The sequence below is a fragment of the Macrosteles quadrilineatus genome, unplaced genomic scaffold (assembly GCF_028750875.1).
Source record: "Macrosteles quadrilineatus isolate MER2022 unplaced genomic scaffold, UCM_ALF_1.0 Scaffold_5__1_contigs__length_97177068, whole genome shotgun sequence".
Lineage (NCBI taxonomy): Eukaryota > Metazoa > Arthropoda > Insecta > Hemiptera > Cicadellidae > Macrosteles > Macrosteles quadrilineatus.
In genome coordinates, this window is record NW_026542598.1 from 80,858,207 (window position 1) to 80,930,295 (window position 72,089).

Consider the following 72,089-nt stretch of genomic DNA (forward strand, 5'->3'; position numbering starts at 1 on the left):
GGCTACTTAGTAGTTAAAGGAAAATGCAAGATTTACTTGACAGAAAGCAGGGCCGTACAGAAAGCTCACTAACTTAGTAGCCTAGTAAACAAAAATTCTGATAAGGTTATACCGGTTATACCAGTCTACCAGTAACAGTGGCAGTAGAGCAATGTGTTTAAAAAATCTTGTGAAGCTACCCTAACCGTTGAAAGAAAAACCTCTAAACTAAAAACTCATTAGGCCTATTTCTTTTTCTTATGGCTTTGGCTTTGGTTGGACTAGGTAAGTTACAAGGATGATCAAATAAAAATTTCATCTCGGTCTCCCAAGCTGATTTAAGTTAGAGCTATGTTAGGGGATATGGTAATTATAAATCACTTTTGAAACTTTAGAGTAATATGCCTAAGGTAGGCCAAATAGTTTAGGCCTACAGGCCTGTCATTGGCATCTACTGGTACAGCTAAGCTAACACAAGCTTTGATATTGGTATAGTTGATGGGTTTAAAGTTGTTTGTGATAGGCCTAACACTATCTTAGGCCTAGGCTATTAACTTTAGGAATATTATGCGATATTTTGGTTATTCAACAGGGTTAGCTTAGTTGACGTGTCATCTACTGGAAAATGTCCTATCAACTTTAAGTGTGTAAGCCTAAACCCTTTATTTTAACTTAAATATTAACTTATAGCTGCACTTTAGTCTCTGTCCTACACTCATTCAAATGATAAATATCTATATAACTTAAGCCTTAAGGCCTAGATTAGCCTATTTGATATACCGTACCGATTATTTCATTTGGCCAGTTAGGTTAGTTTAACCTAACTAACACATCGCTGGTCTCGGTCACGAAGGAGGTAAATGAATTAGTTAAAATTGTTCTTTATGTAAGAGCAAACTAAGTTAACTTACAGAAGACCGTTGAAGATGTGACAGTAGGGTTGTAAGTGGCTAAGTTTAGTGCTGCAAAACAAAATTATAGGATCATAGGCTACTTAACTTAACTCACAGTCACAGCCAATTGTAGAATTAAGTTTAGACCTAGCCTATGTAACTAGACTTGTCAAACTCACAAACGTTTAATAGCCTGTAACTAGAGTTCTGTTGTTCTGTTCGTGGTTCTGTTCTAATAGTTTTTAAACGTCGTCTGCGTCGAGCGGTTAGGTCTGATAGAGTGACCATAGAGTAGCAAATTAAAGGAATGAGAGTGAAAAATGTCTTTAACATCAACATAATCAATACTCTTTGGCCTCAGTATCTATGCAAAACTGCAAAGAAAAATTATAAAACAGCTGCGTCTAGATATTGGCTTCATACAAGTAGGCCTAGGCCTAATTTAAATTTGTAGTAAGTCTAATTTATTTTTAATTCAAAAGACGTTGTTAAGAGTAAGGTTGTGATAAAAATCACTATAGCTCAAGAAATATATAAGTAGCGAGGAAAGTAGCTAATATTCCGCTACAGCTAACACTACAAAAAAAACAGCGCGCTACTGTAGCGTCGCTACTTGTAGCGCGCTAATTCCCAACACTGCTCAGGACTATAGGCTTATCATCGTATACTTAATATTCATTAATATCTGTCAAATTTGTATTTATCTATTTAATTGGTCTATTCATATAGGTATTTTGAAAATAATCCTTCCATAAGATAGATAAATACCGGTACATAGGCCTAACTCTTCACTGAGCTAAGTGGGTTATATTGGGTATTTTCACCAGTGAAGTGGGTAAAATTAAGTTACCAAAGTAAATTAGAAACCATGTTTATTCGTGTTATTCACTATTTATGAAGTACAAGTAATACAGTGATGTTGAGATGCCTCGAGCATGTGTTGTTCCTGGTTGCAAATCAAATTATAGAAATAGTGTAAAAGATGAAGGAGTTACTAGTACATTTTCTTTCCGAAGAATCCTGAATTGTGTAGGGCGTGGATTCGTGCAATTTCTAGAACAGATTGGGAACCCAATGCAAGCTCTGTGGTATGTATTAAACATTTTCATGAGGATGATGTAAGTTTGACTGAAAAGTTCCAAGACAATGGGGAATGGCATGAAAGGCGTAAATCTCATCAACTCGATCCATTCCAACGGCAGGTTTTTATTATCTGAAATAAGAACAAAAAATATTCATAGAGCATTAATTAATAAACAATTACAGTACTAGAAATTATCTATAAGTATAAAAGAGGATGTTTGTATATATATTTGGCAGTGATAAACTTAGACACCGCTGAACCGATTGCCACGAAACTTGGTACATACGTGTAGAATTTCATGGAATAGGTTTATACACCATCAATTTCGTGATCCATCCAATCGGCTCCGCCCCAGTGGCTCTGGAGTTTCCCATTTTAACCTTATGAGAAATGGAATTAATGAATCTTAACAGCTGTTTTAATTAAACAAGTTGGTTCTGTTCTATAATGTTCAATAGCATTAAAGTTACAAGGATTACCAACAGGGTGCAGCACTATTATTTCTTTTACATTTATGTATGTAAAAGATTGACAGCTAATTAACAGTTAATTAACATTAATTTAGCTAATTAACATTAGCTTATTAACAGCTAATTTTCAACCAAAAGGTGAGTGAGCATAGCGAACGAACTTCAACCAGGACGTGATTGAGCCATGCGAACAAGCTCACTTGTGAAGTTAAACGGGGCAAAGCCCGTGGGTACAGCTAGTTGGATATATATGTATCTGGCTGAAAAAAATTAAAATGTTAATTCTCAAGCTAACACTGTTTAATACACTCCAATGTATCTAATGAAAATTAATAAAATCATGTTGACCTAATAAACTCTATTAGTTCTCCACACCATCTAGGTACAAACTATTTTCAATTTATTCATATTTGCAACCATAGTGGAACATTTTTACAGAATTTCAAAGTTATAGGCCTAGCTCAAACAGTTAAGGAGTCGTGAATGTTTATGTAAAAATCAAATACAAAAACATAGACCGAAAACGGAATGAGATAGGTCACATGTTATAGTATGTTTTTTGTTTCTTTTGACATGCTGAATGTCGATTTGATGTTGAAATGCAAAAAAGAGTCAAAGCAGCAGAAAAATCAAGTTTTGACTTAATAAAATTTATACATTCTTACCACCAAGAATGTGTGTACAAAATAATACAAAGTTTACGTACTTCTGTCTGTTTTCAGTCTTGAAAATAGTCTGGGGATGACTAGTTTCAGGTCAAAGACCCATTATCAAATCCACATCAAATTGAAGAGTTTATAATCCGATGGAACGGAAGTCTTCATCAAAACGTACATATACACGAGTCGACACAAAGTTCAAATTTTCACACGGATATGAGTACCTAACTTACATTTAAAAAGCTATAGGCCGGCCACATTCCTTCACGCACAGGAAAAACCGACACAGGAACTATGGATTTGTCCACAATATTTCTAAGGCGGTTTTAGGGGAGGGGGAATTTAACCTAAAACTGCCTAATATTGTAATGAAATCCATAGTTCCTGTGTCGATTAGTTATTGTTTGTCGGACATGATGGAACTGTGGATAGTTCCATCGTGTCCGCCATACAAACTGTGTCAGTGTGTCGGTTTATCCAGTATGTGAACGAATGTGGCCGGCCAATAGCTTTTTAAATGTATATAAATGTGCTTGTATCTATGTGTAAATTTGAGCTTTATGTGTCGACTCGTATATACTGCATATACATTTTGATGAAGACCTCTGTCGGATTATAGACTCTCCAGTTTGATGTGGATTTGATAATGGGTCTTTGACGCGAAGCTAGTCATCCCCAGACTAATTTTTTAAGACTGAAAACGTGTGATGAGGTACGTAAGTTTTATACGGTTTATAGACTTGTTCTTTCACTAAAAAATCCCAATAAAGACTTAATACTTTTGAAAATAAAATATTAAGAAGCGTTTTTTGGACCAATAAAAGATAAGTTTTGTGGAGAATAAAAAAATAGGGCGTTGAGGGAATTTCATAGAGAACTAGATAGGTACCTATTGCGGTAGTGGCAAGTAGAAGGTTGAGATAGCTGGGCCACATTCAAAAGACAGGTGAAAGAGAGATAGTAAAGCATGTGATAAGAGGTACTATGGAGGATAGGACACCATTGGGAAGACCAAGGATGCAATGGATTAATAAGGTTACAAAAGTCCTAAGGAGAATGGGAGGAAACCTAGAGCTGGCAGAAGATGGAGGATCCTGGAGGCACATGGTTGGCGAGGCCAAAGACCGCCTAGGGTTTAAATGGCCACAGGAGTGCGTAAGTAAGTAACGGTAGATAATATAACGGCTGTGATCTCGGGTATTATTCATGATGACATTATAATAAATTATAAATCCACACTAAGACAAATTTATTTCTACTGAAGCTAATGGTTACCCGTCTCAGGTAGGCTAATCTGTTAGATATTATATAAGTTAGGTAGGCTATATCATTTACTGTTATGTCTATTGAGCTATTATGAATGTTTAGTCTATGTTTAACCAGTTTAACATTAGACAACAATGTAACAATAAGTTTAATAGATCACCACTAGTGATATGGGTAGCTATTATAAACTAATTAATTAGGCCCAAATGTAATAAAAAAAAAAAAAAATAAAAAAAAATTTTTTTTAAATAAAAAACTATTTTGAATTACACTTTTAATTAGTCTGCAAGCTGTAAATAATTAACACATTCGCTGCTGAAAACCTTTAAACAGGCGCTCGCCAATTGCGGCGAGGCCTGGGCGGAGCCCCGACGCGCTAACTGAATCAGCGATCGCTATTGGTATTGAAATATCTCAGTAAGACGAATCACAAAAGAGCAGTGGTGATTGTTCTGCGTTACTCCGAAAGTGGACGTAGTTCACTGAAACACCCAAAGGTAGCAGCACTGCCTGGATCAATAACCAGAGTCTTTGTAATACGGCTCGAATTGAGATATCCCCGAAAACGGGACAAAAGCATTGCCAGACGGGATTTTACGGGCAATTTTTGTACCAACCTACACCAGAATAAAGCTCGCATTATAAGCTACAGGCTGGTAAAGATTACAACGTTCCCCGGACAATGGCTGAACCACACTGATCCGGCAAACAATGCAATGCGCGCTCCCCCACCGGTGGACCCCCCGCTCCTCAGCTGAGACGCGCGGGGTCCACCGGTGGACCCGCCGCATTGAATGTGTTAAAATGCAGTTGAATTTTTTTAATTCAAATTTTTAGTTTAATTGGTTAATAATAGTTACCCAGATCAAACAACTGATTTTTCCGTTCCCTTTAAACAATTGTAAAAAACAAGATTGCATCTTTATTACATCGAAATTCAAACAAGTTTATGCATTTCAACTCACTCTTTCATTTAGGCTGATACCAATACAGTAGACTCCCTCTAGTTCGGCTTCGGTTGGATCGGCCGCCGGATGGTCTGGCCCGGTCTCAGGGGGACAAGTCATATCGTCACGGGTGAATTGCCTTCGACAGGATTCAACTTGAATGTTTAGTTTCCGGCCATAGAAGTAAACTATTCATGTCAGTTTAGTTGACGGGTGCTTCTATGGGTGAATTGTTGCATATTACTTGTATGTAAAACTATGTTACATAACCTCAAAAATACCAAGAACATTTTATAAATAGTTTTTCTTCGGTCTAATATGTTAAAATGCAGTGTATAATTAAATATTTCGGACCAATTTTTATGCGGTAAATTCCCCTATTATTGTTTTTGAAACACCACATTTTATTTGACAAAAATAAATTAAAGCAAAACAAAGAAATAGCCATCGTTAGCTTCAAGGTCAAGCTATCCGCTTGCACTGACAATCATCTGCTCTTTACACAACTGATGTCTGCTGTGCACTTATTTGCTATCTCACAACAGTTTGTGATTGGGTGATTAGTAACCATGGCAACTTGTTGAATGTGTGGATGAAGTGAAACCAAAGAAAGAATAGAAGAACAAAGAAGAAAGAACCGACATTCTTATGTTCTGAAACAACATGTAGTAGTAGCCTATGCTGACTACGGTAGCAGTGGCTTGCAGTACTAGACTTTCTATTGTTCCGTTCTTTACGTGATTTATTGCTGTACATACAGTGTTGTGTAATTTTTGTTTTGCTTGAGTAAGCTTTATTTTAAACATTACAGTTTTTATTACTGAACCAAGGTTATTGACTTAACAAATAACGATTGCGCAATACTAGTATTTGTATTTTGATTATGTAAAATGCACATCCGGTTAGTCCGGCCGTTTTGTAGTTCGGCCAGTGGTCCGGTCCCGAGGTGGCCGAACTAGAGGGAGTCTACTGTAATTGGCAAAGCCATGTAGGTACGGATGTAATTTCATTAAACTTACCAACATTAAGTAGCATTTGCATTTGTTTGGTTTAGCCTTGCTCGGTCCCCATATTTTTTTCTGAATGGAAAAATGTTGTAGCAATTAGTTCAACCACCATCCTCCTAATTACTAGTTACATCTACTGTAGATGTACTGTTGTAGAAATCTTTCACCCATGCTGTTCAGCAATCCAACCTGGTAAAACATAAATGAGTTAGATGATCTCTACTACATACATTGACATCCAGACAAGTTTTTTTTTTATTCAACTCTTTCATTTAGGGCTGATACCAATAATTGGCGAAGCCATTAAGGTTAAGATTTAATTATCCTACATTGAACCATTGAGCCTGCATGCCTGTTACTTAATTCCCTAAGCATTAAATGATCATGGTAGACTAAATAGGTTAAATCATAAATCATAAATCATAAATCATTTATTTGGCCAGATTTACATGAATGCATTGGCTAAGTCAATATACATTAAAAAAAAATACAAATTTTCTTATAAACTATTAAATAACTACTAAAACAAACAATATTTACATGTAATCAATTCATGAACCAAGCATACCATATGCCCATGACTACCCATCAGCAATAAAATCACGGACACGGTAGTAACACTTGGACACCAGTAATTTTCGAAGTGATTTTTTAAAAACAACAGGGTTTGACTCAATTTTTAGATGTGTTGGCAGTGCATTGAAAAGCAGTATACCGTTATAATAAAGATGTTTTTTGAAAAAGGTGGTTGAATGTTTTGGTATCTGAAGATTAAGACTGTTTCGCAAAGAATATGGACATGATCTGGAACTTGAAAAAATGGAAATGTTCTTTTTCAGAAAAGAGAGTGTTTCAAGGATGTATATGCATGGAAAAGTTAAAATATTTGAAGACTGGAAAAAATCTTTGCATGAAGTTCGTGAGCTGATTTTAAAGATGGTTCGAATTGCTCTCTTTTGAAGTCGAAATAGAAATCTGGTCCTTCCATTCTCATATCCCCATGCCGGCACTGCGTATACTAAATGAGGGAAAATGACCCCATAATAGGCGGTCATAAGGACGTTCTGATCAGAAAAAATTGACAATTGTTTTAAAAGAAAGATGCCGGAACCAACCCTCGTACACACACTGTCGATATGGTCATAAAAACGAAGGTGTTTGTCTAATATTAAACCAAGGAACTTGACGCCTTCTGTGGACTCAATTTCCACGTTGTCTAAAAGGATAGTTGTGTGTGGATTGCCTTGGATCGAAAAACGGAGCAATTCAGTTTTGTTGGGGTTGAGATTTAATAAATTGGAGTCAAACCACTGCTTTACGTTATTTGCCTCAATAAAAGATTTTAATTCTAATTCCTCGGAAGTTGAGCCAGACAGAGCTAAAGACGTGTCATCCGCAAAAAGACAGATCTCTCCAGCCTCAACACTTGAAGGCAGTTCATTGATATAGATCAGAAACAGCACAGGTCCGAGGACAGATCCCTGGGGAACCCCACAAGTGACGGTGTCCCGAGAGGAGACAAAGGGTCGAGCACACCCAGAACTGTCAACACCTCTGACCTCAACGAATTGCTCCCTCTTTCTAAGGTATGAGGAGAACCACTCCTGTGCCAGCCCCCTAACACCAATAGATTCTAGTTTATTGATGAGCATATCGTGATTTACAGTATCAAATGCCTTGCTCAGGTCAAAGAAAAACCCTAAAGCATTTTCTCCTGAGTCAAGAGCCCGTACTACTTTTGTTATAAGTGTAAACATTGCATTGGTGGTTGATTTCCCTTTTACGAATCCAAATTGGTTCTTAAACATAATATTATTTCTTTCTAAAAATTGTACTAATCTTGTTATTACTACTTTTTCAAATATTTTCGAAATGGTCGAAACTAGAGTGATAGGTCTGTAGTTATCACAAGTGGTTGGTATGCCTTTTTTATACAGTGGTTTAACAACGGAGGTCTTTAATAGGTCAGGGAAGGTTCCTGCTTCAAAAGAACTGTTGACCACGTTGGCTAGAGGCTTTGCTATTATATGTCCAATTTCTTTAATTATATTGGGAGAAATTTCGTCCGCCCCGGAAGACTTCTTATTTTTCATCTCATGAATTATTCTTAAGATCTCAATTTCATCTGTTTTGTAGAGGAAAAACGAGTCTCTTACTGAGCTTATAGTGTTTAAGCTGTGGACTCCTTTGGACTTGTTTCCAACGTTCAAGAAAAATGTATTAAACATCTCAGCAACAGCGGTGGGATCGCTTACCACTTGACCAATGTCATTGATAATCTTAATCGGTTTCATTTCATTGTCCTTACATTTTTTATTTTTCTTTATTGTTTGCCATATTGCTTTAGATTTGTTGTCGGAGCCGTTGATTTCTTTTAGTATCTGGGCTGATTTTATCTGTCTAATTTGGCATCTATATTTTTGTTTCATGTGAAAGTAGTATTGTCTCATATAATGTGTTGAGTTAAGATCCTTAGTTTTTATATAAAGTTCGCGAACAGTTCTTCCTAACTCAATTGTATCAGGTCCAAGAACTATTTTCCTCCTATCTTTTGCTATTTTGTTTTTCAAGACTCTCTTGGGAAACGCGGTGTTAAAAAAGTGAATTAACGTTGTCTCGAAAGCTGAATATTTATCATTTACATCATCTAGGGAGTATACTGATTCCCAATTTTCTTCCTTTAACAATATCTCAAAATATTCTTTAGCTGAGTGTGTAAACTTTCTACAAAATATTGATCTGGGCGCTGACGATGTTTTTGTGTTTGGAAGTATTAATGTAGCAAGTTGGGCGTGGTGATCTGAGAGGGCTGACACTATCACGGAACATCTGAAATTCTCATCCTCACTGTTCGTAAACACGTGATCAATAAGAGTTCTGGAGCTTTTGAATTCTCTAGTAAAGGATTTAACTCTGTTGGTCAGTCCAAAGGAGTCCATTGTAGTGATATATTGAGAGGCTGTAAACGATTTAGTGGCCAAATCTATATTAAAATCTCCTACGATTATGGTTTTGTTTTTGTAATTATTGTATTTATCGAGGCATTCTGCTAAGCAGTCAAGAAAGATTTGATGGTTATTTGTAGGTGGTCTATAGCCTGCAACGAGAACAACTGTTTCTCCTCCACAATCGATTAGTGCTCCGGCTAATTCACACTCGCCCTCGTGGCAATACAAATCCAAATCAATTTTTTGACAACAAAGGCCATTTTTGGCGAGTATACAGACTCCACCTCTCTCAAGATCTTTTCTGCAGAATGAAGAAACGTTGTTAAACCCCTCCAGTTTAAATATTTCAAATTCGTTTGGTTTTAAATTGTGTTCTGTAAGGCAAACAATATCTGGCATCTCTGTGTCGAGGAAAACTTGCAACAGTTCTAATTTCGAAGCAATGCCTCTAATATTTTGATGTACTATTTTTATACGGCTCCGAAGCATGCTCCCCACGTCTTCCTGGGACCCATCCATGGGACTCCGTACTGTTTCCGAGCCGCCTCCAAAAAAGACCTGTTAAAGAAAACACTGGCGCCACCCAGAGCCTTCCTCACCGGTCCGCCGGAGTCGACCCGCTGCCCATGCCCAGTGCTGTGTCCAGGCTTGGAGGGCTCCGTCCCCCCGGAGACCAAGTCCGCTTGAAGGGGCGCAGATGGACAAATTTTATCTCGTAACAGCTCAGACAGCCGCCGCTTGCCCCGAGGACCCAGATGGAGACCATGCCTGGTGTAGCATGCACGGTCCAGTGAGGCCAGGGATACAAACGAGGCATTTTTATGAGCAGCAACGAGGGACTCTAATTGGCTGTTGATTGAATTGACAGTAGGGATTAATGATGGTTGATCATACCGCGAGGGCAAACCCACCACCATCACCCGCGTATTCTGCGCCACCTTCAGCACTCCGTCCAGCTCATTACATATGGTACTACCGTGCCCGGGACTGACAATGTCATTGGTACCACCTAACAAAACTAAACAATCATTAATAGACATGCTTGGGATTTCACTGAGACCACCTTCTAGGACTTGTTTTAGTTTAGCATTTGGCTTTACCGTAACTCTAACATTGAACTTATTACCTAACTTATCATGAAGGAGCTCTCTTATAAAACGTCCGTGGCTATCTGAGAGAACTCTGACTACTGGTCGGGATTTAGTTACATTAGATATACCATTTCTAAGTTGTTTTTTTAATTGATTTTTTTGTGTTACCCCAGGTTTGACAGTCTTTAGGGGTGGATTCACTTGCTTAGACCTTATTACTTCAGGAGTCTGGCTCACTCCAACTTTAGTCTGAGCTGAAATATTACTGTTACAATCACCTACACAAGCTTCGGGGACAGATATAACACTAAATCTATTTGTACTTAAGACTGATTGGTTATGAGGTACAACTTGTAACTTGCAGCTATGCTTACTCTTCTTAACAACCTGCCATTTGCCATTGCAACCTTTTTTCATATTTATTTTTAAGTTTACATGTTTGCTATTGCTGATGGGCGCCTTATTGCTAAGACTACTGCTATTACAAGAGATACTTTCTGTGCTTGGCACCGTTAACCTATCATTACAATTTGTAAAGTGTTTTGCTGGTTTGAATTCTACAAACCAGTCACTGATGTTTGTTTGTTGACGCAATTCTTTGGGCTGGCTACAATAGCCATAGCTAATTATTTTTGCATTAACTAGCACATGCAAACCACACTCAAAACTGTTTGTCTGCTGCAAGCAGGACACATCGGTGAACATCTGTTTATCTACACCTAAACGCTGAGCTAGGTCAAGTGCTACAGTGTGGTTGGTACTTACGAGAGAGTCAAAGTGGTAGGCAGTATTAGACTCAATGTCAACAATTAAAAGACTCCAATGAGTGCCACTTTTCTCATTACCACTAGACGTACGGTTATTTATACAGCAAAAAGCAAACTGAACTGTTTTGTAACTAAGGTCTGTTAACATGTTTTGAACATCAGACTGATTCCCATGTATAAGGATTTGAGTGACCGTTGGCCCAAGGAACAGACACTTTGAGTTTGGATTTCTATTTACACTAAAAGCATCAAAGTATGATTGGATTGATCTGTCATCAAGCCACCTACTACTATCCCATACTAGATCCTTAGATTGAAGCAGGTCATTTTTCATATTGAGGATTAGAGAATTTAATTCATTAATTTTTGTTGTAGAGGCGCTTAATTTATTACTTAAACTAGAGCATTCACTTTCTTTACCATTTAGAAGGTCAATTATTACCTTCTTTTCACTGACAAGATTTTTTACAGTAGTTTGTAATTCAGTAATCTGCTGTTGCAGTGAAAGGTTAGTATTTTCTACCTTGCCTTTTTCACTCTCCAGTTCATCCTGGATGCACAGAGAATTATTAATATCTAAATTACGTCTACATTTTTCTTCAATAAGAAGAGATTCCAGTTATCAGTTGTTATCCTGTTATCAGGTTATCAGTTAGATGTCCACAGTGAAGCCTAGCCTAGGCACTCCCTGATACTACCTTGTCTGGACAAAAATTTAGAGAAACTAACTATGTAATGCTTCTATAGGCTATGTCTAACCCACGAATACAGTACTAACTTAACTTAGAACAGGAACAGGCCAATGATAGGCTTTAAACGAACAGACACGGTATGGATCATAAATTTAATGTCTATGTTAAACTTAATGCTGTAAAGTTAAGACAATTAGGTCAGTAGCACGAATACTTTCGTGAAGGTCATTTTGTTGTTCAATTATTACTTAAAAAATACGGCTGCACTTTACTTGACGTCCTACACTCATTCGAATGAAAATATCGATCGATATATCGATTAATCGATTGCTTCATTCGATATATCGTTTGGTTAGTTAGGTAAGGTTAACCTAACCTAACTAACCAAACGATATATCGAATGAAAGAATCGAATGAAAATATTGAATCGAAAAAACCAATCGAATGAGTGTAGGACGTCAAGTAAAGTGCAGCCAAAAATACGTTTAAATTTATCTGCGTTCAACTTTATGAAGGGATTAAATTGACGCAATTTATGTATGCTACTTTCAGATCCATGTTGGCTATATTTATAAAGACAATGCCTAGACCAAACTACAAAATAGGCTTACTTAATAAGTTAATAAATACATTGGCAATTTGACAATTAGAACTGAAATCTGAGCTGGTTCTTTAATCTATAGTTTTTAGTTTTTGTTACCAAAATCAAACTTACGTATTGTTGCTGATAAAACTCGATTCTTCAAATGATTTAGATAAATAATAATTAACTTAGCATATTTTGTGAAAATAATGTACTGTACAAGTTGAATAACAACAGACTACTTCTACTTGATTATACAACTGTACTTAACTTACTTGTCTGGTCTGCATTCTGCAAGTGCAAGTGCAGTGCAAAGTGTGTATTGTGTAAATAAATATTAAAAGTGCGTGTCGGCGTCGGCTGCTTCCAATCCAAACAAAATGTAAACAAAACAGTCATGTGACACAGCACCACTTGCGACGTTGCCAGTTCGATGGCCGCGGCCTGTAGTTAAAGGCGGCCGTGGCATAGCCCAGTTAAGAAACTGTACCCCACTGAGCTATATAGGAATAGTCCAATTATTATTATTATTAATCTATTTTATATAATATTGATAATAGCTTTTACAATCTATTTATCTCAATGGTTGTCCCTACAGTACGTCGTACGTCCAACATGGTCCAACCACTGGGTCCAACCATCATTGAAAATCTAAAACCAAAGACAATAGACCATTATTATTATAGACCATTATTGGTATTTCTTTTGTCTATGCTAAAACTAAAGAATGAAAAAAAACATAATAACAATAACATAAACAAACATGTGGGTGATTGACAATCTTAACTGTTTGAAGGTTATGTATGTTTAGAGTTTCTTAGAGGTAAAATTTCAAGTTGGTAATCTTACCCTGATTTTCTAAAATGGATTCTCATTTTTGGAATGATTTGGATCTTACTACACCAGTTATTCTATCATGCCCTCTAAAATGCAGCAATGTGTGTAAGTTATTCGTAATAATCAGTAACTTAATAACTGGACAGCTTAAATAGCTTAGGCTATCTACTGCTACTCTTTAGAGTGTTTCCTTGGTTATTTTGGAAACGTGTCTGTGTTTATGTATTAACATCTTTTTAGCCATTAATAGTAATTCTTACCACAACGAATAAATCTATGAAATAAGTTAGACCTAGTTTGTGTTCTAGATTTAGTCTAGGCTTTAAGTTATCACTTTATCTCATTTAGGCCCCTATTGATGGGCTAAGTTAACAATCACAATTTGTTTCCTACCAACTTGAATCATTCTTAGCTTCTTCAACGAGAGTAAAACAAGCCACGGGGCTTCTTTCAAGGTTGAAGGTTTGATAAGTCTGATCTAAGGTGTTTTTAACTTAACTTGAACTTAAGTTAGGGCCTACATCTAGTTGGCAGATTCTAATAGGTCTAGGCCTACCATTTAAATCCCTAAAGAAGCAACGTTCACTGAAAGGTATACAGTTCCGCAGATCTCATTACTGGATTAAATATGAATATAGGATATATTTAAGTCATATCATAATTATTAGGATTTGGTACGGTATAATTGCATCGAATTGACTTTTAGCCTACCATTCATAGGCCCTAACTTGTGATAAAACAATAACAAAAACATCAATAAGTTGTTTCTTTTTGTCCTTGGGTTTAATTGGCCTAAGTTAAGTTATTTGTACGACTAAAAATTGAAGAAACTAAGCTATACATTTTTTAACCCTATGCGGCAGGGTTGCTACCCATCCTGATTCTGTCGAAACAGTCCCGATTTTGGTTATGTCCGTATTTAAGCCTACGTTAATCCGTGGGGAGGGAGGGTGATGTCCCGATTTTTCCCTAACCTAACTATGTGGCAAACCTGCTATGCGGTAACCATATCAATAAGTTTTGGTTATTGTTTGTTTTGTTCACTTTGATTAAATACATTTAGTTTTTTATTGAATAATTTATGATAAGTTAGTTCTTGTCAATCCACCTTCTTCTAAGTCTTCCTCTTGGTCTCCTTTCGTTCATGTGAAGTTCACTAATTTTTACTCACTTTTAGCTCACTCCTTGCTTTACTGTAAACGATCCACGCACGGGCGCTTAGTCTTTGTGGAAGGGAAATGCAAGGTTAAAAGAGTCCGCCAACCTCTTTATTTAAAAAAAGCTTCTGCACCCATAGGTAATTGTCGGTAGGCCAATATAAGTTTTATACATGGTAACTTTTGCATTCTTTGGTATATATTTAAATCCCAGACTAGATGTCTAACAGTTTGATAAAATCCCACACCTTTCTCCAGTCCAGCTAATTATCACTTAATACAATTATCACTAAATATTTTCCCTTCCTATGCAGTAACTCTACTGAATGCAAAATCTATCCTTAGTAAGCTTTTCTTAACACGTTCAGTGCGGCATACCTTCAAACAGGCGCTCGGAGCCCCGGCGCGCTAACTGATTCATCAATCGCTATTGGTATTGAAATATCTCAGTAAGACGTATCACAAAAGAGCAGTGGTGATTGTTCTGCGTTACCTCGAAAGTGGACTTAGTTCACTGAAACACCCAAAGGTAGCAGCACTGCCTGGATCAATAACCAGAGTCTTTGTAATTTGGCTCGAATAGAGAAAATCCCCAAAAACGGGACAAAAGCATTGCCAGACAGAATTTTACGGGAAATTTTAGTACCAACCTACACCAGAATAAAGCTCGCATTCTAAGCTACAGACTGGTAACGATTACAACGTTCCCCGGCAATGGCTGAGCTCACATTGAAGCAAGGTTTGCATTGGTGAAGGACGACAATACCCGCCCCGCGCTAGTGGCGCCGGTACCATGGGGCGGGAATTCCCGACCCTCGCAGTGAACGTGTTAAGAATTATGTGGCATTTTTCCCAATTCTTGAACTCTTCTGATCCAAATTTTGGAGGCCCCTTCTTGACCAACCTTTTTGTATAATCTTTTAAGGAGATCTCTTTACACTGACATATTAATTTTTCTTCAACAAACTTGCATAAAAAGGTCTTGAAATGTTGAACTTGAGGAAACTTGAGATGTTCATGGGGCAAATACTGACAAAATTTTAAGATGAATAGGCCCTTTGTTGGGAGTGTTGTCATGGTCCACTGTTGTGTAAAAATTCATTGGTAGTTGATTCAAAAGTTTTTGTATTCGCCAAGAAGAAACAGATTCCCAAGCACACAGATTGGAATCACTTCTATTTAATTCAAACATATAAAATCAAAGTGCACATTTGTCTGATTATTTACTATCCGTCCAACTCCCGAAATAGCTAGAAGGATGAAATTAGATATAGGCCTAATTACTCACTATCCAGTATTCACTATTCAGGTTAAAGATATAAAGATTTTATTAAAGGCCTATACCCAAGAAGCCCTTTGAGTTTTAACAAACTGCTCGTGCTTCACAACAGGAAGAGGACGCAGAATAGAATAATAATGTTCTTTAAATATGCTGGATGAAATAGTTAGCCTACATTCAAATCTAAAAAGAAGAAAGAAAAAAGAAAAAAAAATGCTTTATTTTTTCACAAAAAATTAACATTACTAAATAAAAGCATAAATCAACAATGGTTATAAAACCGTCTGTTGTGGTTTGCAGAATACAATATTCTTTTCGTAAAAATAATCTTTTACCATCCTTGAAAGTATAAAAATGCTACTTAAAAAAATCCAAATATTTTCAAGTATGCCTACTCCGAGCATGAGAGGCAGACAATTATTACTTAAGTTACATTCAACTAAATACAATTAATTTGAAATATATAAAACAAAGGAACGAACAAAAGGACAAAATCGCTACCAGTATCTAATTATATAACACTAGTCAAAGTTAAATTCGTTAATTAACTATTCCCTACAGTAGAAGGGGCTATACTGTATAGTTCAAAAATCATTTGTTTAGGTTAGTAATATAATAGTACTGCAACAAATTATTATACAAACACTTTTTATTAGTGTGATACTATTTTTATACATATGAACTGTTATTGTTCCTTAGACAGTATCCATAAGAGATCTGGCCCCAGCACCTGGACAATCATCTTTAGAAACAGACTACCAATTGCCAGAAACAGATGGAAATGAACAAGCTATTCAAGAATTGGAGGTTTTATTTGATCAAGAACAAGACGAAAATGATTCTAGTGGGACATTAAGTGACACGAATGTACCAGTTGAACATGCAAACAGTTCTTGCAAAGACTCAAGTTCAGTGCCTTCCAAAACCCATCCACAGCGTATACGGCAAAGACCTAACTATCTAAAAGACTACGTCTCGTTTTAGGGTGGGAAGAATGTGATAATATTTTTATACATATGAACTGTTATTGTTCCTTATTTAATTTATGAATTTCTTTATTGTCTCACAGTTGTTCTTTGTTTACTATTTACATTTTGTATTTGTGTGTTACAAATCTTACTTCACTTCAGAGTTTATTAAAACCTATCCTTAGGTCAATTCATAATGAGTTTTATTTGCACTTCAATTAGCCTACTATATAAAGGTTGTATAGCTAAGAAACAGTGTTTTATAATTTAAACATTTTAGAAGAAATTGCATTTAACCCTCCGAGTGTCACGTGTTTTGGCCTTAATGTCAGCCTATTTTTTGCTCATTTGCAAGGTTTTATTAAAACTGATCTGAGAAGCTTAAAAACAATGTTAATTATACTGTTCTATATACCATTTTGTTTGGAAAATCTTGGGCTTCAATATTATATATAAAACATAAGGAAGATTTAAAAAAAAAAATTTTTTTAGGTAAAAAAAAATGTATAATTTCGAAAATTTAAAAAAAAAAATAAGTTTGCGCTCAATGAAATTGTATAAATTATAGGCCTATAAATATTTGAAAATAGCCACTTTGTTCTAAATTTTATGAGGATTACAAATATATAATAATATAAGGAAGTAGATTTGCAAATAAATAAGTTATGGGCAAAAAACAGATTTCAGTACATAGCGTTTAGCTAAGAATGCATAGCCCAACCATAGCTAGGAATCTGGCTGATAATTTACATCAATATCACTACCTACTTCTTCAGGATCATCAACCAGCACTTCAAAACCACTTAAATCTTCTTATAATGCACCACGTATATCACTACTTTTGATTTTTAACACTAAAACAATGATAAATGTAATAAAACACATCAGTCATCGGTCCGAGGGTAACCTAGCTGTTTACAAATACACGCACGTCAGCTGTCTGCTACAATATTTTCGGAACTAAAATGAATAGTGCTTAGAGACAGACCTCTGGAGAAAGCTTAGAATATTACGGAAAGAACGATACCTAACTCAATCCAGTACAGTCCGATTCAGTTAGTCATAGAGCCTTCGCCGTAAACAGTGTTCGCGAGTCGCTGTAGCGACGCACGACACTATACAAAGTGCGTTACGCGTCGCTGCAGCGACGCATGACACTCGGAGGGTTAAAAAACCAACCTTCATGAACAACATGAAGTTTATGAAAAAATGTATAACATTTCATCCCAAAATTAAAAGAAAGAAGAAAAAGTCCACAAATGTAGTTCTCTGCAGCACTGCAAGCTGAATGGTCCCACCCTGAACATGAGCAGCACCCTGTACCAGAGCTGTACGGTTTAGCCCCAATCTGTACCTCGTGGGAATTTATAAACATAAAAACTCAAATTCTATCACTTAACCAATCATCGCTAATAACCAAAAGAGAGCTCAAGAGATGTAGTTTATTATGACCTCACAGTTAATAGACTACGATAAATGCTACTTCACTAACTTTTTATTTAGTACTGGACGAAAATTAGAAGCAAGTGAGTAGAAACATGTTTTTTTACTGAAACGTCGAAACTAGCACACATAGCAAAACCATGCAGATACTGTAAACCTGCGCATTCTGTTGCTAGATAGCAACACTTCTCGGGATCACCTTGCTTGAATTCTAGGCCAAAAAAATGGGTGTACGGTTTAGGCCTGCTCCCCCCTATCCATTGGTGATTGGCGGGATTTGAACCCGTAACCTTGGGCACCGAAGACCCACCTCTACCACTAGACCAGTTGCTCCCTCTATTTGATACTTCAGATTATTTTTGATAATTATATTTTCGTGGCTGTTTTTTTACATCACACACTTTACAGTAAGGTGTTGGATAATAAGTAGCCAATAATTCATCTTACTAAGCTGTGTTTATACTAATGCTCTATTGTTGTTGCAGATGGTACTGTCTCAAAATTCAAGTCATACATGATAAGTATTCAAAAAACTATGAACGACTTAAAGCAGCTAGATTCTGAAGCAGCTGCATTATCCAGGCTCATTTATCGAATGAAATATAAACTACGCCAGGAAAAGAGTTTCAAAACACTTCAAATGGTAAGAAAATAGGTTAAATAATTACGTGTAGAGGTTTACAACTAAAATTTTAAATACGGTAAGTGGGTTCCAAGTATGTGCATATTAAAAATCCATAATCTTGCATGAACACTATCTGCCAATGCCGTTATCGATTTTGATCAAGTTATTGTGCTAACGTACACACACACATACACATATATATATATTATATACAGTAGACTCCCTCTTATCCGGACACCTTTTAACCGGACATTGGTTTAACCGGACTACACTCGGTGGGAATGACATCTCTTTAACCGGACAATTTTTATCAGCACATCGGTTTAACCGGACTAGATCGGTAGGAAGTGGGCGGTACTGAAACGACTGTTCTCGTGGGAAAGATTTGAGACCAGTGAATATGTGTCTAAATACAACGAAAGCTCTCCTAAATGTAAGTCAAATACTGTATACAGTATGCATTTAAACAGTCCGTTTTTACGAGTTTTTGGGGACGTCGGTTTATTCGGAAAAACCGCTATCCGGACTGGCCTCGGTCCCGTGGAGTCCGGATAAGAGGGAGTCTACTGTATATGAATTTGAACGGATGGTGTTTTTGGTCTCTGGAGACATCAAAACGAAAAAGTCAAATGGTTCCTGGTACAGGTCTTACCATGAGACCTACGATAATATTCCCTATATGGGAAATTAGTTAAAAAGAGAAAGCAAAATCTGTCTTTACTAATGTAAAAAGAAGCAAAACAGGTGTTGTGTGTAATCCCTAACTCAATAATGCTGTCAACTTCCACCCAAGCCAAAACGGGTTTTTAGGGTAGGCCTCTCCTGCCAGCTAAGCCAAACATTGAGCTTAGTATGAATTGCACAAGTATGAAAATCAAATCCACGCACGTAGAAAGACCTCAATGCTACATTTGTAAGTGTAAGGCCTTAGCCAACTGAGCTACCATGCCACCGTTGCCCAAATGCGACAAGTGCTGCTAAAAGCACACTCGCGGGTGTAATTCAACGAACTAATGCACCGAGCTATACTCAGGCACAGATTATAAAGTGTTAAAAAATAAGTTTGAAAAAAACTCTATGTAGCCTATTAAGAAAGATACACACACAGAGCATCTCAATCCATGCATACTTTCAACCTTAATTTAATATTAGCGTAAATTATGCACCCAAGCATGCTGCTCAAATTGAAATTAACTGCGCAATTAGTTGTAAGTCAAACAAAAATCACTATTTATGTATAAACTTTGTAAAAATCAGAATGAGGTGTTCACTTGAAACTTTTTAAAATTTGGGTCACAAGAATTTGAAATAGTGACCAGTTATTATTTTCAGTAACCTAATTATAAATGGTTTTGTTTTCAGATAAACCGATGCCTAACCAACTACTTGTCCATTCATTTACCATCCACGGTGAATTCAATAAAAGACACACTTCAAGGTATGTCTTAAGCTAAGATGACCGTTGAAGCAAATCTGAATACTTTTAGTTATTAAATCTAATCTTGTTTTCATTAGTCTCTATACCTCCTCCATACAACTGTGTCTTTAAGTTAGTTGAGTGCTTTCTTTCCCTGAAATATGATAACAATTTTGGCTAGCTTTACTTCTACTAGTGTTTTTAACTCATACATCTTTCTTTGATTCCTCCTTATCCCAAAAATTGTGTTTGGGTATAGGGATGTACGTACAGAGTTACCAACAACTCCTGTGGTTCTGATTTTGATTAAATTTAGTTTTTCGTTACTATTATATTATGTGTTTTTACATGATTTTAAATGTTACTTAATTGACATTTTTCTACAAAACCCTATTGAAATTTTATTACATGGAAAATCAGATTTACACAACAATAAAAATAGTTTAAATTATTTTGTTTAAAACTTAAAACTTATTATTTCATAAACGTTTTGTTGTTTTCAATCTGAATGAAATGGCAATGCTGTAAAAATTAGGATTCAATAGTTATTGCAGTTTTAGTGATTTTCCACACAAAAACCCATAGTTAAGTTACCCCCTCTGTATACTTTTTTTGTTTGTTCATATAAGAAGTAGGATATTCCATCTTAATGTCAAGCTAATGGGAGAACGTATGTGTGGTTTGCTGGCACTGTTTATTAGGCCTTTTAAAACTACGCCATTGAAGTTTGCTTTCCTCTGACAGATGACAAAGGTCCTTCCCGTCAGATGCTGGAGTGGATGTTGGTGAGATTGCTGAGTGTGGCTCATCTGTTTAACAGAGTTTACTCCCTCTGCACACAAGCTGCTGGTCATCTGTTTGTTCGTTTGAAGCTAGTTCACATGTACGAAATCACCTTCTTCACCGTTGCAGTGGTCAGTAGACTATGGTGAGTTACTGTCAGTGACAGTAAAGTATTCTAATGTTTTGTGTATATAGCGTAAAGTTTGGTGGCCCTTGTGCTCTATGTTACATCCTTATCCCCATCAAATACTAAATTTGTATTAAAAATTGTGTCAGAATCGTTCAATTATTGATTATTAAAATGGGGATGCCACTATGTGCGTATTTTAACCCAAATAGGAGTGTAGGATGAGTGGCGCGATCTTGTAGTCTTGTTAGTGACTAAGGCTGACATATTCCTTAGAAACAGCTGTTAATTAGCCCAAAAAGCTAATGGCAACTAAGGGACCTACAGTTTATAGTGGAATCCGAACCACATTCTTGCCTTGATATAAAAAAATTGGTATGATCATCAGGATAGTACTGCAGATAGTCGTAGTACTCACGTTCATTACCACTACAGTTCAAGTCTATGTCACTAACTGAAGAGAGTGAAGTTCTGTTACAATTCAAGTCATTTAGGCAAGCCGGAATTGACAGCAGATGGACAGCCTCAAAAATTTAACCCAAAAGAGCAACCACTTACTATGTGTTTTATGAAATACAACAAGTTTTCTTTCAATAAGTAATTTTGAAACGTATATTTCACTGGAGATGTAAATTACTTAAATTAAAACAAACAAGCAATCTTTATTTACATTTTTTAAAATGGAAAAATAATGAAACTTTTTCTATTTGGATTAATAAAAAGCTGGTACTCCAGCCCCATCTTCGAACTCTCTAAGGGTCCTCCACTTCTTTCTTGTCCTCCTTAGACACATGCTGCTGGCCCTTAACGTCGCACAGATGGTTTTCACCCTTATCCAGTTCATCACTAAACTGTAAGGTTTCTTCCATTTTTCTGTGAGGCGTTCTGCCATTGCTCTGAGCAAGGTCTGAAATTCTTTGCCTAGCATTCCGTCCACAGACGTGACTAGTGGGGTGAAAGAAGCATTTCTCGTTTCTGTTATTATTAAATATTTTTTCTTCTTCTCTCTCTGCATTCTCCAGAACTTTTTCGTATGGGAGGTTCAAGTACGATGGAGCATCAGTGTCAACGACACGTACATCGAATAATGCTTCCGTCTGAACCTCCCATACACCCCTACAAGCCAAGTCTGCTTTTAGTGCTGCAGCATCCAATGACCCTTGCTCAGAGATCATTGGTTCTCGAACACAGTTTCCATACTGAAATTATTCATGCAGTCAAACCAGTTCTAATTAGCTGAGTAGTAAAAGTGTTCTCTTGTTAATCAGAAATTTGTTGGTTTGATGATGATTAAAGTTAGTTGCTTTTTGATGGGCAAGACGAGAGCCAGTCGTACTTGATAATTTGATTTTTTTTTAATTACTGTACATTCTTTTAGGCAAGGTATACAATTTTGAAATTTTTTCGGACTTCAATCATCTTTGATCTTTATTATTGTCTGGAGTTATTCTGGACTCGTGATACACAGTTGGACACGTATACACCCATCACATGCAATCATTCTGGGGATCAAGTATGACGTCCAGTCGTGGTTAGGCATTCGATCCATGTGCAGGACAAAAATCAAATGTTCCTACCCTGAAGAAGCAGACTTTTTTGAGTCCCAGGAAAAGTCAAACTCAATCACCAGGACGATTTGAGTGTAATGTGTGTATTTGTGTGTGTGTCTAGCTGTAAATAAGAATTTATCTAAAGAAACTTCAGTTATTAGTAACATAACGCAGACAATCCCACTCCATTCTACTTTCACCCTGCATTTATTTTCAGCTTTAAAATCACAGAAGTGTGTGCTACTGTCTTTAAGAATTGATTTTTATAGAATTGCTCAACTAAGCAGACTAAATTTTTAATAGTAACTGAATTTGGTACATCACACTTTTTTGTTTGACAAGTTTGGTTAAAGAAATAACTAAACCTACACGTTGGTTTCTGCAGGACTTTAGCCCAGTTTATAGTGCGCAAGTGCTGTGAGTGGTATAACAGCCTGTATCAGTATCTAGACAAGCTACAGCTAAGTTCTCACCCTTGGCTGCCTGAAGGATCATTCCTACCTCTAGACTTGGCAGCAACTCTAGGCAATCCTGCGTACCTCAGTCTTAAGTCTGTGTAAGTACTGTGTGTCATATGAGAAAATATGTAACTGTAAATAAAATGAAAAATGTGGGGTAAGATTTTTGTTGTGTAGGACAAACAACGTGCACAAATTGTGCGCTACAGTGGGTCAGTACCAAACCTTAACCATTTGCGCTCAGTTGAAAAATTCTACTGGTGACGTTGTTGGCGAAAACAGTACGCAGTCCCTGTCGCTACATGTTTCGCTTGTGTTGCTAGTAGCCTACACCTGGCCACCATTATCTGAGTGTGTTCTGGCGTTTCTATAAATGGTTTTGAAGCAATCTTTTTACTGTTTATATCTAAAGCGGCACCCATGATGATGGTTTCATCCTAACAGCTCTCAGTTATTTGAGTTAAAGTTGCTCACAAGCACCTAGCAGACTTATCAAAGCCAAAACCTTTTGTTACAAACACATGTTTATATCCAATGCTGTTGGCTTTCTGTTGCATGGAGAATCGATGTGAAATTAATCCGAGCTGCAGTAGAAAACACCTGATAGTGTTAGTTTCTATTAAATATCCAACTAGGCAGCAAGCTAGCCCCTATAGAGTGCAGGGTTTATGTCCCTTAGGTCCCGTTTTCGATCAATCACCCAAGGCGGCTTGAGCTATTGACAGTGCCGCATCCCTCTGGGCTAAGCCTAGCCTGAAATAATATGTAAAACAGTTCCAGCCATTTTTAGATAGGATGTCCTTGTAGCCCCTGTTAATGGTTGGTTTGTGAAATCATTAGAGAGGAGAGAATATAATTTAGCTTTAGGCTTGAGTAGTACGGAATAGGAATGTTAAGAGATTTCACCTTGCACTTATTCTTTGTAATCTTGATTTGTCTTGAGGTTATAATAATAGTGAAGAGAGAGGAAAAAGACTTAGAACTTATCAGATACTTTGAGAAAAATCACAAAATAATGCAGAGTAAAAATCATTAATTACAAACAGTTGTATTTCTTTGACATCAACAGAACATTTTTTTTTTACAATAATAATATACCACATGTTAATATTAAAAAACCCTCTCCTGAGTAACCCAAAACATGTGTTAGAGCCAGACCAAAGGCAAAACTATTTGAATATTAAAACGTTTATGTCTTTGAGGCAGACTAAAAGCAAAATAAATCACAGAATACTTAACAGTTTGTACTGAAGATGTTACTTCACCTTTCTACAAAAACTGTAGTCTGTGGCAGTACAAGTTCTTCAATTTAGTGTTGTCAATTTTTTTTAAATAATTTTCTAAGATTACTCAATAAAAGTTTTCCTTAACGTTAACATACATTTATTTCAATTGCTATGTAATAGTATATTACGTTACTAGTCCTGAAAATAAGTGTTTACCGGACGAGTGTGGTCGTTCCCGTGCGAGACGAAGTCGAGTACGGGATTACCATTCGAGTCCGGTACACACATTTTGGACGAGTTACGTACGATAGTTTACGCCATACTACTAAATCCGTACAAATCCTTATATATTTCCACCAACTAAAGGACTAAAAATCACTAGTCATAACCTCTAAGATAGGTTATGTTTTTGTTTATAACCACTCACTGTTACCTAAATACAGTATAATCAGCTGATTGGTGTCCGGTAAAACTCATTGCAGTACAGTAGTACGCAATGAAACCCCATTTGAATAAGCTGGCGGCAAACAGCTGTTTTCTGGACTAAATCATTGCGTGGGAAGTTCGCCAAAATAATGTATTGTGGCGTAAAAGTACATTAAGTCGCTTTTTGGAGAAAGGATAGAGATTAGTGGTGACAATTACATTGTGTTTCCTGTTGCAGAAAAAGGCCAGATAAACTCCTGACAGAAATAGATCCTGCTGTTTCAGAAGCTGATAAGACTGAGATAAATGGAAACTTGACAGAAATACTTGATCTTGATGATATCGGAGGTAACTTAACATTTTGTTTCCATATTATGTCAAAAGTGACTTTGGTCGCTAAATATCCATCGCATTGTTAAAAGAAATAATAGTTGTGAATTGGGGATTTTGTCAGGATAGCAGGCCATCCCAATGAGTAACTAGTTTACATCAAAACCAGTACCAGTAACATCAAAAACTTTACACCATACACAAATTTAGAATGTTTCACTGTTATGGAGAAAAGTGTTGTCATTGACAGTGGAATATTCTAATTTTAGTGTATTGTGTAAAACTTGTTTTTCCCTGTGCCAGAGTGGATGCAAGTACCTCTTTCCTCTTCTGATAGTCCATCTTCCTAGCATAAATTCTTGAAAGCTAGGCTATTGTGCTCCAAGTTACATCCTAGTCCAGACCTTTAGACGGTAAACCCGACACAGGAATGGTCTTCCATATCCTGTGCATAGAACAGCTCTGTATGAAGGATCGCCATGGTACATGGGTAGGAAAATTTACAATAACCTCCCAGATCAAATTAAAACTGAAGAAAATATGTCATTCTTTAAAAGAAAATTAAAATCTTATCTCATTCTCTTGTGTCCTTATTCCCTAGATGATTTTATAAAAACTAGCTTTAGGTTTTATGGATTGATAAAAACAATGAATAAGGTATTATTAGATAGTAAAGTAGATTGACATGTCATATGTTTATATATGAAAATCACAATCTTGTAAACTTATGTGACGAATAAACATTTCATTTCATTTAGAGCTATTAAGTGGTATGATATTTTTTGTTATTTGTATATACATTTATCTGTACAATAAAGAAATAAATTAAAATATATAAAGTTGTCAATTTTCGTAGTGTAGTGGCTTGTACCCCAAAACTCTTTGATCTTTTTGCACACATATTTCAAGGTTAAATTGTTTTTTTTTTTTTTTTCAGAAACTGTGTCAAGAGAATCTAAAGATATCGACTGTACAATTGACGTAGAGATGCTTCCTTTACCGTTGCCCAAACCAAATAAGAGAAACAATACTAAAACAGCAAATGATACAATAGTGCCAAAGAAGCAACGGTTTGATACCAGTTCGACAATATCTCCGTTACCGGTTCAGAAAAATCATAAAGCCACAAAAACGAGAGACAGTAGCTGTATTCTAACCCCTAAAATAAGTGCATCGTATGAACATTCCATCAAGAACATTCAATCGTCCAAAGACTTGTTGAAATTTTTAGAAGTTGAATGTAATGTGAGACACTCTTCCACTAATGGAAAGATGGTTCAAAAAACGTATCTGAAGGATTGTGATAAGTTGCAATGGTCTATGATGGAGAAGTTTTTGAAGAAGCAAATTAAACTAATTTCTAAATGTGAAATTTCTGGGGATTTAGTTTTGCAAGAAAAACTTTTGAAAAGAGTCAGAAAACAAATTAAAAGTTTGGTAAGCTAAAATAGTTTATTTATAACCCATTCACCTCCCTTAGTCTTGACTGTAGCTTACAGTAATTATAGATAACCAGATGCCACATCAGCTATTTGAATACCATTTTTATTTTTTTAATGTCTTTGTAAATAGTAGTTCTAGGCTATATAAGCAAACAGTAATCATATTATGTAACTATTCAATCGTTTTTATATAGTAATTTTAAAACGCCGACTAAACTAGATTACATATTTAGTACATGTTTAATACAAATTTGTGTCAAATCTTACAATCTACAAAAGGCAGTAAAAACAATAAAAGACTAATCTAACAATGACTTTACCATGCAATTTATCATACGTTTGAATATAAGTTTTAACTGTTAATGTAAAACAAATATAAAGAAAACACACAATTTTAGTAAAGAACAGCACAATGAAGCAGTTCTAATCGTTCAAAGATAGACAAGATAACCTACTAATAAACATACAACTCTATCAACCTCACTAAAATTGGCCGTTATGTAACTTGCAGTTGTAGTATGTTTGAGTTTGGGTTGTGTGAGGAGTCGGTAGTTTTTTTGTTTAGTGATGTGACTAAGCCAGTAACTGGTTGAAAGCGTGTGTGACCTCTGTGTTGGGAATGTGAAGAGTTACATTGGACCACAGATCCGTCACCACTACTATGTCCTGAATAAGGAAACCTTCCTCAAGCAAATAGTAGTAAAAGAATCCATCTTGAGACCAATCTTCTATGCTGTCAGGACTCAACAGCATGTTTTGCCAAAGTTTAATGTCTGCAAAAGAGAAATAGTGTTTTCTTGTACGATCCTTGTTCGGAGGAGGAAAAAGGTTTCTATCGTCATGTAGTGTTACAGGGCCTTGCAAAAGTTTCTTGACCAGCTCCTTGCAAGCGGGAACACTGCAAATTTCTCTCAACTTATCAACATCTTTGGAATCAATCCAGTAATTTCCAATAGCTCCAGTGTTAAAGAAATTCAGTACAGAGTAAAAGTTGTAGATTCGTTTTCCGTCCACTCCGATGTAGCCATTGTAAGTACTTTGCACTTGGTGAAACATATTTGAATCAACATTGAGTGCTGGATTTCCCATGAGTTGTTCAACTTCGTTCTCGGTAAACCCGAAGAACTCAGTGTAAGTTTCATTTTGAAGAAATCTACGAATCTCGTAACTGTGGAAAGTCACATAACCTATCAGTGGTATCGGGAAAACCCCAGTAACAAATGCGTACCCTAGATTGTGGTCGTTGCATGAAAGTAGGTTTTCCATCAGTTCGATATTGACATGAACTATTTTCTCCAGTTCAGCTTCATCCGCCACATTTCCTATCGCACTTCGGAAAATTGAGTCGTGGTTGTCTATCAACACAACGACTCTTCTGTCATAGAAATGATTTTTCAAGTGCTCCGACAACACTAGCAAATCCATGTTTGTGTAGTACTCATCAATGTCGTCCTTGATGTAACTACTTCTGTCCAGAATGAAGTCTTTCGCTTCTTGATTCAACTTCTTGCTTTTCAAAAGGTAACTGTGCTGCTTGAAGCAATTCTGAACGACGCGCTTGCAAACCATCAAAGCGTCGTTGTAGCTTCTAATCGGACGGTCACATTTGAAATCTAAACTCAGTACAGGATATTTGCCAAAGTGTTCGGTCATAAATTCAGTGTTTCTTGTGATCTTCAAGTTGTGTTTTATGAAGAGCTCGTAGTTGCTTGTGTCTGTGACCGCTCCGCCCTTTAGCCTCGTCATGTGAACCCCTTCCTGGTCCACTTGAACTTCAAAAAAGGTCTTGAGCATGTCCAAAATGGCAGACTTTCCATACAGCCGGGGAGCTGTTGTTACGGTAACACCATCAGAAACCACTCTTGGTATGAGGAGCGTCTTGTCTACAAAAGTATCGGACTCCAAAAGTCTTGCGAACTCGGAGGTTCCAAGGATCACTTCTGTAGATATCGGCAACTAAAACATTTAGGACTTAGCTAAACTATGGGGTTTGTTTTATTTCAATAATGTTTGCAATAAATCATATAGATAGTATATTATATGATATATTTAAAAAAATCTAAATGGTGTTAAATTATTTTTAAGCTAAAGTTGTCATATTAATGAAACAGAGCTTTATCTGTAAAAAAACTCGCTAATTTGTTGCTCTTAGATATGAAATGTATTTAACCTTTGACTCTTCATAGAAGTACACATCCCTCGTAAAAGTGGTTTTTAAAATGAACTTAGTTAAATTGAGCTACCAACAGAGTGTGCTAATGTCAATTACTAATTTGTATTGAATACGTCAACTTCAAATTCACAACCCTTAAACATTTTGGCTTTAAAAATAATAAAAATAAGGGTAGACTGACCTACCTTTTTTTTACTAAACAACCAAAATATACCTCAGTGTTGGTACAGAGAATTAAAATACAGAGGACACAAACTTTTGGGTCAACTGTGCTCTTTTAGCTCTGGTATGGTGAGGCGGAAATGTACTAGTTTCAAACAAGGAAGAACCCAAAAAGTGATGGCCACATAGCATATTTGTACAGCAGTTGTAGCGCACAGGCTCTTCCTATACAAGTTGACTTGTTCTTCATATACAAGTGATTTAGCTGTGCTCCTATTTTCAACATAATCACTACATATTGTCAAACATCAATAAACATTACTGAATTCATTTTTAATTGAATAGAATAATGTGCTTGCTTACCAAATGTAATTGCACCAAGAAGAAAATAACACAAACAAATTCTTGCCGTTTCATTTCAACTGAAGGATTACAATTTGTAAATACTAGTCTAATGAAATGAAAATCAGCCCATCTTGAGATTAAAGAGCAATTGAGAGATTATTATCAAAGTATTTTAGTTGTTAGTTTAAAACTTCCACGTTCTTCCATTAAAGAATATTAAATGGGGATCTTATCTTCATTTAAGTAAGATATAGAATATTTTGCAAATATAATTAGGTCAAAATAACAAAGTTTCCCATATCTTCGTATGGATGATAGCATCTATATTCTACAGAAATATTCAACGGAATATAGATTTAGCTGATTTTCAAAATTCATCGTACCAAATGATTAATCGAGCGGTCTGATAATGTTTAATGATTAACTTGTCAACCCGTATATTAAAAAAACACTATCAATATTATTTTCTTGCTGTTTACGCCAGTGGCATTTTTAAGATATAGTTTTAGAGAGGATTCAAAATGTTTTGAGACAAGCGGTCCAAACCCATGTGTTTTTGCGGATTTGCCAGGAATCAAACTCGACCTTCCCACATTGAAGTCCGAGCCTAACGACTTGGTTAGGAAAACACCCAGTATTAGTCTAATATTCTTACCACAAATACTTGAACAGACATGGTATGGATCATAAACCTATACAAATGATGGTTACTGACCCAAAAATAAACATTATTTAACATTGCTTAAATGGAACTAAAGAAACATATGTTAATGCTATTAGTATAGGATTCGGGCCAGCAATGTCATTTGTTTATGTTTATGATCCATACCATGTCTGTTCAAGTAATCGTGATAAGAATACAAGACTAATACTAGAATGTGTTGTTAATCAAGTTCTGTTTAAGTATTCGTGATTCTTACTAATTCCTTGTAACCAACTATGACTATGAGAATGTAACATTTTAAAGAAAAGCTCAATGTGGTGGATAATATGGATTCGGTGTGATATTAGCTGTTATAATATATAAGTATTTATTTGCTTTTAGTAACACTAATGAATCAGTTTGGTTTGGAAAAGTGGGGGTTTGACCAGATTTATCTTAGAATTTCATTGTTAAAATCCATAATACCGGTATGAGTGAAATCTCAAGTTAATTTTGCTAATATTGCATTAGAAAGCTTTAATTCGTCATCTGAAAGCAAGGATCTTTTTCAAAAGTGCATTGAAGCCTTCTGAGAATTTCTAGTACAATCGGTTAATATACTGCTTGCTTGCCCATCAGGAAGTCGCCGCTTGATTGAGGGAAATGTTTGTAGCGTTTGATGGTTTAGAACTGGATCAGCTGTCCATGACCTTTTGCATGAATGGATTCTGGCTAAGAAAAAGCTGGTCTTATGGTTGGTACACTTCCTTTAAATTCATTATTAGCTGAAAGTATGTAAATCCTTGTTTGACTTGCTGTCTTAAAGAAGTAGCTGATTAGAAATTATAGGTCGGCCGCTTAGAAAACGACCTCCTCCAGCATTGGTTTAGCATTAGCGCGCAGGTCGTTTTCTAAGCGGCCGAACTATAGTTGTTTAATCTGACTTTCTCCCTTTTCTCTTGCTTGACTCCACCATCTTCTCCAGTGCTCCTCCTGAGCTGAAGGCATTGCCTGAGAGGTCTTTGACAGGAAAAAGCACAAATAGATTTGAATTCTGTCTCAGTCTTTAGTCATGTTTGGCAGCCCTTAAGAAGTTCACCCGTTTATAATGAGTTGGTGGAAGAGTAAATTCCGGAGTTTATACTTGAAAATATTATATAATATATCAACTAAATGAACATTTTTCAGGGTAAAAACACAAATCACATTTCAGAGTTTACAAAAACTTATTGTAAAAAGACAAATCAACACTGTAATAACATTACATAATGCATTCTTCCGTGAACTTCCAGTCAAAAGATACAGCTTTCTGCTATTTAGGGGTTTTTGCCATCTGAAGTTAGTTTTACCTCCGGTTCTGGTTCTTATCTTGCAAAATCTCTGAAGCTGGAAGAAAAAAAATCTGTTTAGAAAAATGAATTAGTATGGGATTTTTTCAAATATTTTGGCTAGTTTACCTGAGAGCATTAAAAGTCTAGGAGGTATTAGAGACCCAATAAAAGAATTATCAAAATAAACCTCAACATTAAGCTGCCTCTACACAAAGTCAGTATGCAGGCAGGTTACTTGCCTCAGGTACCTTGAAACACACTTACCTTAAATCAAACAGTTACAGCTACAAATCAAGACAACCCTGGAATTACTGTAATTGAGGCTGACATGAAAGTTGTTATTCAAGAACAAAAATGTAATGTAGATGCTGCTTTCGCTCATTGTATTTCAGCTGATTTAACACATGAAAAAAACATGAGTGCAGGAGTAGCTGTAGCTTTTAAAGAGTGTTTTGGTAAACCATGTGATTCGGACTACTGTAACTCTAATTTAACACAGCAGAAAGTTAACAATGGGCCATCAGTTTTTAGCTTGGTCACTAAATCAAGGTACTACCAAAAACCAAGACATAACAAGTACATATTTTACAACAATGCTTTCGATCAACTAATAGAAGAATTTAATAAACAAAATTTGAAAACCCTAATTTGTTCTCCTATGGGATGCTCCAGAGATCATGTCACACCTGCACACTTTGCAAAAAATATAGTGAAATTCCAATGCTTCAGTTATCATCATAACTTCAGATAAAAGAACCAACACCAACATTAGAAATGGCCTTTCGCATGCTGCGTTTGTCACACGTCTCAGAGAAGCTATAGCTGACAACACTTCTAGTACCGGTATCCATAACATCCAACAACACACTGATGCAACCAGAACTACAACAGCAGTTCACAAAGATGTAGTCCACAGTCAACTACAAGAGGAAGATGATACCTCCCAGTACAGTTTGAGAATTTCACCTTCAATTGTGTCAAGTGATGGGGGGTTGGCTGTCAGTGGGTGTGCTGGTGTCAGTGCGGTATCTGGTGCTGGCGTAATGCATAGCCTCTTTACCCTATGTACACTTCAACTCCCTCCTCAAACCCGAAATATAAATATTAATTGTAATCTAGAAGCTAAGGATAAAGTAAGCAATGTTATATCTTGTACACCACCAACTGTAACAGACAACCCGCCTTCAAAAAACTTATTACAGATGACAAAAGAAATCACTTAAATTTAACCAACAAAAGCTTTAAATTAGATATATTTCATTTAAATATACAACACCTGCCATCTAGAATAGATTCTTTACAGATAACAGTTGAAGAATTAAATCCCGATTTAATACTAATTAATGAGCATAAAATGACAGATTTAGAACTTTCAAGATTTAATTTAAATAACTATTGTATTCACTCATCTTTTGCAAGAAGTAGATCTGGTGGTGGTGGTGTCTTGATTCTTGGTAAAATCAATGGAAATGTAAAACATAGAAAAATAAATATTTTGGAAAATACCAACATAATATGTGAAAAATAATTTGAGTGTTGTATTACAGAGTACAAGCATAATAGTTTAAAACTTTTACTAGTAGCAATATATCGATCCCCTTCTGTAAAAATTAATCTCTTTTTAGAGAAGCTTGACTCTTTATTAAATTTATTGGTGAAACATTTTAAAAATATTGTAATTGTTGGAGACATAAATATTAATGTATTGGACACTACTTACAGGAAAATGCTAAATGACGTACTACAGGTATATAGCATGAGATACCTTGTAAACTTTCCTACTCGTGTTACTTATATGTCAGAATCAGCTCTAGATAATGTATTGACAAATGTTTTAGATTATAAGATGAATGTTACTGGAGTGAATACCCAGATATCTGATCACGATGGATTAATGTTGCAGATTAGTTGCTTAAATAATAAGTTCACAAACCAAAACGCTTTGAGTCCAAATAAAATAACTGTAAAAGAAGTAAGAGATTTTAGTGAAAAAAATTTACACATGTTTACTAAATTATTGGATCATGAAAACTGGATAGATGTTTACAACGCAAATGTTATGGAGAAATTTGACACTTTTCATAGAATTTTTATGTTTTATTTTAATACATGTTTTCCTAAGTTTAAAAAACGATGCAAACAATCAAATAATATTTGGATTACAGAAGATTTGAAGAATGAAAAATCTAAAATTGTAAACATGAGTAAAATGGCAGGTAACACAAAAAATAAAATTTTATTTGATAAAGCCAAAAGTCTGAATAAGGCTTTTAGAAAAAACATCATTGCTACTAAAAAGAAACATTTTGAGACTAAGGTTAAGCAATCTAGTAATGTATGTAAAACTACCTGGAAAATCCTTAATAATGAGGTCTCCAACAAGAAACCAGCATTTAGTAATATTGAAATAGATTTTAATCATACATTGTTTACTGATCCTGGAGATATTAGCTTAATATTTAATGATTTTTTTAGCACCTATGTAACCTCATCAATACTTCCTCACCTTGCACAAAATAGCAACACACATGTCAACAAGCCAATTCAACAAGCCTCCCAAACTAAATTTAGGTTAAAACCAGTCACAGATAGTGAAGTTTTAAAAATTATCAGTTCCTTTGATAACAAACTTTCAACTGGTTTTGATGAGATACCCATGACAATATTAAAGCATGCTTGCTATCAGTTAGTGAAACCTCTTGTGCATTTAATTAACTCATCTTTTGTTAGTGGATTATTTCCTTCTAAATTAAAAATTGCTAAAGTTATTCCTCTTTATAAAAACAATGATTCTAAAAAACTAACCAATTACCGTCCTCTTTTGCTATTACCTACCATTTCAAAAATATATGAGAAAGCAGTTTACATACAACTGACGAATTATCTGGCAACATATTCTTTACATGATAATAATCAGCATGGCTTCAGATCAGGAAGATCAGTTACAACTGCAGCAATAGATTTTATAGAATCAGTAATAAACTCTCTTGACAAAGGTGAAACAACGCAGTTGGCATATTTTTAGACTTAAATAAGGCTTTTGACAATGTGTCACATACAATTCTCTTAGATAAAATCAGAAGTCTGGGCATTGATGGCAATTCGTTTGAATGGTTTAGATCATACATGTCTAATAGATATCAATACGTTGAAATTAAAAATTTGACAAATAACAGGTTAATCTCAAGATCTTCTCCTCTTACAGAGATTCACCATGGGGTACCCCAAGGGTCTATTTTGGGACCGATCTTATTTCTCATTTATATTAGGGATCTGTCAATTCCATTTTCAACTAGTTTACACAGTAGTAATATCTGCCTGTATGCTGATGATGTCACTTTTAAAATCAGCAATTCATCTTTATCAAATTTAGAAAATCATTGTTCTGATACTTTAAATATGCTAAATACTTTTTTAAATTCTCATCAGCTCTTGTTAAATTTAAGCAAAAGTAATTTTATGGTTTTTACAACAGGAAAAAGAAAACAAATTGTACAGCCTGTAATTCAATTTCAAAATAATAAATTGGAAGAAATCACCACAACAAGGTTTTTAGGATTAATTGTAGACAAAAATCTTACATGGAATAAGCATGTTGACCAGGTAGTCAACAAAATTACTTCTGGTATCCATGCTATTAATAGAATGTCAAAATTTTGCTCAATAGAAACATTAAAGATTCTTTGTTTTGCTTTTATCGAATCATCAATATCTTTTGGCATAAGTATTTATGGCTGTACCTCTAAGCAAAACCTGGATAGAATTCTTACTCTTCAAAAAAGTGCAATCAGAATTATGTTAAATTTAGAATGGGATGAGTCAGCTCGTCAATATTTTTCAAAATTGGGAATAATGACTGTATATAGTATTTATGTTTTTCATACAATTTTACACACAAAAAAACTTTCTAATGCTAATTTGGTCCCAAAACTTGGTGATAGTCATAATTATTTTACCCGGAACAGAAATGAAATTGCTGTCAGTGTCCATAATTTGGAGCTCTTTAACAAAAAAACCACCTGTGCAGGGAAAAGGTTTTTGGACAAACTCCCAGCTGAGGTGAGGAATATTGATAATATTTCCAAATTTAAAAATAAACTGAAACATTTGTTGACTGATAAAACACTTTATGGTTTCGATGAATTGTAATTTATTTGGATTTAGTTTTAAGCCTAGTGACGCCATTCAATGTATGCGACTGTATACCATATGAATAAAGATATTTTTTCATTTCATTTCATTTCACACTAACTGGTAACTTGCCTGCATACTGGCCTCGTGTGTACACAGATTTATAGAGAAAATCTTTTTCTTGAATCTACTCTTTGTAGAAGTCCTATCAGGACAAAATTATTCTCTGGACTCTCATTTTCTGTGATTTCTAGCTGAATTCTATCCCTTTAAAAAAAAAGTCATTGGCCACTTGGCTTTCCTTAAAACAAAACTATAGTGATCTGTAATCATGTATAATCCATTTTGTATATGTAAAGAAAAACTCATCTGCCTTAATCGCTTGATCATCAATTATCTAAACTCATTTGAAATCAAGAATTTCAAGTTTTAATAATCAAACCTAATCTAATTTAGAATTAAATACAACTCAAAACTCAAACTCATAAAAGGTAAACAATTGAGTTTAAAAGTGCAAATGAGTTTAAAAACAAATTACCTGTGATTTAGATATGTAAGAAGTCTGCTCCATGATCGTCCAGATGACTATTTCTGTACAGGGTGGAGTAGTTATGGAACCGTGGTAGCGGAAAAACTTTTGATGCTCGTACGGAAGCAATCGCTCCAGGTTGATTGGCTCCGGGATGGTTGACATGTTTCCAAAACTTCTATATATAAGTTCATCTTCAAGTGCTGTTATTATTGGATTTAGGAATTTGTTTTCTCGCACAGAAGCCTGAAATTAGAATCAGTTGTTGGATCGGTGGTTAGTAAACATAAATTAAGAGATGAAAGTATGTATGATTTTATCGCTTGCCATCCCTACTGAAAGATTTAAATAATGGAATATGATTAGGTACCTATTTTATTAGTTGGCCATAATACAAAGTATAATATATACAATAGTAAAATTTAGATAAAATGTTTGCCAACAAACTTAATGATATTTCTCCGGTATTTCCCTTATATTTTGCTGTATATTTTTTTAAATGTGTTAAGAGGATCAAGAATATTGAATTTGAACAATAGTGTTTTGTAAATAATATCGTAGAAAAAAAGAATTAAATATAGACTGTCAGTCGTGCTACGGTTACCATAGGTTCTGGCGCACAGCGTTGGGAGCGCCGTGTAGTTATGTAGCTCTAATGCCGTAACTACATTTCGCTCCCAGCGGTGTGCGCCAGAACCTATGGTAACCGCAGCACAGCTGACGGTCTATATTTCATTCCGTTTGTCTATGATAGTATACAGCTGTAAAAGAAAGCAGAAATGTAGACTAATAATCTCACATATAAACAAAATAGTGTTAAGACCTTCAACATAAAGTAAACACTTAGAAATTTTGCAACATGCTCAGCGTTTAAATTTGCTTCCACTAAAAAGCATTGTTTTAACTCTGTTTTCTATATTCAAAGTCATATAAACATGCATATTTTTAAGCTCAGAACTAAATTGATTTTTCAGCGATATAATGTCTATATTTTAATGAAGTTTTCTTCATCTTGTGAACCCAAAAGTTCAGACCCTCAGTATGGATGAACTAAACTAAACAAAATGGTTGATTTTAAGTGGAATTTACAAAGAATCTACTCATTCCGTCAACTTCCATCTCAGCTGATCACCGTTTATGCATCGGCTTCTCTAATATAAAAATTAAAATGTATTTTCAAAGCAATACAGCCACTATGGTATAAGCAGTGCAAAGCATTGCCAGGCAAAGATTAATAGTGCCAATTGAGTTTGCCATTTCACAAGTATCATTTTGCATACTTACACAAAACAAAATCGCTATAATTGCCAAACCATCGCTGTGGCAGAGTGCCGCGTTTTTATTTTCGTAGTTACTGTTGTAATGTATCAAATGCATTTCCAATGGATATCTGAAGAAATATGTCAAGTATCACTAAGGTACATCATGGACCAAGGACCCATCACTTAAATTTTGTTATTTGGCTTTTTAAAATTTGTTTGACTTCAGTGACTTTTATTGAATTAAATTTGTTACAAATGTTCTTAGATGTAGTAAAAAATGTTAAAACTCTTAAGGGTTTAATATAATGTAACAACAAAACTTGTTTAGGTACCTTATCTCATATTAAATCTGGGAATAGTGAAACAAAAAGTCACACAAGAAGGCAATTGTGCCTGGTGCAGGGGTTGAGATAAGCTGTATCATGGCAGAAAATAACAGTGTCTTACAAACATTTACATCTTCTCCGAATCCAAACTGGCTTAAACTGGTTAAACTGGCTCCAGACATGCACCATTCGCAAAGCACATAATAGCACAAATTTTTTGACGTTCGGCGATCTAGTTGTCTTGGAATTCGCCGACTAACGAGTAGACGTCTACACACATGTGGTGTTTTCCGAGCAACTGTTCGTTTTGGGAATAACAAAAATATTTGTTCACTTTGATGTGTGCTAAAATACCGACAATGAACGGGAAAACACAAGCACGAGCATTTACTGCTTGCCAAATAGACAAACTCCTAACCACACTACTCGGGATTCGGCGAGTCGGTGCTTGGCAAATGACACATGTCTGGAGCCGGCTTTACCTGAGATTTGTGCTCTTCCCACGTAATATTTACTTGGGAGAATTAGTAGAGCTTTTTCACTTGATCTGCAAAGCGCATTCTTAGAGTTGTTTGACTATAATAAACAACCTTCAAAACATTGTAATGTTAAATAAACAAGAAATTCTTTGTGATTACTGATAGTTATCATTAGCAGATACATATAAAGGATATCTGTTATTTTAAGACATTGGATGTAAGGTAAAATTACATCATATTAATAATAATAAACTCTGTGGTCATATAATTTTCATTTCAGCGATTAACATGATTTTAGGTAAAAGTTTTATCAAAACTATTTTAAAAAAAAAAGGTAGTCTGTAAAGCCTTTTATTACTTTTTTAGTAAAAACAAAAACAGATTTACCGTTTATCTTTGATTGTGTGTTCGGAGCCCCAGTGGAAAGTCACTTCGTCCAATATAAATAAATCCCGCAGCCCTCCAGCCACAATGCTCGGCTCACACTCCTGGTTTACCTTCAACACAACTGATCATATTTTCTACATAAAATCATCTGATTGATTGATTGATTGATTGATTCTGTAGGGGCGGACCTTGTCCTGTTGCACGTCAGCCACTGATGGGCTTTTTGTGCTCCCCACATGGTACTTCAGAGTCCGTCAAACCTGAGTTGCTTAATGAACTCAAGCATCCTGTCAATGAGCTCCTCCTGAGGAAGGTGTCTGCCCCTTGTCATAACACCAAGAGTACTGTCCCTTACCTCATTCAGAGCTGTGCAGTCGTAGAGTAGGTGATCAGCAGTCTCCTCTGATTGCCCACATTTCCTACACGCAGTGTCACCATTGTGGATCCTCAAGCGATGCAGGTGTAATTTCAGAAAGCCATGTCCAGTGACCATTCCTGTGATCTGTCTGAGTCGCCTCCTGTCCAAGCGTAGGGCATTGGAGGCGACCGTCTGGGAAGGAGAGAAGAGGGTGAGCTTACTTACCCTATGGTGCTGAAGCCTAACCCATCTTTTCCTGTGTTCCTCCTGAGCCCATGCCATGACTGAGTGACATGCATGCCCACGAGAGATTCCACAGAAAGGCTGTGGTCCCACGAAGTCTGAGGCTGACGCGACATTTGCTAGCCTGTCAGCCACCTCATTCCCTTCTATCCCTGAGTGCCCAGGAACCCAACAGAGCGTTACCTTGTTGCGCCTGCCCAGGTCACATACCGCAGAAAGGCAGTCCCAGACCACCTTAGAATTAAATTCATAGGAGTCAAGCGCTTTGAGCGCAGCCTGGCTGTCTGTGAAAATGGAAATGTTGATGTCCCTGAAGCCTAGCCTCAGGTTTTCCCTAGCACATACCATAATCGCAGTCATTTCGGCCTGGAACACAGTTGGGTGAGTGCCCATAGGAAGACAAATGTCCACCCCGTTCTGCACTCCATGAATTCCAGCCCCAGTCCCACTTCTTACCTTAGAACCATCAGTATACCATTCAAGGTCGCCTTGTGGAAGAGGATTCCCACCGGACATCCACTCATCCCTGGACGGAAGGAGGACAGTGAATGGTCTGGCGAAGAAGAATCGAGTCGGCATGTGATCCGAGGGCATGTCCATTACCTCCCCTCTTACCTGCTGAGTGATCCGAGAGTGACCTCGGGATCCTCCAACATCCAACCAAAGGTTTTCACACTGGAGTCTGTAGGCAGTCCTCCTCGCAGTGACCTTGACATGCAGGTCAATCGGAGTGAGGTTGAGAAGGCAGTCCAGTGAGGCTCCCGGACAGCTGCTCATTGCGCCCGTGATGATGAGACAGGCGAGTCTTTGGACGGCAGCCAGATCTCTCACCGCCGACACTGAGTCCATCTTGGGCCACCACACGAGTGAGCCATATGTCATGGCGGGCCTTACCACGGAGACAAATAGCCAGTGCATGAGCGCCGGCTTGAGCCCCCAGGTTCCTCCCACCATACGTCTGCAGGCCATGAGTGACCACTTACCTCGATCAATGACCTTTTGGAGTTGTGGCCCCCATTGCAGCTTTCGGTCCAATACCACCCCCAGGTACTTTACCTGATTCTGCAATTCAAGCACTGTGTCTTGTAGTCTCAGAGGTCCAATGCCATTTAGATCATCTGATATACTGGACTACTTTCTAAAAAGCTGCTTATAAGACTTAAAAAAAACTATTCCTCTAGGTTTAAACCTGGAATTTTTCTAGGTTTCTGTTTAGGCTCAGTCTAGAGGAGGTCGTGGCATTATCACTTGGGTAAAAATGTATGGTTGGCGGGATTTGAACCCGGGATCACGGGGATTAAAGTCCCGCACTCTACAACTAGACCACCTTGCTCCTCACGAGTCTAGTATCAGTATCCCTCACTGATTCTAATACTAGACTCACTTAAACCCCGCTTTAAACACCAGTGTAAGCATTTTACTTGAACATTTCGAACAGAATTGTAATAATACCTGAATGACCGTTGTTACACACAGTCGTGTTTACGTTGTCGTAGTTGATGAAACGTAATGGCTCGACCTTGGCTCGCCACAAGTTCTTGTAGACCAGGTTGATGGGTGATTGGTGGCGGCCAGTCATACACTGACCTCCCCATCCTGAACAAAACATATTACAAATTAATTATATCCTTCCATCACATCCTACGATGTTAAACTTTGCCTTCAGCCATTCAAATTCAGTTTGTTCATTGCAGAAATTCACAAAATGCAGTGGCTAATGTCAATGAATATGTGACATGTCAATACAAATCATGTATTATAAATAACTAGTGCACCTGTTGCTCGAATTCAAGCAATTGCAAAGTATTACAGGCGTTATTTCAAAACGAATAACGTCATAATAAATTTCCGATGACTTAAAAGAGTCAACTCAAAGATAATGTAATCAACCACTCCACTCCAGTTATCAAAACTGAAAACGAACGCTTTTGTGTGTATCATGTGTTTACTATGAACAGCTGTAATTAATACAAATTATTCGTCTGTTTTAGTAAACAAAATCTTTTCTTCATCTGAAATAAATTAGCATTTTTATGGCCTGTGGGGCAAACCCCGAGGACGTTTATTACAGGAATTGGTGAAAGGAGGCGTCTACACAAAAAACAATTAATTTTTACACATCGTTTGTAAAAATCAGTCCATTATTAACGGAGGAGTACGGTAGTGTTTCAAAGGAAATCGCCTTCACGTATTATATATAAGGATTTACACATAGAATGAATATATGCAACAATTTTACACATTACTTCAGGAGAGATATGAAATTTCTTGGCACTATCACATCCAACCCAAAAATTAAATACTAAACATGTTTACCTAATACAAACTTTCAACTCGATATTTAACTTACTGCACTCAATTACCAAAGAGGAGGCCGAAACTTTGAACAGACATGACTACCTCACACACCCCATGACTCATTCGATTGCAAAACAGTGACTACCTTCTGTGTCTTTGGTTGCCAGTTGTCATTAAATTGAATTTTGTAGCGTTTTAAAATCAGTCAGCGTTGCTGTCTATTTAATTTGTATTACTTATAACTTACTCGTATGCAACTATATAGTCTTTCATTTTACAAATGCATTACATGCTTTAACAGTCAGCTCTGATTTCACTCTTACCCTCGTTTTTGGGATCTTCTGAATGCCTCCATTTCCTACAGGAAACTATTTGAATCTCGAGCTCTGGAAAAAGGCTTAAATTAGTTACAAAAACAGAAACATTTTACTTGGTATCCATATCCTGTACACAAGTATAATACAATCATTAACTTTGGAAGTTTATGATGCAAGTACACAGTATGATGCTTCAAAGTCATATAAAAAACAATAGAATCCACTGTATAGAATTGGCAATACTGTTAATAATACTGTTACTGTTAATACTGTTCTATGAAATGGCGACCATACAAAGTAGGTATTTTAAGCCAAGTATGAATGGAGATGAGTGTAGGATGAGTGGCGCGATCTTGTAGTCTTGTTAGTGACTAAGGCCGACATTCCTTAGACACAGCTGTTAATTATTAGCCCATACAGCTAATGGCAACTAAGGGACCTACAGTTTATGGTGGAATCCGAACCACATTTTTGCCTTGGTAATTGGTCTAATCATCAGGATAGTACTGTGGATAGTCGTAGTACTCACCTGTGCGGACGTTAATCCACACTGGGGAGTATCGCATCCACAGTGCATGTATTTATTTACTATACAGGGTGTCACAAAAAAGTGTGATGGGCTATACAGGACCTAATTCTACATGCAAAAATAAGTCAAAAATGAAGAATAAATTTTTTTGGATTTCGGCTTAGTTTAGCCGTAATCCTCCATTTTGTTTTTTGGGGAAAATATTTATTATTTCAAAATCCCTTTGATATATTTTTACGAAACTTGGCAAAATTGTTTACACTATAGTAAGTAACATTTATAAAAAAAATTATTATTTTAACTTTCCAAATTTCAAAATGGCGGCCGTTTGAATTTTTTAATGCCAAATTTCATGAAAACCGCTACCTAAATCAACATTTTGTAAGAGACAAAAGTTTTAGTATTTATTATGACAAATCCAACAAAACAAAAATGAATAAAATCGGTTCATAAATAAAGAAGCTGTGTTTATTTTAGTAATTTAGACTGAAATTATTAATATTAAAATGTATTAAATGTAATGTAATAATTTATGTAACGTATTAAGTAATTTCAGTCTAAATTACTAAAATAAACACAGCTTCTTTATTTGAACCGATTTTATTCATTTTTGTTTTGTTGGATTTGTCATAATAAATACTAAAACTTTTGTCTCTTACAAAATGTTGATTTAGGTAGCGGTTTTCATGAAATTTGGCATTAAAAAATTCAAACGGCTGCCATTTTGAAATTTGGAAAGTTAAAATAATAATTTTTTTTATAAATGTTACTTACTATAGTTTAAACAATTTTGCCAAGTTTCGTAAAAATATATCATAGGGATTTTGAAATAATAAATATTTTCCCAAAAAACAAAATGGCGGATTACGGCTAAACTAAGCCGAAATCCAAAAAAATGTATTCTTCATTATTGACTTATTTTTGCATGTAGAATTAGGTCCTGTATAGCCCATCACACTTTTTTGTGACACCCTTATAAAGATGTATACTATGACACTCAGCACAAAATAAAAAATCTGTTTTAATTTACTATGGCTCTATCACAAAAACGGGTCTTCTTAAAAGTTTCTTTGTACTGTATCTTGATTGAAATCTACCCTGTCGCTGGTCTGTTTCATCTTCAAGCTTCCTACTATATTGTCCCGTACAAACAAGGTTGGTTGTATTTGTCATATTCTTTGATTATTGATGGAAAGTGCAATATTTAATTCATGGTAAATATTTTTAGCTACATTTCTGTCATAGAGTATAAGATCAAAATCCTAAACAGTTATTTAAACAGTCAGTTAATTACTGGATCCCAGTTTTTGGGTATAACCTGTGAATAACCATTTTGATCATTAACTAGATTTGGAAAATTTTTATTTTTTTGGGATAGGTTTTGGAAATTATGTTTTCTGATTGAATTATTGAGTTTGTCTTAGAAATACATTTGTACTGTTAGGTAGATGCTGTTGAATTTTCGTTACCTAAATCCCTAAGTTTTTTTTCAACAGCTTTGTCCAAGACCCTCTTATCTCAATGCTGATGAAAATAAATCTTTTAATATTACATAATAAAGTCCAAAGTTTACCTGCTAGCAGTAGTGTCAACAGCCAGATGGTATTGTGCATGTTTTGTGTGCGATTGTAGCCACAACCGTGACAGACGACTGCTCTCTCCCAACTGGCTACCTGCCCTTCCAGTCTAATCTATTTTAGCTCTCCATTTAATATTTAGTTTAAATCTTGGCAAAGATGTGACACGCCTACGTTCATTCTTGCTTACTTTTACACCATTAATGAATTGAGCTTTTTATTTAAACAATTTTGATTTTATATTTGTCATATATTCATCACAAAATACTTATATGTCCACATCTATCCTGATGTATTTACATATGCCATTAATGAATTAGTTTTTTTATCCAAACCATTTTGTTTTAGTTATTTATTTGTCACAAAAACTCCTTTTGTTCTGATAATACATTTTCTTTATACACTATGAATATTTACAATGTGATAAACAAAGGTTTAGTGGCTTAGAGGTAATTTTTTGTACTAGTAAATATATCTTTTTTCAAAGACTTTGTCTCGTTTACAACACAACCTCAGGGAAAAAATCTCACAAAAATAAAATATTTTACCCTCCCCCTCAGTAATAAACTATATCATGCTGGAATTTATATTTAATGACTTCTGCGTAGAGTCAGTTAGCATGTCTGACGGGTAGATAGTACTGAAATAATTAATGCATAAGGGAGGCTGTTGTTCCATTATGTATGAGGTCTCATTAACAAACTTAAAACACCATGAAACAATGTCAACCCATTACAACTACAACATTATTACTAATGCAATAAACATAACAAATAAGTTTTCAAAAACTGTACTGTAACATTATTTCTATTTTAATTTTGTAAAAGATGATTTTGTTTCTTACAAAAGGATTTTACAAATTTATTTTTATAGTACTTATTTTTTGCAACAGGGATCTTTTAAGATCTATTCTTGAAGAATATAAATTAAAAATACCCAAATTAAAGGATAATTAGAACCTATCCTGAGAAAAATGTGTTACAAGGAACTTTTAATGTAAAACATAACAAAAATATTATACACCTTAAACTGTTATCTCATTTATTCTCTATCTTTCTCATAATACATATATATCTTCTTGCTAGAAAAACAAACACCATCATAACAACGACCATCATCACCGCAAATGCTGCTAACATATACACCTGTAACATAAAATTCTAGATCATTCTATTTTGTAATTTTCCTTATGGTAAACATTATTATTCAAACAAATACCCCCGCCGCAGCAAACCTGCAGACTAAGCGAATTTCCATTTGCCTGATTGGATTTAAACTAAAATGTCTCCTTACAAATATCACATTTATTCCCTATTCAAACAGAATTAGTTTAATGAGTACTTAGGTTTGCTGCAACAGGGAGGGTAAAAAAGTTTTTTTTTAATGTAAAATGTTAAAAGGTACTGTGGTTTAATAAGAAATTAATCTATTTTCCAAATTTTATCAAAATATGTTCATAAACAAGCAAACTACTACAGTTGACTTATATTCTCCATAAGAATAACATGGGAATTTTAAAATTACAATTTTTTGGAATTTTCTCTGTGACAATTAGGCGCATAATAACGCTTCAATATACTAAATCATTTGTTTTTTTAAGCTCTACGAAATGGTTTAAAAAGAAATTGTGAAATTTTGTGTTTTTAGGGTCAAAAATGGGAAAAAACTATTTTTACCCCATAAAACCCCCCATAAACCCCTGTTCCCATAGTCCGATCATGCTGGTTCGCGAACTCATTCAAGTTTATCCCGCCTTACACCTTCAAACCGAATTTTATCAAAATCGGATAAAAATTACTCAAGTTATCGTGCGGATGGACACATATATATATATCTATATATAGATATATAAAAATTTGAACGAATGGTGTTTTTGGCCTCTGGGGACATCAAAATGAAAAAGTAAATCGGTCCCGGGCCTAGGTCTTACCATGAGACCTACGGTAATAGCTACTTCCCTATAGGGAAATTCGCTAAAAGGGTTTCAGTTTACTGTAATTATTGTAGTGAACTACAAAACTAAAATGAGTTAAACTAATCAATTGGTTCATCAATCTAATAGACATTTTTATCGGCTCTCATCGCTAGCTCTTATCAGGAAAAAATGATCTTTAGTTTCTAATATTATTTGTGTTGCAGATTTTGCACTTACCTGTGGTACACTCTTTGTTAGTTCTGAGACGACAATAATCAATAGATTTCCAAACGAGTCAGTCAAAAGCCACAAAGAGGAGATAACAGACTTCATACTTTGAGGAGCCTGAAAAATATACTCATACTAGAAATAAGGTAATAGTTTTATACATTGTTTGTACAGTAATACGAATAGTGTATCATCAACACGATCCCCGAGACAATTCTTATTTATTTGTTGTATTCACTGCCAGAAAGCATACATAAATGCATACAACAATGCTATTTAAATTATTAAAATGCCGGTACTCCAGCCCCATCTTCAAATTCTCTAAGGGCCCTCCACTTCTTTCTTGTCCTCCTTAGAAAAATGCTGCTGGCCCTTAATGTTGCACAGATGGGTTTTACCCTCAACCAGTTCATCACCACACGTTATTTGTATAAAGTTGTATAGTTCCAACAACTATAATACCAATCAAAAATTTTTTTTACGTAAATAGAAGCAGCATAGATATTGTTGAAGAAAATTTGTTGTCTTAAACCTGACTTCCCAAACAAGTTTAATTGAATACAGTACATCTACATTTATGTAGGAAGTAAAAACTTAAATGATTCTTACCTTAGAGTAAGAAAATTCAAGTCCCGTTATAGAGAACATGATTTCCGCAGCAGAAATGACGATAATCTGCGGAAGTTGCCAAAGAATGTGGACACTGTTGGGTGGAGTCAGGGTGAACAAGGCTGCCTAAAAGAGAAATAGTAACACCTTAAGTAATAAGTCCTTCTTGTGGGAATATGTAACTTACATTTTAAAATGTTGGAAAATGATTTTATGCGGGACCTTGTCCAGATACTAAGATTTAAATATTGGTTGTGGGTTGTTGGATCCCCTGTATTTATTTTGTTTGAGAGGATCTGTGGGTTTATTATATGAAATAAAGCTACCTCTGTCTTGCCTGGATTATGGTTCCATTGCTTAAAATATGTTTTTGTGTGGTTTTATTTCAAATAACACCTACAGCCATGTCAATGGAAAATCGGATCAGCTGAAGGCATCCATCTAAATGTTCCATAAGGGGGGCTGGAGGGTAGGGAATAACCGACAGTAAAAAGGGGGTTCAGGGGACCACAAAGTTTGAAATTGATGTACAAAATGGTTGATTTGACAAAATTTTACTTTATGTTTCGTAAATTTGATTTTTTGAATAATTTTAGCGAATTTCCCATATAGGGAATAAGCTATTACCGTAGTACTCATGGTAAGACCTGGACGTGGGACCGATTTTTTTTTTCGTTTTGAGGTCCCTAGAGGCCAAAAACACCATCCGTTCAAATTCATATATATATATATATATATATATATATTTATATATTTATATATATATATATATATATATATATGTGTCCGTCAGCACGATAACTCGAGCAAAAATGATCCGATTTTGATGAAATTTGGTACAAACGTGTAAACCTACGTCTATTCGAACGAGTTCGCGATCCAGCATGATCGGACCATGGGAACGGGTGTTTACGGGGGGTTTTATGGGGTAAAAATAGGTTTTTCCCAATTTTGACCCAAAAAACATAAAATTTAGCAATTAATTTCCAAACCATTTTGTAGAGCTTCAAAAAACAAATAATTTAGTATATTGAAGCGTTATTATGCGCCTAATGGTTACGGAGAAAATTCCAAAAAATTGTAAATTTAAAATTCCCATGTTATTCTTATGGAGAATGAGTAAACTGTTGTAGTTTGCTTGTTTACGAACATATTTTGATCAAATTTGGAAAATGTTTTTATTTCTTACTAACTATTAACATTTTACAAAAAAAACAGTTTTACCCTCCCTGATGCAGCAAACCTAAGTACTTGTTAAACTAATTCTATTTAAATCGGGAATAAATGTTATATTTTTAAGTAGACATTTCAGTGTAAATCCAATCAGTCAAATGGAAATTCGCTTAGTCTGCAGGTTTGCTGCGGCGGGGGTATTTAAAATTTGTAAAAATGTTGTTTGGGTTTTATAGGGGGGGGGGCCCTTCCCATATTGAAGGACGCCCATGTGAGTCAGTGAGTAAAGTTACCTTCCATCAATGCGTTACAAGTGTTACACCTTTGAATCTTTTGATGAATTAATAATAACCTTTTTTTAGGAAGGTAACAATATTTTAGGATGTCTTAGACCCCCTTCAGGGGTGGGGAAAACTCAAACTGAAACTTAAAAGTTTGTATGCAAACAATACTTTATGCATATACTATATTGTATAGGGAAAGGAAAAATAAAAAAAGATTCATGATAAATTAATATGTGTAAACACAAATCTCACACAAACCAATACAATATCTTACCTTGTCACCATTTTGTCCTATGAGTATCGTATAAACACCACCAACATCCAAAGGTAGATTCGTTGCTACTTCTTTACCATTAACTTGTAAAGAATAGCCTCTGTTTAGAGAAAAAAACATGACAAGTGTATGAAAATCCTACAAACTTCTTACACAGTTTTTATCCAGAAATTTAGCTTACTAGCATATCCTGTTAACATAAATTTAACATACTATAAACTTTAATATATAAATGTTCAAACGTTTTATTGTGAATAGTTGCCAGATCAGAGGAAGATTCCATTGCAAGCTTCGTTCGTCCCATCCAAAATCCTTATACGAATATTGATCAAGGGTTAAATAGAAATAACATTTTTAAATCGCTCAGTTCAAAAAAAATTTGTTTGTACAATTTCAAATGTTTACTGTCCTCACCAAAAAATATTAAACTGTAAACTAAAAGATCTTGACTAAAAATATCTTACTCACCCCAAGATAATAATTCAATATGGTAAATATCTATAAAATATGTTCTTTTGGATAGCCGTTTTTAACTTACCCAGTAGGTTCCACTAAATATGTTTCTGTCGAATGAGTCTTTGTATACAAGGTTCCATCTACTTTAGAACTTTTTTGTTTGTTGAACAGTGAAAACGTTTCATCACTGAGGACATTGTAAACAACCCTGAAAATGGACACCACAATTAAAACCATTATTTATCATTAAATTGAAATTAGAAGCTAGTACAAAGTGATAAACCAAAATAAGGTCTAAAAGTCTGTCTAAAAATTATAAACTTTGATAATATTAACTACGTTAATTTACTTTACCTACGAATGTTTTTTTAAAGTTGCCGTTTCAGTTTATTTCTTAGGATTGATAAGAGCATTGTTTACATCCATAACAGCATAGTTTTACTCATAACAACACAGGTAACGGACCAATGAGGTTCAAGGATCGAGAGAGAAGAAGTAAAATTTTAATGATCCAAACTTCAACTAATCAGCTGTTCAGACCAATTTAATTGTTGAGTGGTGCATTAGTGTTTGGTACAATGTTTCGTTGCATCAATGTCATTGGTAATGAGAGGTTATAAACGAAAACATAACCTCTCTTAGGAGTTATGAGTAGTGATTGTTAGTAATTAAAACACTATCGTAGGTAAAGTAGTGTACGCAACTCCCCTAAATAGTGTTTAACGACATTCAAAAAAGTTTTTAAGGCACTCGCGTATCTTAAATTTTCTACTCGTGTCGTTAACACTATCTTTACGCAACCGTTGCGTAAACTACTATTCCAGCATAGTTCGAGTTATAAGTTTCTCATATAAATACTACAAATTTTGTTTTTTACACCAAGCAATGGCTGATTTCTCCGCCCTCTTGAGTAAGATATTATATAAAGTCAAAATTCTCTTTCTATCAAGCTTTGAAGGAAAATATTAATTTCCTTTAACTATTCTACATATATTCATTCATCCTGAGAGAATTTAATTATATTTTCTGCTAGCTTGTAGCTCATCCCGATCACATGTTTTAGCTATGTTAATTCTTGTTGTCTGGGATGAAAGCCAAAAAATAAAGTGCACACTCACACATGTACAGCTTGTCAACATCTGCTCAATCACACATAACCAGACAAGAAATTTAGATCAAAAGAGGCTTCAGATTTTTTTTCAAATTTTACAATAGGACAACAGGTCTACTTGCGGTATTTATTAGTTGAAAGCCAATGTCATATTGTATATTGCATTACCTGATTTTGGATTCTGTATTGTCTGATTTTTCAAGATCATCAAATGTCTCATCCAGTCTGACTATTTGCAGACTATTTTGGGATTCAGTAACAACAAACGATACCGCCTGGAACATGAGAATAACAAGCATGGTTCTATTACAGGATAAGATTGTTTAATAACATTAGAAGATTACATAACACCCATAACACTTAATAACATAAAAAATAGATATACATCTCATTCGTAAGCATAAGTATAGTACAAATAGGTGACACTGCTTATATTTGATGTGAAAATGTAAAAATATCTGCATATATATAAATGCAAATATAAGCACAAAAAACACATTAAAATAAAAAATGTAAAAAAAACGTATTTCCAAGTTAGATTGTTTGTCAGAAGTTTTTTATGGTAGATCCTACAATATGATTCAATCTAACTAATTAAATATGCTGTAACATTTCTAAACTTGAAAAAAAAAACACTTTCTTATAATTACTGTATTATATGAGGAAAGTCTCAACTGTATAAATCCTTTATTTTTTCTACATATTATTTGCAGGTTCTTAGAGTGAACAGCTTTTGTTACTCTTTTGGTTACATCATCACAGGGTTTTAGACAGTTATTTTTGTAAATTTCATTCTCCCATGTATAAAATTTTATACAATAGATAATTTTATTGATAATTGATTTATTCTTTAAAGCAAATAAAAGTGTTGATTCCTAGCAGCAATAATTACTAAAAGTTCAACAATCCCAATCATCCGATTTCGAACCTTAAGTGCTTTCAAAGTAATCTTTGTACCTCGGCTTCAAATATATCCAGTATTCCGACCGTCACAGGCAGTACTGTGGGACAGTCGGGGCCGACAAACGCAGCCGAGTACATTAGATTTTCCTTTCCAGTGACAGGGATGGACTTTTCCTCTAGGAGGCCCATGCTGCCTACTGTCCAGGAGAATTTCTTGCCGCTGCCAGTGGCATCTATGTGCAACGGACAATTGTAACTGTTGTAAATACGCAGCTGAGCCTCGCCCGCTTGAGGTAGAACTGCGTAAGAATCCTGTAATTGTTTGAATAGAGAGATACATTTCTTATATGGCTGATAGAGTAATAGGGTTTTTAATATTTTTTATTGTATTTTGATTATTAATTTTTACTTTGGAGGTTGCCGTGCTAAATTGGGAGTAGGCTCTATTCTTGATAGAACTATAATACATTAGAATTGTGTAATAATATGTTTATGCATTTAAATACCAAGATAGCTGTAAAAAAGCCTTTAAAGAACTCCAAACACTCTCTGTAACTCCCTTTACGCCATAGAAATAAACATACATGGAGTTTCCACCTAGTCAAACTTGAACCAACACCTCAACGGAGTTTACATGGAGTTTCTACCTCAATGGACTCAATACTTCAAACTTTGTGTTTCCACCATGTCATCTCAGTATGTACAGTAAAACGCCATCTTAAACGGAGCCCAGTTCTTCAATCATTTGCCAGACCATCAAGAGATGGTCAAGAGATGGCATTTGCATAAAGAATCCCATCAAAGACCCTCAAGAAATTAATTAGATGGCTGCTGGAGACATCATAGTTCAAAGAAAGGGAATTTTTAACTGACCAAAGTTACTAATCAACTTCGACAACTTCCACACAAAACATTGTACCATTTTTCTGTAGACTGCACTATTCTCAAGGAATAGGTATAGTAAAGGTCATTGTCTAATGTCTATTCTATTACATGACATTGGAATAGGTCTGAGTGACATAAAACCAACATGATATAAGTAATTTTCTTAACAAATAATTTTACACAAAAAAGGTACTTGTTTATAAATGTTAATATATTATGTCAACCAAATATTTCACTAGCTAAAAAAGGTACTTGTTAAAATTGTGCTTTTATAAAAAATAAACAAAAAATATAAATACCTGAACTTTATACTCGACGTAAGCTGACATAGCAAATGCAACTGCGGCGATTATTCCTCCCCAAAACAATCTCCTCAATGAGGTTCTCACCAGTCCCAACTTTCCCAAAACCGGATATAATATGAAGTCAAACAAAGGAATGAAGATCATGATCAGGACGGGGTTGACAGCTTGCATCTGATCCGGTTTGATCGTATAGTTCCAAATCTTGCCGTTCATGTGGACGGCTTGGAAAGTCCACCTGGAGCCCTGAACAAATATTGGTTTTCAAAATGGAATATTTTGAAGTACCTATTAATACATTGGTCAATCAAAGTTAATTTTAACTTTGAATTCATGGTTTATCCGGTGTTTTATTTAAATAAGTATATTTTTTAAATTTGTTCTCTTATCATAAACACAGAAATACAATATATTTTTAATCATACTGTCTGGAAAACAACAGGTTTTAATTCTCTAAATCGTCTGAAAAATCTTTGTTTTCGGCTAACTTAGGGAACAGAAAAAACATAATATAAAAAGGCTGTGCACAATTGCGTACCAAACAGAGCCACTTTCGCTCCTAGTGATGAAAACTATACTATTTGCAAAGTTTACAGTTGACAAAAACACAGTAAAAATAAAAGAATCGACCAAAAACCCAAGCGTAGTAGATGTTAAATTTACTTTCCGGTTGCAGCACATGTCAATTGTTCAATCAATAGGTGTTTCAGATGTGTTTGTACAGTCATATTCAAAATGGTCTAAACTATTTAGCTGAATAGTTATAGTGCTTCTCTAATAATCAGAAGGTTGTTGGTCCTATTCTGAGAAAGAATAACAGGACTCAGCTGTTCACGATCATTGGGCTTTATTTATACATGATCCCAGCTAATGGAAACAGCTGATCTTATACTCTGTTCACAAAGTTTAGGCATTTTTAGAGGAAGACATCTATCCTCTCCACTTGATCATCCTACCATTTAAAAAATAGCTCAACAGCTGAGGTTTGCCAAAATGTCAATCAGCTGTTACATTTGAAATAAGCAAAAAAGTAACAATTTTATTACCTGCTGGTCGTACAATGCCCAGAACAAGATTGTGGGTGAGAAGAGGTAGATGAGCTCTATGAGTATTTTAGTGTCTTCTACTAGCTGAGGGTTATACTTGTCTGCAGCATGGTCCAGCCAATGTTCTTTCTTCTCTTTGCTTGATATTTTTTGCCAAATACCTCTCTAAATAAGAAAAAATACAGTTTGGCTCTTAATTTAATATGTCAAATTTATTTTTTAACTCTTACCACATGCTTACCACATAGTTACATGCGAGCATCAAAAGTTTTTTTTTAAACAATCGATAAAATTTGAATTAATACCATTGAATTGAATGTAGCATACTTCCGATGTTTGTTGGGTAAAAATAGAGAGCATTCATCATATTAAACTACTGGTAACACATATTTTGCTGAAATTCTTAATCACAATTGAAATAAAAGTAAATCTGGTTAAATATTAAAGAGGTTGTCAGCCTCTTTCAACACTTAATTTGCCCAAGCAAGTTAACTTCAGAATCTGTGCCTTGAACGCATCAAGCAAAGCAGAGGGTGTGGGTGGAGTTAGCTGGGACAGTACAAGAATGAAATATAGTAATATATATTTAGTGGAAAAACCAAGACGTGACCCTATAATATCACTGCTTTAGTTTCACAAACCAAAAAATTACCAGTAATAAATTTAAATTGAAAAATGAATTTAGGGTACTTACTCCCACACATTTTGAGGCATCCACCATTATATTTCCTTCAGGATTTTTCATGGTGTAAAGTGGTTTTCCGCAAACAAAAAACACTAAAATCAAATAATTAGAAATAATTATATTGGTTAAAATCTTTGATAAACAATAAAAAGTAACTTATATTTTGTGTTTTAAGATTATTTTAAATTTGTAATATTATTGTAAAGTAAATAGGCCTAAATTTGTTAAAAATTATAATAAAATCCATGCTGAATATTCAATACTGTAATTAAAATTAAATGTTCTGAAAAAATGTTTTTTTATTGCATGTGCCCTGTCAGCTGTAGACTGTCGAGCTACACGGAACGTCAAGTTAGACCAGCGATTTACAAGAAGACAAGCCATATAGAGTACAATACCCACCTAGTGCTGTAACCATCAAGGCAGCTGGAACTCCAAAAGCTAGCGGATAGCATGAGTCACTCCCTAAACACGGCATCACTCTCAACTCAGGGGTCAGGTATGTGGAGATTGTGCTTCCAGCGTTGATAGAGAAGTAGAACACACTGAAGAACGAAGCGAGCTGTCGTTCTTGTTGAGGAACGACAAACTGATCCCCTCCGAACGACGAGACGCAAGGCTTGATCCCACCGGTGCCGACTGCAATGAGGAAAAGACCGAGTAAGGAAAACGTCCTGTAACACGAAAAGATATTTTATAAGGTTAATGGCAGCCTCTTTTAGATTTGTGTTTGCCTCTTAAGGTAAAGGTCTTGGTTCTAAACGCAGAATGATTTAAGCAAAGTAAGAGTGAGCTTCACTAGTACAAGAATGAACTGTAGGTACCATTCAATTTTATTGGATGCACCGGAGTACAACCCACAACATCACTACCATAAATCACTACATAAACTATAGCACCGTTATAACTCCATCAATAAGCTAAAGATAAAATAGAAGAACTTCAAAAACTAAAAACGCCAAAGTGCAACGCCTCTAGTTCACTGGGATTCTAAGAAATAGCTATCAATTACAATTGATAATTGACTAATGAGTTTGATGGTTCTACTTACGTTGGATCAATCGATAACTCCATGCTGGATGCAGTTGCCAGAACAATGTTCCCAATTGCGTAGATTATTGACAGATATAGGATGGTCCTTGAAAATAACAAATATACAAGTAACTAAAAACTGTGATAACTTATTACCTCCTTACAAAACCTCATTACTCAAATAATTTAACAATATCAAATCAAATTTGAGATTTAAGTTGTTATAGCTGAAACCTCTATAGTCCGTTCACCAAATTAAGGCGGTTTAAGGGGAAGGTTTCCTGGGTTCCCTCACCACTTTTTTTAGCTTAATGTATATATCATCTGATAAGCTGTTGACTGTTTCAAAATCAGGGTGAGGTGGAGAGGATTGAATCACTTCACCCCAAACCCCCTAAAATTTGTGAATGGAGCATAACAGAGTAGACAATTAGAAGTCAAATTCAGAAATATTGCTAATTTTAGTGGCGGTAAACTATGATAGCAATAAAGATACAAAAAATATATGAATACATTTAAACTTCACAATAATTTACACACTTGAGAAAAGTTGTTAATAAACTTTCCATGGTACAACCTTTGTATAACCCATTGAGCTCCATTATATTAAATTATCCAATGATTTAACAATGTACAGTATCATGCTTTTACTCATCATATAGATTAAAAATTCAAATTCATCAAAGTTGTCAGTGGAAACAAAAAAGGAGAATGAGTAAGCAGTAGCAAAATACCTGATCATTGATCATATGTGTAACTCACAAGCAATTTTATCACATGAACTTCCAGATAAGTTGTTTACTGTTTATTTTAGGTGGGTCCCTCCCATCAAGCTCTGCCTCAGAGAGCTGAACTCCTCATGAGTGTTACACCCTAGATTTGACCAAGAGAGCAATTGAACCCTTAATATTCATTGATCAGCCGTCTCCTGACCAGAGAGACAACTCCAACTAAACTGCTCGACCATTTGGTCTTCCACAGTATAACGAAATATGTTCTCGTATAACAGTTATTAATTAATATGGGAGAAACTCCAACTTAAATGGCCTGTGGGGCAAAACCCGAGGATTTTTATTACAGGAATTTGTGAAAGGGGGCGTCTACACAAAAAATACTTTATTTTGACACGTCGTTTGTAAAAATCCGTCCATTATTAACAGAGGAGTAGTGTTTCGTAGAAATTGCCTTCACGTATTATATATAAAGGATTTGACAGTATAATTCCGTAAGCGAATCGGTCCCCACTGAATATCTCGAGCTAGGAAAAAGGTAGCACGGCTGTTGAGGATTTATTGAGGTCCAAGGAAAAATATCAGAAGTGTCAAAAATTGCCCCTGCTCTGCCTCACAGGCCGATCAAAGATCCAGTCATTTTCTAATGGAAGTACTGCTACAGTGTTTCTATAAGCTGTTTCAAATACCACCTGATGTAAACATTGTATTTTGTTGGTTTATTGATTTCAGTGTTCTATTTTTAAGTTACAATGGCAATGCAATGTTGAAATGTATTGTTAGAGAAAGTCCGCGAGAAGGAGCGTATTCAGGAATGGGGCACAGCATAGGGAATGTTAAGGCCAAATCACAACGGAGGTGAAGGGCAGCAATTGCTGATCTGGTCCCCTAGTTTTATTGATTTACTTAAAAGTTATAGCTTAAAATGTGTTTAAAAGGAGTCTTTAAAGGTGAACCAAAATAAAATATAATTTCAAGACAATCTAAAAACCAATTAAACCTTCAAAAAGCTGCATTACTAAAGCCCACCTGAATTTCCCCCAGAAGCAATCGGCAATGATAGCTCCGAGGAATGGAAAGAAGTAGCAGAGCATAACAAAAGTGTGATAGACGACGGTGGCGTCATCCTCAGAGTAGTTGAGTTTGGACTGGAGGTAAATCGCCAAAATTGCTGGAAAATATTACAAAAATTGAATTATCATTATTGAATTGATGACAATTACTTTGCAATATAAAATAATAAAATCACAATAAATTAATTTCATATGAGCCCTTATAGTGAGCACTTAATAATTAATAGTATATTTCATCACCAGGGCCTAAAAGTGACTCTTTTTGACCCGAGGTCAAGTTTTACGATCGAGGCAAAGCCAAGGTTGGCAAATAAGCGAGGGTTAAAAAGACACTTTTCGTCCGTGTGGTGAATTATATTTGTTGTCATATTGCAACATTAACTAACAAACTAAATCAGAAAACGAAATAACTTTTATGTAAAGATAATGTTTTAAATCGACTTTCAGCTTGTTTTCAATTCCGTTAATGCAAATAAGCAGCTGTTTAGTAAGTGATTCAATCATTTCATCTACTACGATTGCATTACAGTACATTATACCATTGATATGTCAAGCGATCAACAACAATAGGCTAAAACCTTAGCGATGAATAATTGTGATCGATAAAATTGCCACAATTGAAATTTACAACTGTTTACAACAGCTGATTTTTACTCCCTAGGGACTAAAAATGATTTTTACTCTCTAATGCTACTTTAGACCCGCAACGCATGCATTAAAAACAGCTGCTTCTGCTGCAGTATGACTAAAAACAATTTATCGTTGGTTTAATAACAAGGCTAATTTTAACAATGAGTTAGAGAAATAAAGGCTGATGAATTCCTGTCACAAATTTAAATCCAACTTTGAAGAGTAAATCTAGCAAATCTTTAAATATGCTATGAAGACGATGAGATGACCAACGTATAAAAGTTGTAATCACGACTGATCATCCCAAAAACTCCTAATACAGCATGGCTATAGTGTCAGTATAATAATTATTGAGCAATGATGGAATCTGAATTAGTCTGCACATTACATGAAACATGACACAAAATAACTAGCTAATTTGGTCATAATTTTAAATTCTGTTCTATTCACCCATTTGGTGCTGAAACTGGTATTGAGACACTTAAAGACATAATGGAATACAGTAGTGATAGGTAAAAGAGGTTAGATTGAGTTTTCTAGTCTTATAATAGTGTGAGACATAGGTAAGACGTAAATATTATCTGCATCTCCACCGTTCTAAGACTACATTTTATATCCAAACCCAAGGAAATAGAGCTGTAACACCCTCTTTCAACAACGATCAATTGACACGTTATATTTTGTGTAGTGTGTGGCAGAGTCAACCCTTCGTTTATTCCTGCTTAGCTCTATGCACTATGTAAGTACGGTAATTGAAAACCTACCTTCAGGGGGTTAAGATCACTTACTTCTGTTTCCGTAAAAGCAGAATCGCTCACAAAATTCATTGCTGATAATGAAAAATACTTGTTTAGGATACTTCAGTGGCTAGAAAAACAAATTTCACAGGCTATTAGTACAATTTATTGGTTTTCATAAATTTCACAGATGTTAAATCACAGAAAAGTGTCAATAGAATAAAAATTTGTACCGGACAAGAAAGCGAGCTAATAAAAACGTTTAAAAAGGTTAGACCTTTTGTATCGCCAATAATTAAGTGATGCAAATTTGTAGTTGAACTACTGTACTGTGGTTCGACCACAAACCATGGCCATGGTGGTAGCATGTAAGCAAATTCGACTACAAATTTGTATCACTTGGGGTAAAGAAGGAAACTTAACCTTATAATGTATAGTGGTTCAGAGGCTAAGCCACAATGAAAAGAGTGCCGTGTTGTGGTTTTACAATTTTGTTTTGGTTGAATTTTATTGTAAGAGGTAACTTTAAAGTAAATTACTCGCTGAGTATACGGTTTTTCTTGAAAAATTTAATTTTAAATTTGAACAGTAAAATTATTTATGTAACTGTGCAGTTTGCTACATTCGGAAATGTTTACAGGACAGCTAGTTCCTTGAGTGCAGCAAAAATACTATGCACACAAAATTACACACTACAATGTTTAAATAATGTTGAAGAAGAGAAAAAACAAGTAATACAATTACAAATGTTATTTTAAAAATGAGATGAAGATGAAATTACATACCAGTAACTAGACAAGGGGACCGACACAACTATACTTTTTGAATCTTAAACATGTATCCCTACATAGATGAAAAATTGAACATATTTTGTTTGGATGAAATTGTCAGTTAAGTGTATCTTAGCTCATGTGCTTAATAATGTGTAGTAAACGGAAATATATATTTGCTATTTTGTCAAAGGACTATTTTGTCATTTTTAACACTATATATAATTGATTGTTGTCTTGTTAAACACCTTATTATGTAAAAATTGAAATGATCTTTAAAACATTATTTAATGTAAAGCATGTAAGATGTAAAATTACTTTGTGCAATTCAGAAAAATGTTATTCTATAAATTTTATTGCTATAAGAACTTCTTTTTTTGTTTAGCTTGAACATTGTGATCCAGTTATAATAATTCTTATAGTTTAGACTTTATATAGTATGATTCTCAATCAAAGAAGTGAAGGTTAAATAGATTAATACTGTACCTTCTCATTCTTTTCCTCAACCTCCAAGTCATTGACACCAGCTCCATTTAAAGCTAAAATAATAAAGGTTTATTAAGATAAACTCCTTTTAACCAGCTTATTGAGAAGAAAATGAATACTGGGTATAAATAGGGAAGAGGAGTGAATAGTTATTGATGGCAAAGTAGGTTCAAGTAAGTTTGATATATAATATTTAACCACACTTGGGTTAGGAATACAAGAAGGAAAAAGGTATTGATAATTGAATACCACAATAACTTGCCCCAGAAAAAAGGTTCCAGACAGAGCACAAAAAGTCCACAACACAATCAGTGTAATTTGAAATTCAACCTGTTTGTTGAATAGGCTTCCTTAGAAGGAAATGGTAGAATAAACTATTCTTTTTCATTCAACCATTTCTACTACTTTGATTATACTAGTTATTTTCTAAAAGACTGGAAAAGTCCCTTCTAGGGGCAAAATTTCAAATAATTTTTCGTAAACTTTTTTATTCTGCCAACTGCTTTGAACTCTTTTCTCGAGTAAATTAGTTACACTTTTTGGTTACCATTTTACTTGTTGACTATCTTTATCAGGCCAAATGATTGAAAAGTCTGGTTTCCTCTCTTCCTGTTTCCAATAAATTCCATCTTAAATCAAGCATAACAGTTTTAAGCAACATGACAAATTTATCTAACTTTTTAAGGAATTAATAGATAGCTTTTAGGAAACGTAAATTTCTTTGAAACATTTGAAATTGACAAATCATATAACCATTGTACTCATCACTTCTTGACACTTGAGATAAAATTGTACATTTAGGGAAATCCTCAAGAACTATAATCAATCAGAGAGTCATTGCCCTACAAAGAGGTTACAAGCTATTAACTATTAACCTATTAACATGGTAATCAAATAATTTTCAGTTTTGTTTTGGCACAAAAGTTGTGTAATACATACCATATTTAAAACCAAATGATTGATATGATGTGTCAACTTGTTAAGTGTTTGACTTTATATACGAGGAATCAAACAAAGAAATATACTTGAAGATTTGGTGGTCCCCATGAAGCAATGGTATAATTTGAGTGCGAAGGATATTGCAATGCAATAAAAACAATTTATATCCTCTATTCCTCTATGTACTATTTTACCAAATCAAAAAATATCTTGAATACATATCAACGTTTCTTTAAATTACGCCTGATATAAAGCCGACTTCTCATTTTCAAGAATGTCTTCATATGTATATTATATGGACGCCACCTATGTGCGTATTTTAACCCAAAGATTGAAGTGCAGAATGGAGTGTGATTCCTTGTGTAGCTTTGTAACACATTAATTACCATCTTAGTAGTTAACTTTGTAAGAAAATATGTTTACCCCAATTGTCACTTCATTTTACACATTATTGTGTTTACAAGTTTTCTTATGTGAATAATTTGTGAATGAAAGCCAGATGTGGGAGAAAACGTATACTTACATTTACCATCAGGATGAGTACATACTTGCGATGACATGGTAAATAACTAACTTGAAGTTTACATGAGTAAAACTGATAGATAACATATCAGTGACAAGTCCTCTTCAGATACAACATTTGGATCTTTATTGTTATATTTATCTCTTCCTTAAGTTTACAGCCATTGATAATTCTTATTTTGATTTATTTCCTTTCAGTTTTACTGACGTAACACCAATAACAGATCCTTTTGTAGTGTTCGAAGCGCAGGATTGCGGTGTAAAGTAACGCCAGGAAAAGATAACATTAGTTTTTAAAGTTCTTTTTCAATAAACAGTATTTTTGTTTTATTGTTTAATATGCTGCTTTGGTTTGAAATTATAGTTTTCCCTGTTCAAATTGAAATGCCGTTATTGTTGGTGTATTTGTTTTCTGTTCAGAGTTTGGTTGTACACACCACCAATTGCCTGATATCTCCAATCCTTTTCACTACCTAGAAAATATAGCTGCTTGTTTGTATGATACCTAAAAGTCTCAATTTATTTTTAGTTATTCAAAAAAATACTTTGTTTTATACAAATTGGTTAGAAACACAAAATGAAAATGATTATGGCAATTAAGTAATAGTTTACTCAACGGGGATGAAAATATTTGTAATTTTAACCAGCCCCATTCACTGAGCAGCCCTAATTGTTCTTCCAAAATTGCTATGCTACACACTACTTAGGTAGTAAAGTGTTGTGTGAAAATACAAATTTTAATTCTTCGAGATGTTGTTTTGAATATTCTTTGAGGACTGGCAACTTAATAAGATATAAGCTCTAACTACCAAGCCATTAGAGTTTTTCTAGATATTAATTCAGAACTTGAGAGTGAAAAAAACATTTTTTTTTAATATCCTTGAACCTGATAATTCAAGTAATACTCTGGTAAGATTTTCATGACATTTGGCATGAACATGTAAGGTTGTATATACATTTTAATGATCATTTCTGCTAACCAGTATGTTCGGATCATGGGACCAGGATGTAATGGGATTTTGAAAAAAAAACCCGGTTATTTTCAAGATTTACCCTTAACAAATAAAAATGCATAATTTTGATTTCAAACATGTAGAGCTTTAAAAACTAACTTGTACACTGAAGCGTTATTTCAGATATTATGGAGATAATTAAAAAAAACAACAGAGGCACGAGCCCGGGACTTTTTTCACATTAGTTCAGGCTAGACCAACGGGTTGCGGCATTATTACTGAAACAAAATCAGAGAACAAGAAATACCAATGGTATTCCCTTGCTCGCTAGATAAAAACCATTGGTGATCTGGCGGGATTTGAACCAGGGACCTCAGAGACTGAAGTTCTATGCTCTAACCACTAGACCAGCTCGGTCCTCATTTACTTCATACTATACTAACTTTTAAAAATACCCCAGCCTCAGCAAACCTGCAGTCTGAGCAAGTTTCCATTTGCCTCATTGCATATTTCACTTAAAAGTATTTAAATATCAAAGTATTTAAATATGCTCGAGAATTCGAAGATGGAGCAGGCATCCAACATATTTATTGAAAGAATCAAAAATTTTGTAATATCTGTAAATTTAGATTTATTTGTCTTGTAACTATCTATATTAAATTTCTGTGTAGTATAAAAAAAAATTTAAATATCATGGGGTTTAACGAGTAAGTATCCTAGGTTTACTGCTACAGCGAGGGTAAAAGTTTATTTTTTTTGAAAATATAAATAGCTTGATTAGTTTATAGTAAAAAATAGCATGTTTGTTCAAAATATATCCAAGCAAGCAAACTACAACAGTTGTTATTGTATTCTCCAAAACATGTAAATTTTAAATTTAAAATGTTTGAATTTTTCCCACAACCAATATACTAAAATCACCAACTTGGGAATTCGTATATCTAATTTACTTACTTACTCTTACTCCTGTGGCCATTGGAAACCTAGGTGGTTTTTGGCCTCGCCAACCATGTGCCTCCAAGCTCTTTTATCCTCTGCCAGCTCCAAGTCTGCTCCCATTCTCTCAAGTCCTTCGTCACCTCATCAACCCATCGCATTCTTCGTCTACCTAATGGTCTCCTTCCTTCTGGTATACCTCTGAGTACCATCTTTACCATCTCTCTCTCACTTCTACGGTTAATATGGCCCATCCATCTCAACCTCCTACTCTTAACTATTCCCACAATATCTGGTTCACCATATAATTCTTTTAACTCTCTATTTTTCCTTATCCTCCATGCATTTCCTTCTTTTACTGGTCCAAAAATTCTTCTCAAATTTTTGTTTTCAAAAGTAATAAGGCGCTTCTGGGATTTTTTGGTAAACGACCAAGTTTCTGACCCGTATAGCAATGCAGGTTGCACTATAGTTTTATACATTCTTATTTTAGTGGTTTTTGATAGCAGTTTGCTTTTGAATAATTTCTGAATTTCTATTTCTTCTCTATTAATGTTTGTGATCATCATTCCCAAATACTTAAAAATACTAGTTTTCTGGAACCTATAGTTTAATACTTCTAAGTGGTCTTCCTCGTCATCTTGCCTACTTATTTTCATGTAGTTGGTTTTGTTTTCATTTATTTATTTGTAAACCCACTTTTCTTGCTTCTTTAATTAGTACTTCTGTTAGCATATAGAATATCTAATTTGAGATTCAAAAATGAGAATAACCAATTCTTACCCTACAAAACTCTACTATCTTTACCCTAATGTAAGAAAATATAAATTATTAGTTTTTTTTTTTATTTCTTTAAAGGTCTAGAGAGAAATTGGGAAATTTTGTGTTTTGAGGGCCAAAAATGCAAAAAACCATTATTTACCCCATAAAACTCTGTTCCCATTGTCCGATCATGCTGTTTCGCAAACTTCTTTGAATAAACGTAGGTTTACACCTTTTACGGAATTTCTCACAAAATCGGATGATTAAATTATTGTTCGGGTGTTATCGTGCTAACATACATACATATATAGCCTACAGGGTGGAAAAAAGTCTCAAGACAGTTAAACATTTCAACAAATAATCAAGTTGGAGCTAAAAAGCTTGGCACAAAGTAATTCAGTACGGTATACCCGTCGTGTGGTCCAATCAATTCTACCAAGATACGAGTGACTGGCGTGTGTAAATAATTTTTGTAAATAGGCTACAGTAGTATTGAGTGGAAGATCCCTGAAGAAGCCACACAAAGGTGGAGAAAAAAGAGTAGGGCGAAAACGTCTCATAACAAGAACTCAGGCAACAAAAAAGGTAAATCTACTATAGTTCGGCCGCTTAGAAAACGACCTCCTCCAGCATTGGTTTAGCATCAGCGCGCAGGTCGTTTTCTAAGCGGCCGAACTATAGTTCCATTTGGTGCTGTGCTAGGATCGTGTTTTTCTTTACGATTTCAACCTTGTTATTTCAGTTGTTAAAAACCCCTATTAGCCAAATAAAACTATAAACATAAGCAATAACTTATCCTCTAGTTATATAACCAAACAGTATAACAAAAGATCATGAAATTAATCCTAAAATAATAAAAATTTCAATCGAAACAAAATTTCATCGATACTATAGTGCCATGGGTCTCCAACATGAACTAGACACGAAAAAAAACTCAAAATATTATCTAAACTATTTAAAAAAAAAATGTTGTACAATAGGGTGAGGAGTCTACTGGTTTGACTATAATGATAATAAATCCATCAATGGACGTATTTAATCTATGAAAATGGTTAATCAAACAATGACGCTTAGTGGCATTCCATCTGCACCAACGTACAGTATAAGCAAGCAAGGAAAAAAGTGTAATCTTTCTTCTTTCTTACTGTTTTTTCTTCTTCTTTTCATTCTCACTCTTTCTGACTCGACGTTCTGTACCCACGAGCACCTCCTCTTCCACATGCACAGTAGTCCTTGGAACAGTTCCTGGGATAACAGCTATTTGTGTAATAGCTTCACTGTAACTCTGTATTGGTCCACTCGACGTTCTGTACCCACGAGCACCTTCGCCTCCACAGAGCTCTTGGAACACTTTCCGAGGTAACTGTTACTTCCTATGTGTATTAGCTTCTCACAGCTATCCGCTGTAACTGTTATTATTCCATGAATTTAAGTTGTGGTTACAGTTGACAGCGACAGCAGCAGCTGTACCAATTTGAAGGGTGAGCAATTTTTCGTCTAAAAACGCCGTGCGATTTCGCGACTATCGTTCGTTACTCTATCGAATCACATCATCTATACTACTATACTATCGATTCGATTCTTCGATTGTAGTTGTCGTTTGTTTTGTCGTCTGTTACGGCGGATCTGTCAGAGGCTTTATTTGCATCGAGCGTAGCGTACAATGTTTTGTAAGGACGGATATAATTAGAATTCCTTTTAGGATCAATATTATTTTTTTTTATAAATTCATCCTGATCACACTTTGAAATTAATCGGCTAGTTTGTTCTTCTCGCCAAATTTAAGAATAATTTAAGCAACTGAATAAATATTGATCAAATCCCAATCATCAAGTTAGGCTATGAAGAGTAGAATGGTAGATATACCTAATTTTCTCTGGCAACCACTCACAGTTGGAGTAAGCTCTAGTTGAAAAATTGAACATTTAAAGGAGCCTGGAGAATATGATATTTTGTGTTAGGTCATAGACAAAAAGAATTGTCTATGGTTAAGTTACAAAGAGCCTACACGAGTGTTCCTTGAACAAGGCCAAGACCTAAGTTAAAGAGCAGAACTGATAAATTTTTTTAGTCCACTATGTACTGTTAAAATTGTATTACTGATGATAATATGCTCATTTATTTTTCATTCTATCTTACAAAACGTTAATTTAATTATAATAATTCATATTCATTATTATATTTTTTAATTTACCAAAGCAATAAATAAGTTAGTTATTAGGTGGTATCATGCAATAAACTATAGCTGAAAATCTTTAGTAAACACTTTTTAATTATTAGCAGAACCAACATCCATTGCAGGAAACCTAATTCTCATTTTTGAATCCAGTTTTATGTCCATGAATTAAGCTAAGTACATTAGAACCCCAGAAACTCAACACCGTCAGGACTTAAAACAGCGTCAGCTTTTAAAAATTTAAAGTTTACAAAAGTGACAGGTTATAGAGTAACAGCAATATTTTACGATTTTTTCTGTTTTAGTGATGGTTAAGAATGTATTTTAAAAGATAATGCCAGAGCTAGGCCTATACATATTCACTCTACACGGATATTACAGCAATTAAATTTCATTTTCGTAAAAATATTGTACGGTACGTAATAATGTTTTAGTTTAGTCCTTTCAAAGGAAAATATATGTCAGCCTTATTTCGAAACCTTAAGAAAGTGCCAAAGTGTCCCATAATGTACAATCACATATTTTGATTTCCAACCACCTCATTTGTAGAAAAAAATAATACTTAACCAAAGGGTTCCAATACAGTACAGCACATGAATTGATCAGAAACATGTATGTTAAAATCATAGGCCAAACCAAACTGAACCTAACTCCTCAGACCTTGACAAAATTGTTCCATGAACACAATATGCTTTCCATTGGTTTGACGCTTATCACATTCTGATGTATTTTTCATATTACTGAGCATGTATGGAACTTGGTAAATGCAAGATTAATTCTAGACTGTCAAGACTGCTCGACACCCTCACCCTGTACAACAATAATCAGAACAGCGTTCTGGTGATAGGTTGGTGAATAAAATTAAATCTAATTTAAACCAGTTTTTTTATTTAACACATCATTTATTCATTATTATTAACATATTTACAGGGTTTCTACAGAGTTTAACAATAATTCAATTCGGTAGAATCAAAATTCTAGGCCAAACATTAATCTAAGCAAATGTAAGAACAAATATTTTGAAATCTTAAAATAAGTGATGGAAGAAATTGCTACAGTAGGTACGCCAAAAGGCCTCCTTTAAGACTGTAAGTACTTAAATGATTTACTCAAGTCACACAGTTTCATATACAAAGTTTACTACTAATACAAATTATTCTACTGGATGGATTTACATACATAGCAATATGAAAATGAATTAATTAAAATACTTTTTGAATTATTAAAACTTCAAATTCTCTGAGGGTTTCTACCATCAGGGAATTGAAATTTAGCCAGGGGAAGTGAGGTAAACCTGGTCAAAAGATAGTTTTGTCACTAGTTTTGTTTCAATAAGAAAATGAATATAGCCTACGATAGGAAAACTGTAATCTATGGGTTTATTTACAATTAAGTTTATCATACGGCCTTAATTTTTAATTTATACACCCACAGATTACAGTTTTCCTATTGTAGGCTATATTCATTTTCTTATTAAACAAAACCAGTGACAAAATTATCTTTTGGCCAGATTTTACTCACTTTCCTCAGCTAAATTTCAATTCCCTGATGGTAGAAACCCTCAGGGAATTGAAATTCTCATACACATTAGTTTACAAAATAGTTAGTTTAGCATGTCAATTTTTGTACGTTTTGATGGGCTGCAATCTTGTTCAGTTATAGTAATGATGCGGGCTGCTTTCAGACAATCTGCAGTAGTCCCCACTCTACTGCTCTGACCTGAAAAAAGTATGCCAACATTAAGCATGGAAATTGTTATACTTGAATTAGGGATGGACGGGACAGGATGGCATTTTATTTCCCTAAATCATCAGGAAATATTCCTTCACAAATTTAATCAAAATTACCGTTTACCGTAAATGGTATTAACAACCATTTAATGATACAATCTGATAAGAAACATAAATATCTGTGTTGCAGCAGACCTGCATACTCAGCAAATTTCAAATGCTTCAACAAATAATTAAAATGGAGCCTCACATCAAGTTTTGTCATTTTTTGTTCATAAATAAGCATTCAAAAATATCCTCCATAAGAATAACATGGGAAATGAGTATGCATGTTTACAAAGTTTTCCATAAGAATAACATGGGAAATGAGGATGCAGGTTTATCAAGTTTTATTAAGATATCTTTAGAAATAAGGAAAATATACAACTTTATTTATTCCCCATTTAGGTTAATATTGGGACAACGTACTGTGTTTACCTCTATCAATATCTCGGTAGGTAACCACTGGATATATATAAATTTGAACGAATAGTGTTATTTGTATCTTGGGGCCCCAAAACAAAAAATTATGATGGTCCCGGGTTTAAGTCTTACCATGAGACCTACGGTAATAGCTTCTTCCCTAAAGGGGTATTTGCTAATAAATACCCCTAATTTTTACAATGATCAAAAAAAGAATGATTTTAACCATCTGTTAAGCTAATCAAAAAAATAAATGTACTTATTATTCATTTTACACATTTTAAAGAACAGTGGACTATAATACCATAGATAAAACATACTCCCTTAGTAGATTTCTCATCCTTATGGAACAGCTGAAGACAATTTTATTGTTAGTTCATGTACGGTTTATGTAGAGGTCGTGTTTTGTTTACAATTTGTTTCCCGTTATTACAGCCATTTAAAACCTCGTTTAAACAAATAATACAATCTAATCATAAACAATAACTTGTCCCCTAGTTATATAACCAAACAGTAAAGCACAAATCAAGAAATTAACCCTAAAATAATGGAAACAAAGTTTCATCGACACTAGGGCCTTTGTGTCACGTACATGAACTAGAGACGACAAACGTGCTTCAAAATTTACAATGGGATGAGAAGTCTACTTGTGTTGGTTAGTCTATGATAATACCCTAACTAAGAAAACTCTTACAAGTCAATAAAAAAAAAGTTGAGTTAAAAGTTAAGACAATTCTAAACTTTTCATGGGAAAACTTATATTTGGTTGTTATTGTTATTTATTTGGTTGTGCAGCCAGATCATGATGGGCATGGTACTAGGCCCTACTCGAGAGCTCTTCATTGATTCCAGAACAGCCCTACAATTACAAACAACAACAACAGCAAACTGTATTACCAATGTATTTGTTCATCCCTAGTAGTTAGGATAAAATACTGTTGTCAGATAAAATTTCATATACATATTAGACGGGCAAAAGTTTAACAAAAATATTATAGCCTAAAGAAACAATAACTGTACCTTGTTTCTTATGCAGACTCAATTTTCGGTAATTTTTTCTTTTAATGCTTTTTCCATTAAAGGTTTCTTCATGCGCTTGAATGGGCAAACCATTGCTTTCATCATTTGAAACTTTGGAGGTCATAAATTCCAGACATCCCTGCAGAATCTCGTTTCCTTTCTGTAGGCTTTCCTCATCCAAGTTCCACATCACCGATTCAATGGAGCGCCAAGTTGCCTTTGCTAAATTTAATAGGTGACGTTTGTTACTCCCCCGTCGTTGAAGTTCAGAGTAATGGGTGTTCAATGGAAGTTCTTCAATGTCATGTCTATGGTCCAAGAATTTGTCATGAATGGTACAATTATTACTATTCTCATCCTCATAATTGCTCAATTCATCGTCACATTTAAAAATGGGATTATCAAATAGCAATTCATGAACTAAGTTTAAATCAACTTTTGGTAGTGAATGCTGATGAAGATCATGTGTTTGCATATTAATCTCTCCTTTCTAAAGTCTGGGCAGGTACAGCTAGATTTCCTATTGTTTAGGTCAAAATTGACATCGTACGTCATGGTTGAGTGGATTTGAAAATGGATTTCAGAAACAGGCACAATAACACAACCATGTAGACTTTCAGCTGAAGTTAGTCTATCCATGACATGAGTTACAAACCACTTAGGACGCCCGTGTAAGTACTTAGGAATTTCTTCAGAGTACATTCTACAGCTTGATGACATTGTTAAGTTTTCCCTAACATATGTCAAATACCTTTCGGGTAAGAACTGGCTCAATAAAACCGAGACAATCTCACTCAGAGAACATCCTTTGTACCCTTCTAGGTACGTATATTTTAATTCTTTATTGAGTCTTTCAACTCCGTTGTTTGAGTTGATGAACATTTCTAATGGTTTGTAAGCTAATGCCCAACGTTTGATCTCGGGATACCATGTGTTCTCAAAATAGTTTTTCAACGTTGACTCTTTATAATGTTTCCACTCTTTCAATGTTTTTACAGCCTCTTCCATTTTTGCAATGTTGGGGGCATTAGCAATTTTCCTTAATAAATTTAAGGCTTCTTTACGTGGAATTGACACATTTTTAGATTTTGATAACCATCGGCTCCAAGCCTGTTCCCGATGGAATGAACAGATGAAAACATTGATATTCTCGAAAACTTCTTCAAGACTGACAATTTCTTCCATGGCGAAATCCACCATTCCATACTGTGGGGTTATGTCTGGGTTGAAGGAGCGGAAAATGTTTAGCCCTTCAGTAATCGATTGAGTCGTTTCAAACTGTGTAATCATCACACCAACGACTTGGTAGTTCACGTTAGTTTCCACAACGATAAAATATAGAGGTAAAGCATACTTGCATGTTCTATAAGTCGCATCTAACAATATCGTGTTCTTTCCATACTTTCTGTAGAGGCGTTTCATGTCTTTATTTTGGAAAACAAAAAGTAAATGACTTGAAGTGGCATCCATTTCTTCTGCTGGGATACTGTTGTCATCATCCTTAAAGCTGTACGGCCGGAAGAAAATGTTATTGCTTTTGTCCTTTTGAAAATCTTCCAGATATTTTAAACAATTTTCCTGATCAATTGGACTCCTCTTAATTTTAAGTTTTGTTGAGGATATTATATTTCGAATTGTTTTCATGTCTGGAAAAAACTTTCTACGGGACCGATCACATTCATTGAGCTCGTTTTCAGCAAAAGCGTTTGCAAGTTTGGCTATTACTATGGAATTCCTTTGGCCTTTGACAACAAGATCAGAAATGAATTTCCTCACTCTTTTGTCGACTGGTTCAACTGCATCAGCTTCTTCTCCAATCAGATGATTTTTGTGCTCATCTTGAGCTGGCAAGTTGTAAAAATAGCCCTCTTCTCCTAAATCTGTCTCATCCGATATTGATTTCTTGATTAACTTGGAGGCAGCTCGTTTTTTCACATCTGTCATTTCATCAGTCACCTAAAAGCAAAAAACACTTAACAATGTAAAATTGTTTAAACCTAACAAATTATGCGCTAGAGACAGTAGAACCCTGCTAACCTGTCACCCAAGCGACCCATTTTTGAACCCTAAGGAGAGGAGGAGGACCTCCCCACTGGAGGAACATAAACCGTAGAAATAACAGTCATCCCGTAAGAATCAATAATCGTTTAACATTGTAAGATTTTGGATTACATTGTTGAATTGGGATAGATTGTTAAGGCTAGCGGTCAAAGTTTAATAAAAATGTATTATTGTTTTGTTTTTTAAATACCAGATGACTGAAACCAGATGAACTGAAAGATGGTGCTAGGCTTATAATTGCTCTAAACAAATTCACGTTGCAAAAATACTCAATATATAAATAAAAAATTTGAAAGTTGTAAAGGTTTTATCATTTGGCTAGGCCGGGCTACCACAATTTTTGAAGGTCTTGGTTGAAAGAATTCAGTGCAACAATCATAGAAATCTGCTTAAGATATCTGGATCAAAAATTTCAGTGGTTTATGACAAGTCTGCAGCTGTCAAAGCATGAGACACCTACTCAGTATGTTGATATGATGTTACACTTCTTTTTACAGGATAAAAAATTTAGCATATTTAAATTTATATTTAAAATCTGCTAACAAAAAGTTTTTAAGACTATACTGAACTCAACCTTTTTCGGACCGTAATATGAAAACTTAAAGGGATAAAATAATTGCAACTGAATAAATGGGGTTGATCTCTTTTTATTAATGACTATTGCAGTAACGGGCTGTACCCTGCCAGTTTAAGTAGTTAGTGGCTTTAAAGATGTAACCTCGCAAGGAAAAATAAGTCTGAAAAGAATAAAAGTTTATTAAAAATGCCTGAATAGTTAAAATTTATGAATAATCAGTGATCATGGATAAAGAACAATATTGTAACAGAAAACATAATTCAAGCCCAACAAGTACGTTCCTTACCTGGTGATTCATAAATCGGACTACTCTCTTGACAGTAATTTTTGCAGGACAGTCTAGTTTTTTTGTTGTCTGAACTTTTTTGTATCGCTTCACAAATATGTGGTCATCCATTGCCTACAAACATAAACAGGTTTCAAATTAGGTATACAAAAAGACTAAGGTATAATACTTCAAAATAGTAATTAAAACATTAATCTATCAGGAATTATGTTGTGTTTTAGTGGTAGTAGTGCAATGTAACTAAATGTGGGCAACAACACTGTGTAATGGGTCCAATAAATAATTAAATAAATAATAATAAATAGTAATGATCGAGTAAAAACAAATGATTAATTATCGGAACGGTACGGTAATCAAACAAATTATTAATATTCAATTTAATAATGGACGCTTAGTTAGGTAACATGGTGGTTAAATTAGAGTCAAATGGTTTTAAGAAAAGGATTAATCGTAAATGTTCCAAGAGGGCTAGATGAGAGCCCTGATTGTCGTTGACGAAGACGAAGGGCAGGATTAGACACAAATCGGTATTCTGGGCATCCAGTTGGATTGGGTTGAGAACTACTGTAACGCTTTTGAGCTCAAAAACAGAAATTTTCCGTTTTCATGGTATTCACAGTTCCAGGGTTGAGCAACCGACGCGCAAGCTCGATGACGAAGCAAGGCTTCATCACTTCTTCACTGATCTTGACACCGTTAGCATCTACGACAACTTTTACTTAATTAACATCGTTCCGTTACCAATCTTTATGTAATATACCATCTACTGGTGGTTTAATACCTGCAGTTTC

At 34.9% G+C, this 72,089-nt stretch overlaps 2 protein-coding genes and 1 long non-coding RNA gene across 7 annotated transcripts; 1 reads left to right on the forward strand and 2 right to left on the reverse strand.

Moving 5' to 3' along the window:
- Positions 1–1,727: 1,727 nt before the first annotated feature.
- Positions 1,728–12,676, reverse strand: LOC128996022 (uncharacterized). Of its 2 annotated transcripts, none has more exons than XR_008491009.1 (3): positions 12,662–12,676; positions 6,318–6,494; positions 1,728–2,085 (listed from the first exon to the last, which is right to left on the reverse strand). It is a non-coding gene; the product is annotated as an uncharacterized LOC128996022 (long non-coding RNA). The 2 variants fall into 2 exon arrangements; XR_008491008.1 differs by having other exon boundaries at positions 12,519–12,663.
- A 345-nt stretch (positions 12,677–13,021) lies between these two features.
- LOC128994106 (uncharacterized) lies at positions 13,022–45,827 on the forward strand. Of its 3 annotated transcripts, none has more exons than XM_054418371.1 (8): positions 13,022–13,324; positions 18,556–18,713; positions 20,058–20,133; positions 20,857–21,040; positions 22,958–23,128; positions 24,921–25,030; positions 25,950–26,449; positions 45,684–45,827. In XM_054418371.1, exons 1-8 carry the CDS (start codon positions 13,303–13,305, stop codon positions 45,732–45,734), a joined length of 1,272 nt encoding a protein of 423 aa, XP_054274346.1. In that variant the 5' UTR covers positions 13,022–13,302; the 3' UTR covers positions 45,735–45,827. The 3 variants fall into 3 exon arrangements, with proteins under 3 accessions (XP_054274346.1, XP_054274345.1, XP_054274344.1); XM_054418370.1 differs by lacking the exon at positions 45,684–45,827 and adding an exon at positions 35,839–36,017 and having other exon boundaries at positions 13,022–13,328; XM_054418369.1 differs by having other exon boundaries at positions 13,023–13,328.
- Positions 44,574–60,716, reverse strand: LOC128994105 (peptide transporter family 1-like). 2 transcript variants are annotated; one of them, XM_054418367.1, is made up of 16 exons: positions 60,337–60,716; positions 58,875–58,927; positions 57,670–57,748; positions 56,208–56,349; positions 54,467–54,553; positions 53,818–54,089; positions 53,425–53,507; positions 52,731–52,895; positions 51,682–51,930; positions 50,552–50,809; positions 49,763–49,869; positions 48,566–48,691; positions 48,028–48,127; positions 46,297–46,422; positions 45,697–45,804; positions 44,574–44,689 (listed from the first exon to the last, which is right to left on the reverse strand). In XM_054418367.1, exons 1-16 carry the CDS (start codon positions 60,371–60,373, stop codon positions 44,582–44,584), a joined length of 2,100 nt encoding a protein of 699 aa, XP_054274342.1. In that variant the 5' UTR covers positions 60,374–60,716; the 3' UTR covers positions 44,574–44,581. The 2 variants fall into 2 exon arrangements, with proteins under 2 accessions (XP_054274342.1, XP_054274343.1); XM_054418368.1 differs by lacking the exon at positions 60,337–60,716 and adding an exon at positions 59,422–59,438.
- Between the last annotated feature and the right edge of the window lie 11,373 nt (positions 60,717–72,089).

Coding starts and splice junctions, on each gene's coding strand:
- LOC128994105 (XM_054418367.1), bottom strand. CDS start 60,373: ATGTCATCGCAAGTATGTACTCATCCTGATGGTAAAT. Junction 45,805..46,296: donor TTGAATTTTCTTACTCTAAG/GTAAGAATCATT, acceptor TATATTTTTCAG/GCTCCTCAAAGTATGAAGTC. Junction 44,690..45,696: donor TAACAAAGAGTGTACCACAG/GTAAGTGCAAAA, acceptor TTTATGTTACAG/GTGTATATGTTAGCAGCATT.
- LOC128994106 (XM_054418369.1), top strand. CDS start 13,250: ATGGATTCTCATTTTTGGAATGATTTGGATCTTACTACACCAGTTATT. Junction 21,041..22,957: donor GCAGTGGTCAGTAGACTATG/GTGAGTTACTGT, acceptor TGGTTTCTGCAG/GACTTTAGCCCAGTTTATAG. Junction 26,450..45,683: donor GAAAACAAATTAAAAGTTTG/GTAAGCTAAAAT, acceptor TTTGTGTTGCAG/ATTTTGCACTTACCTGTGGT.